This window comes from Myxocyprinus asiaticus, chromosome 5, assembly GCF_019703515.2.
Source record: "Myxocyprinus asiaticus isolate MX2 ecotype Aquarium Trade chromosome 5, UBuf_Myxa_2, whole genome shotgun sequence".
NCBI classification, from domain to species: Eukaryota; Metazoa; Chordata; class Actinopteri; order Cypriniformes; family Catostomidae; genus Myxocyprinus; species Myxocyprinus asiaticus.
Window position 1 is genome coordinate 49,281,403 of NC_059348.1, and position 67,373 is coordinate 49,348,775.

At 39.4% G+C, this 67,373-nt stretch overlaps 1 protein-coding gene and 1 non-coding gene across 2 annotated transcripts; one reads left to right on the forward strand and one right to left on the reverse strand.

The window, feature by feature from the left end:
• Positions 1-1,077: 1,077 nt before the first annotated feature.
• Positions 1,078-1,148, reverse strand: trnag-ccc (transfer RNA glycine (anticodon CCC)). The gene has a single exon. It is a non-coding gene; the product is annotated as a tRNA-Gly (tRNA).
• Positions 1,149-1,627: 479 nt separating this feature from the next.
• On the forward strand, positions 1,628-42,621 carry acsl3b (acyl-CoA synthetase long chain family member 3b). The gene is made up of 17 exons (XM_051698290.1): positions 1,628-1,817; positions 11,964-12,202; positions 12,321-12,471; positions 13,836-14,036; positions 14,760-14,937; positions 21,135-21,244; positions 21,390-21,528; positions 24,328-24,478; positions 26,028-26,151; positions 26,366-26,437; positions 26,521-26,660; positions 27,693-27,865; positions 30,042-30,116; positions 30,560-30,751; positions 32,526-32,640; positions 32,761-32,918; positions 38,327-42,621. The coding sequence occupies exons 3-17, from the start codon at positions 12,322-12,324 to the stop codon at positions 38,482-38,484; spliced, it is 2,136 nt and encodes a 711-aa protein (XP_051554250.1). The 5' UTR covers positions 1,628-1,817; positions 11,964-12,202; position 12,321; the 3' UTR covers positions 38,485-42,621.
• Positions 42,622-67,373: the final 24,752 nt, after the last annotated feature.

Below are 67,373 nucleotides of genomic sequence, written 5' to 3' on the forward strand. Positions count from 1 at the left end.
ATCTCTTTAAGGACAACTTTTAGAATAAAGTTTTTACACTATTTGTATGATCATTGTGTGGACATTTTCAGAAATGTGGTCCTCACAGTATAAGCACACACAATCCCTTTATTCCTACTATGTACTCTCTAATAAAAATGCACAAATATATAAACACAGAAGTACAACTCTCATTTCGTTGAGATGTTTGACCTTACAGGCTCCTATTAAACTAGTTGTTAGGAACATAGAATAGAATAGAATAGAATAGAATAGAGCATTTGCAAACACAGTGTGGGTGACTTTTAGACCTTGAAAAAAGGAGCCATTTGAGAGATTACTAAGCAATTTGTAGACTCATTGCTGATCCTTACATTTAAAATTTAGGTTTCACAGATCCATTACCAAAAAAAAAAAAAAAAAAAAAAACAACAGCAATAAAATATTTATAGCTAATATACTGTATAATACTGTATATGCATAACTTATGGTTATTGTCCACATTTTGTTGGCCCCATCTGCTCTATATGGGGAACCTTATTTTAAAACTTTGTTGCTAATTGTGATCTTCTGATGGTGTTCTGGGCACAAAACTTAATTTCAAAATCACTGGCAATTCACTTCAAAATCCTAAGATTGTGGGGAAAGTGACTCATGCAGTAAGTACACTGTTCATTATGCTGCTGCCTTGGAGGGAAGCTTTGTTTGTTATTTCTCACATTATGAATGTTTCAGATTTGTAATGATATTAGATGGGGAATTGACACTTTGTGAACTAGGCCTGTATCAGTCCATCTGTTTTTCTGGGTTACAACTGCACTCATTGTGTATTGGTGTGCAATTTAAAAACAATGTGAAATAAATCCCTTTATATTAATAATGCATAAACTGTAGCCCTACATCATCTTTAATTATTTGCATTTTAATTTTCATAATTTATTGCATTTTCTCTGATTCATACATCATTGAAAATGTCTGGCTGCTAATTCACCACAGTTTCCCAAATGTGCATATCGAAGCAATTTTTTATGTCTGTTGCATTTACCTGGATTTATCAAATCTGCTTTTATGTGATATAAAGATTTTTTCAAAACGCAGTGCGCCGCCCGGGAATCGAACCCGGGTCGCAAGAATGGGAATCTTGCATGATACCACTACACCAGCGGCGCTGATAATAAGCGAGGAAGATCCCACCCATTGAAATATCAGCTTAAGATATTCGCATAAAAATTTCAAGATGTCTGAGCAGCATCAAGTAATCTGTATGCACTAAAGTGAGAGAAAATTTGACACTACTTTGCCATAAACTAAACAGGAATCTACTGGAGAAAATGTAAATCAAAGCAGCTAGCAGTTCGGGGCGCTGCAGCACAGCTTTGATCGAACAAACAAGATAATTAATGACAACAGTCACTGATATATATCACAAATTACCGCTGACTCTAAAATACAATTCAAACGACCACATGTGATACTCAAATATAAACAAATATCTTCAATAACTTTCATTAAAAAAAAAATATATCATGACCGCTGGTAACCCCGGCGTGACGTCAGGTCAGCCTTCAACACGCGCCACCCAGACTCAGCCAATGGGAGCGCAGAGAAGCCGTGGCCCTGCCATGACAACGCTTTCCATCACTTCCGGGCGAGTGCGACGACACCGGCGCGACCGCAACATACAACGACCCAGAAAATAATCATAAAAAAGACTGTTATCGTTGTATATTTACCGTGTTAAATATCTAAAATCCACCTGCAACAAATGTTTTCCACACCCTTTTAAATGGGATGTTTAGAGTCTGACTGAAGCAGCGGGATTGTTTGGGAGGAATCAGGTGAGTGTTGATTGTCTGTATGTGTTGTTGTGTGGTGCAAATGCGCGCGTGAGGATTGATTTACATGTTAAAGACACACATATATAGAGAAGCGCCAGACGATGGTTGGTTAGTTATTACTCATGTATGAAGATGGTTTGCATGGTCTGACAGCTCTCAGCAGCCGGAGGAATGTAAGATGTGGATGGCATCGCATTCCAGCGTTGAACCTGATCATCTCTTCTCAGGCCTGTTATGCTCACGAGCAGAAATGATGTATACATACATACATACATACATGCATGCATATACTGTATGTATATATATATATATATATATATATATATATATATATATTATAAACATTTTCTAATATATTAGTTCAAACGTCTGAATCCACTTGTGACTATGCTTTCATTTTCACTTGTCACAGGGATATTTCACCCAAAAATGAAAATTCTCTCATCATTTACATACCCTCATGCCATCCCAGATGTGTATGCTTTTCTTCTTCTGCTGAACACAAATAAAGATTTTTAGAAATGATCTCAGCTCTGTAGGTCCATACAATGCAAGAATTGGTGGTCAGAAATTTGAAGCTCCAAAAATCACAAAGTCAGCATTAAAGTAATCCATAAGCCTTCAGTAGTTCAATCAATGCCTTCAGAAGCAATGTGATATGTGTGGGTGAGAAACAGATCTATATGTAAGTCCTTTATTACTATAAATCATCAGTGGCAATATGCACAAAGCATGCAAATTGCCAAAAACAAATGAAAAATAATGTGAAAGTGAAAATGGAGATTTACAGTAAAAAAGGACGTAAATGTGTATCTGTTTCTCACCCACACCTATCATATCGCTTCTGAAGACGTGGATTTAACAACTGGAGTTGTTTATATTACTTTTATGCTACCTTTATGTGCTTTTTGGAGCATCAAATATCTGGCCACAATTCACTTGCATTGTACAGAGCTGAGATATTCTTCTAAAAATCTTAATTTGTGTTCTGCAGAAGAAAGAATGTCATACACATCTGGGATGGCATGAGGGTGAGTAAATAATGAGAGAATTATAAGTTTTGGGTGAACTATCCCTTTATGCACATTTATGCTTATAAATACACTCTAAACACATTTCTGCTGCCATGACCATGCACGCTTGCATAAACACACATTCACACTAACCACATTAGTGCTCTTATGTCCTAATCACACACTAATGTCTCTGTCTCTCACACACTCAAACAAAAACACACGTACACTAATCTCACATCCACACATGATTTCTCAGCTCTGATTCTACTCTGTTTGATGGAAAGGCAGATGTCAGAGCAGTCTATTTTATCATCGAAAGATGTGTTGTGTGAATTAGATTACCGAGCTGTATGCTGGTGGCATGGAACTGTAGTTTTGTTTTGGGTGATTGGTAAAACAGTAGGTTGAATTTGTTTGAGATTATCCCTGCAGATTATGGGTACTATGGTTTGGAGGTTACCAGTAATTATTAGATGCCTGCCAGTGCCAATGCACTTGTGTTGGAAGTGTTTGAATGGTCATCATGCAGCTACATAAAGTTAATTTATGAGACTACAGAACTTTCATTTATAAGTAGTCTTTTTTGGCAGAGATTGGTTTTGGTGGCCTGGCTACTGTATATGCCATATGTCATAATGCGTAACTATTTTAAAAGCTATACACACTTTAACATTCCAGATGTCTATGGATCTAACAGATTGTACACAAAGATTTTGAGGTCTTGATAAGTGTAAACATCAGGGGAGTTTATACAGTTATTGACTGAATATAATCATATATGCATTTATGTGATACATCCAATGTCAGTTACTCTTAATTTTCTTTAGGTAGTTTAAATCCTGGTTTTATTTACCACCCACGTGCATTAGTTGTTTTCTTCTGCTCACGTAAGCGATAATTTACGTGTGGGTAAATTTTGGATAGTTTGCCCAAAAATTAAAATTCTGTTAAAATGTATTAATTTACTAACTCGCATATTTTTCCAAACCCATGTTTGGCTTTGTTTCTTCCATGGAACATAAAATGAAATATTTTGCATGGTGTCCAAGCTGCTCTTTTTCCATATAAATGACCAGTGGCTGTCCAAAGTAAGACATTTTATTTTTATTTTTGGGTGATATATCCATTTAACACCATAAATGGTCCTAATGAGATTCCACGTGTTTTACAGAGCGTTCAGTGCCATGGTACGTATTCAATGACAATATTAAAAAAAAAAAAAAAAACCCTGGAGGGACGATACAACATTCAATATTACAATGCGAAACCTGAAACTAACTGTGATGCCTTCAGGACTCCCATAGTGCAATAATGTATAAATATGTCATGTACATATGTAAATGCACTCATAACTGTACATACCCTTACCTTGCACATAAATTACCACTTTCACATGTGCATACACCATTCTATGTTATATGCCCTATTTTTTTGTATGTCTTTATATATATATATATATATATATATATATATACAGTGTCTCACTGTAATATTCTGTGTGCATTTGCTTGTTTTTTGTTCCTATCACCCAAAAAATTCCTTGTGTACATGAGCACACTTGGCATTAAAGCTCATTATGATTCTGATCTTTCACAAATGCTGATTTAATAGTTTTGAGATGTTTTCAGGTTTATACAATATGAAGTCATGTCTAAATCTCCATAAGGGCTGCTCACTGGGATTGCAATTTTGTGTCTGCCTGCATGCTCTTCCCATTGTTTTTCTATGTAAACATGTGCTAGACAGATGTCTTTGACCGCTGTGCATCTTCAAGCTGTTTATTCGGGTAAAAAAAACAAAAAACTTAAAGTGCATTTTGTTAATTTGTTGCACTGTATCTGGCATTTTTTTTTAGCTCAAGAATGCATTTGGTCTGAACAGCCCCTTTGAATGCACCTAATGGCACTTTTCCACTGCACGTTACGGTTCGACTCGACTCGACTCTGCTTGCTTTACTTTTCTGAGCTTGCTTTTCCACTGCAGTCTAGTACCGCCTCAACGTGGGTGGGATTATAGGCTGATCGTCATAGTTGTGCCGCCTCTACTGCCGTGATATCATCTTAAACGCGACATAAACATTACTGACCATAAACAATAGCGCGACCGCTAGCTGTTAGCTCATTGTGCTGCATAAAGCAGTTGTTGCATGGTGATTTTACACAAGTGTAACAGTTAAATTGGTCTGGTTGTTTTAGAAGCAAGCTTTCCAGTAGCTGGTCAACTAAATAAAGTGAAGCTTTCAAGCAGAATATAGATTTAACATAACAAAACGTACCATCCTCCATCGTGGACTCCAACAGCGCCGTGGCCGAGTCCAGGGCACTCTCCCTCCCATTGCTTGCCAGTCTATTACCATAGATAGCGTCTATTTGGTCGAACCACTTCCACTTTCTTCTGTTTGAACCACTCCATCTGTTGTGGTCCTTGATGGTTCTGTAGTCACTTTTTACGTTTTTTTAACTTTTCCCTACATTGTTGGTAGGTCCAGTGGTAGCCATGTGCGGCCAACAGCTGAGACACTTCCTGAAAGACTTTTTCGTTTTGCGTCGTTTCGTTCGTCGCTAACGAGAGGAATATCTGCACCCTGTTTATTGACCACAGCGTGGTTTTGCGCACAGACATTTCTTTTTACAGTTCGAAAGTCACGTGAACAAATGATACTGCTATCGCTTGTGCTAAATTTAAAACTAGAGGGTTGATGTCCCGTGTCGCAAATCCAGTGATGCTGGTCGTGACTATTCTCTCTGACCACTCAGTGATCTGCAGGGTTTTGATGTCACATTTAGTATCGGCTTGGCTCACTTGGAACCTCGATCGAGATGGTTCCAAAAAAATTACCAGGTACCAGGTACTATCCACAGTGCAAAACCCCCAAAAAGCGAGCAGAGTCGAGTCGAGCTGTACTGTGCAGTGGAAAAGCCCCATAAGATTGTAGCAGAATTGGGTAGTATCGGGTACTTAACAGTTCTTGAGTGTGAATAATTTGTACATTCCCTTTGGGCTGGATTCTCCATGATTCTCCCTAGTTTGGGTGCATGAATGAGTTTGTAATAGAAATGTCTTTTTTTTTTTCACACCCTGTATAGGGTTGCCAGTAGACAATGGACCAGCATAAAGGGTCCAATCACGCCCAAACTGCTCTAGTGATGTTTAACGTGGATTATGGGTAATGAATGATAGGGCTCTTATTAGTAATCCAGGTGGGTGTGTCTGAAAGACCAGCTACAACTGAGAGATACTCCTGTTCCTTCAGTTCGGCATGCATTTTATGACACATGGTGAGCCGCAGAACAAAGGGTGTGCACTCGCTGTCTGTGTTTTTGTGTGGGGGAGTTTGAGCACTAGAAGAAAAGGGAACAGATCTCTCTCCAAACTGGTTTTGTTTTCAGTTTGATTCCCTGATGTTAGTAGTTACTCAACCCTTCCTCCATGACCGGTTCCTCCTCTGGCACCCACCTCATAATACTATGACTACATTTGGAGCCAGCAGACAGGTTCATCATTGCCCTTCAAGGCTATAGGATATGCTTTGTTTTAGTATACTTTGTATACTCACCGTTCTGTCTCGTGCACAGTTTTTTTTTCTTCTTCTTCTTCTTCTCCCCTTTTCTCCCCAGTTTGGAATGCCCAATTACCAATGCGCTCTAAGTCCTCATGGTGGCATAGTGACTCACCTCAATCTGGGTGGCAGAGGACGAATCTCAGTTGCCTCCGTGTCTGAGACCGTCAATCCGTGCATCTTATCACATAGCTTGCTGAGTGCGTTACCGCAGAGACCTAGCACTTGCGGAGGCTTCACGCTAATCTCTGCGGCATCCACGCGCAACTCACCACCTGCCCCACCGAGAGCGAGAACCACATTATGGTGACCACGAGGAGGTTAACCCAATGTGACTCTACCTACCCTAGCAACCGGGCCAATTGTTTGCTTAGGAAGCCTGACGAGTCACTCGGCACGCCCTGGATTCGAGTCTCGTGCACAGTTAAGAGCTCAGCCTTTCAAAGTATACTCCGCAAGCCCAAATAGTTTGACGCATGCACAGTACGACTGCTTTGTGATACTCTTATAGCACAATCAATGGCAGGCGCATGCGCCAACAACACACAAAGATGCAGACTGTCCATGTGTCTAGAAAGTAGGTTGTACACGGACTCTGTGGATCTGAGCTGATGAAGGAATTTGTGTCGCATGCACTGTGTGTGAGACATACCTGCACATGGAAAACCAAACTATACTTTGGCCTTAAGCTTGAGCAATAGTAATAGTGATGCATGTTGTCGCAGTGCAGGTGAGTTTGGATCAGGTTGCTAAAGGGAGATGATGCTTGATACCATAGTTTGGATGAAGATCTTCACTGCAATGGCATCATCTCAAATGACTTTCTAGTAAACAACTGCACATCAAATGCACTAGGTCATCTCATTTAGCGCTATTATTACCTGCACTAAACCTGTTTTGGAAATAATATTGAAAAAGTGAATAATACACTGAAACTACTAGAGAGAGAGAGAGAGAAATGTATTATATGGTTATTTTGGTCCTATAGCACATTTGTTAAAGGAATAGTTCACCCAAAAATGAAAAAGTAAATCAGTATCATTTACTCTCCCTTGAAGATTTTTAGAAGAATATCTCCGCTCTGTCGTTCCTCACCATGCAAGAGAATGGGTACCAACATTTTGAAGCTCCAAAAGCACATAAAGGCAGCATAAAAGTAATCCAAATGACTCCAGATGTTAAATCCATGTCTTCAGAAGTGATATGATTGGTGTGGGTGAGAAACAGATGAATATTTAAGTCCTTTTTTACTACCAATCTCCATTTTCACTTTCACATTCTTCTTTTGTTTTTGACGATTCACATTCTTCATGCATATCGCCACCTACTGGGAAGGGAGTATAATTTATAGTAAAAAAGGACTTTAATATTCATCTGTTTCTCACCCACACCTATCATATAACTTCAGAAGACATTGATTTAACCACTGGAGTCATATGGATTACTTTTATGCTGCCTTTATGTGCTTTTTGGAACTTTAAAGTTCTGGCCACCAGCTACGTGCATTGTGAGGACCTACAGAGCTGAAATATTCTTCTAAATGTCTTCGTTTGTGCTCAGCAGTAGAAAGTTATACACATCTGGGTTGTCATGTGGGTAAGTGATGAGAGAATTTTTGGGGGAACTATCCCTTTAATCGTTTATTAATTTAGAAGACATTTATGCATTTGGAAGTTAGTAATATATTCTCATCCCTAGGGCCCAGTTAAATCAATTTTATTTTTTTCCAAATTCAGTTTTATTTTTTTCCCCAAATTCTGTGATTTCCTTTTTGTTTTCTCTGAAATCTGTATTTGACAGTTTAATTCAATTTTATCAGCAAAGTGGTGTCTAATGAAATGAATTCATTAAAACTTCAAATGAAAAATCTAGTCTAATGAAAATAGAACAATTAATGTTATTATTGATATATTATTATTAGTAGTAGTAGTACAATGAATATTACATAACTATACAGTAGAGATATATTTCTGTCATTTAGTTTTTTTTATGCATCGGTTTATATCAAGCTTTTATTTTGGTGGAAAAACATAGTCAATCCCTTTATATTTCTGTGTTTTTGAGGGTAGTTTCTCACCTTCAGAAAAGCCAGCTTTTCTTAAGCTAAAGCTAGTCTGCGCTTACCGAAATTTGAAGTACTGCCCCAGTGGCCAAAGCAGGAAGGTTTTTGAGGTTTTTGAACGTAAGGGCACATTTAAGCTCCAGTTTCTAGGTGAAATGGTCACAGAGGGGGAAAAAAAGCAAGTAGCGAGTTTTTATTTTTTAGCTGTAAGTAATGCAATGCAGTGAAGAGGAATGCCTATTTTATTAGCTCTATCCCCAAACCCCAACCCTAAACCTAACCATCAGTGGAGCAAAAATGTAATGTTAAAGGGAAAATGGAACCTCTTGAATCACGCTCGTCACTGATTGCACGAACATGATTACTTCCTGGTTTCAAAGTGTGAGGAGAACCTGGGTCTTTCATATAGCTGAAGCAACGCAGTCGCATCATAGGAAAGGTAAAACACACTTGAACAGATGCAAAAATGTCTGATGGAAGATGACACTTGTCAGTAACTGAGCATAATGGCTGATGTCAGGGTACTGGAACATTCGGAAACAACATGCTGATTTCCCGTGTGATCATATTGCATAAGCAGATCCCTACATGGCCCAGTGTGATTATTAAACTGGCAAAAGGCAGAGATTTAATTAATTAAATATATAACGTGTATGTGCTGCACAATTCAAAGTGAATGAGCGCTTTGCTCTCTGTCATCGGCCACACACACACACACACACACAAGTCAAGTGATGCTCATGATGTGGTGTTTTCATTAATAATCTCACTAGGACATATCACAATTTCTAATTTGATTAATTGTGCACTCAAACCTTAATTTTTATCCCAAATTTGTCGAATTTTGTGACATTCTGTGTTTTGTAGTTAATTCCATTCCATTCTTTGGGGGGGGGGGGGGGGGATTAGTGAACGTTGTAGTATGTCTACATAGTACAATGAACTTGTTTTGAAAATGCACAATTAGTTTTTCAGCACTTTGAAAAGTTCTTCAGTAGTTCCTGTTGCTATATGTGAATTGCAATTTAAGTCTAAATGTTTAGAAATCGACCGGTTATCAGAGGCAAGAGGAGCAGTATATATTTTATTTTATTTATTTATTTATTTATTTTTTTTGTGGAAGTTTAGCCTATAGAATTAACACTTTTAATTTTTTTTTTAAATTAAACACAGCAATGATGGATCATGTTTTTCCGAGAGAGAGAGAGAGAGAGAGAGAGAGAGTCTTTGCCTCTTGTTTTCTGCAATTGTGCAAGAGAGTTTCATCCTTTCATAAGGAAGAGCTGATATGATCATATATTGACATTGTGATTCTTTTTCTCATGATACTTTAGATCCTTCTATTAAAGTAGTAGTTTACCCAAAAACGAATATTCTCTCATCATTTGCGCACTCTCATGCCATCCCAGATGTGTGACTTTGTTTCTTTTGCAGGACACAAATTAAGATTTTTTGAAGAATATCTCAGCTCTTTAGGTCAATACAATGCAAGTAAATGCTGTCCAGAACTTGAAGCTCCAAAAAGCACATAAAGGCAGCCTAAAAGTATTCCACAAGACTCCAGTGGTTAAATCCATGTCTTCAGTAGCGATATGATAGGTGTGGGTGAGAAACAGATCAATATTTAAGTCCTTTTTTTCTATAAATCTCCACCTTAAACCAGCCCCGCCTATTAGGTGGCGATATGCACAAAGAATGTGAATCGTCAAAAAACATAAGAAGAATGTTGAAGTGAAAGTGGAGACTTTTGAAAAAGGATTTAAATATTGATCTGTTTCTCACCCACACCTATTATATAGTTTCTGAATACATGGATTTAACCACTGAAGTCGTATGGGTTACTTTTATGCTGCATTTATGAGCTTTTTGGAGCTTCAAAGTTCTGGTCAACATTGAATTGCATTGTATGGACCTACAGAGCTGAGATATTCAAAAAATATTTGTTTGTGTTCTGCAGAAGAAAGAAAGTCATACACATGGGATGGCCTGAGGGTGAGTAAATGATGAGAGAATCTTCATTTTTGTGTGAACAATTCCTTTTAATATTTTATGTGTGCATTCATGCAATTTCCTACGTTCAATAGAGACTGAAACTGATCCCGTAGATTCAGTCTAGCTGAGTCCAAATTTGCGTACTGTCAGATTATGTACTGCATTTTATAAAGAACGTACTTCTCGACCGTTAATAAAAGTAGGCTTTGTTCTTTAGGTATGTAGGTGAGTAGTATTTGTACATTTTCTGACATAATTCATTTGTACATAAAGGTACAAAGGTACATACATGCATTGTCCCATAACCTGAATATATGATGTAGTAGCAACAACCGCGAAAATAATTTACTCTGGTTTTGATCATCAAGTAAAATTTAACCACAGAGAGCAACTTTCTTATTATAGAAATTACAGTTAAAAGAAGCCGCCTGACTTGCAGATCTCCATATTTTTTTTCTTTTAATTCAGAGTTTTATTAAGTCTTCTCCACTCCTGTGAGATTACGGGATAGAAAAATGTCCAGTGTATGCCTATTTTATAATCCTGCCAGATGTAGAACGTCATCTGGGTATTTCTTTCCTACTGTTTTATGAATACTGAGCACATTCTACTCCTTTGACACTGATTTTGATAAGTATGCATATTCGAACGTAGGGTCTCTCTAGCAAACCTTCTGAATATTTCTATGCTTTGTGTTTGGTGAGGTTTCAACTGAGATCCAATCATGATTTTATATTTTATCTATCATATTGTGATGTTGTTTCTATCATATAGGCCGCTCTTTTATCGGGTTATTAATTTTGATCACAGAATTTGGAAAAATATCCCTGTTTGGACTGCATGTTTTGGAAATTTTTGTCCACCCCCATCTCTTCCTCCTATAAAAAACTTGCATTCAGGAACACATCCTGCTCTCATACAGAAGACTTTGTTGCTCTGGAAGGATGAAGTTCACTAAACAAAGTCTGTCTTGTTTGTTCACTGAGCTCACAGTCTTCAAAGTCTGCCGTCCCCAGTTAAATCAGATCACAATGCCTCTGTTAGAGCCGTGGAATAGTGGTAAGCACACATGCTCTATGGTGCTTATGTGGTCAAGTTCAAGTCTGTCTTGTTTCATTTCCTAATTCCATTTCCTCTGTCTCCTTAACTCTCTTTGCTTTTCCAATTAATCAAAGTGGCAAAAAGGCCAAAAATTCCCTGAAGCCTGTAATTCAGTATTATTGTGTAATATGTGATACGCAATATGAGTCCAGGTTGTTATTTGTGTGTTCATTTAGCTTTGAACATTCAAGAGGATGTTCTCTTGTGATAATTCACATATCCTAGTGAGGCCATTTCATCACCAGTTGATTGGCAGGGGGAACATTACTGCAGTCGTGGCTGATAACATGTCTAGCTTCTGTGTTTAGATGGTGACTACAAAAATGAGACAATTAACTTTTCAAAAAGTTTCAGTGGGCCAAATTTAGTTTCCACATTAAGACTAATAATAATTTTTTATTATTATTTCCCTACAGGAGAGCTCATCCTGAGTCCCAGGAATCTTTATACCCTGTCATAGTAGGAAGCTAGGAGTGGGACAAATAAATGGAACAGGAAGTCGCAACTATCAGCCAGCAGGTTTGACAAAAGGGAGTAGAGAGGCCGAGGAGCATCGTCTATACCATAAAGCGCTCCAGGAGCGAGTGGACAACAAGACCTTTAAAAGAGGAGGAATACTATCACATACTCTGAGAAAAGGACAGAACAATACAAAGTGAGTGAAGGAAACAAACCAAAGGTAAATTAAAAACAAACCTGAGATACTGCGGGCAAAAAAACTAACTTCTCTTTCCCTCTTTCTCCCTCTCGTTCCATGATCCATCGTTCCTCAGAATGAAGTTGAAGGAGGACATGTCCCCTCTCCTGCTGCAGGTCTTTCGATCGGTGGTCTGGGTTTATTCCGTCATCACATTCTTGCCCTGGTATCTGCTCTCCGGGGCCAGCAAGAACAAGGCCCGTGCCAAACGGGTCAAGGCGCGCTCAGTGAGTAGATCTGATGGATGGAGATCTAGAATAAGGATCTGTGAATTAATCTTAAAGTATAGATCAAGTCTGGGACAGAGAAACATCATCTGGAGTTACGTCACACTAAATAACAACAAAGCTAAATGTGACAAATAATGGGCTTGTATGACATTTGTTATGTTTATTTAAATGAAAAATGTTAGAAAGTTGATCATGTTGTCATTGTTGTGATTAAATTGTCTTTCAAATATAATGTTAAATGCCTCTAATTACGCATTTTATCCTCAGAAATAGGGCTGGGTGGAATGGCTAGATATATACTGTGTGTGTGTGTGTGTGTGTGTGTGTGTGTGTATATATATATATATATATATATATATATATATATATATATATATATATATATATACACACACACACACACACATACACACAACATTTTAGTTAATTCAGTGCATGAATAACTGGACAGGAAATACTACAACACAAAAATGATCATAGAGCCTGAGATTAGTGCAGGGATTTGACTCATTACTTAACAGTGTCACAAAAAGTACTACATTTCATTGGCTCTGTACCTGTACTCTGCACAATGACAATAAAGTTGAATCTAATCTAATCAAGTAAATTGCAGGTGAAAATTAAATATTAAAATTCTTTTAATTATGTGATGAATCAGGTGGGTTTGGATTTTGTACAGTGCCTTTGCCCCAGTTTATAGAGCGCAACAATAGGGTTCTGTCCATAGAAAAACAGATTTTTGCGATAATTCTGAGGTTTTTAATCGATAGAAGCCATGAGTGCTTTTTTGTTTCAAATCAAAGTTTATAATGTTGTGATGTCAAAGCTAGTTGGTTTATTTAAATAATAATAATAATAATTTAATGGGGGAAAATGCTTTTGGAACCAAGGTCGATTAAAAAAGTTGGCGGTCATTAGCCGCTTTTTTACCATTGGTTCTTGTTGCTAAATCGTGCCATTCTGTACTGATCCAGACTCATTGGCATGGTTTCGGGGTATTTTTCCATTTTGGTGCTGCAAAATCAGAATTCGAATGGGCTGAATGAGCAAGTGACCAGTCGTAAGCCGGCCATGTAGGCGTTCGAACAACATGGTTCTCTTTCCTGAGTATGGTTAGCTAACCATGCTAAGAAATCCGAAATGGTTTATAATTGTACCGTACCGAACCTTGTTAGAGTGGAAATGCTATTGGAACCGCTACTCATCGTGATCAGATCCTTTCGACCCCATGATGGATAAGCAGCTATTGTTGCACTGGATAGCATTGATCCCCTAACCCATTTCATTGGCCCATGCAGGCTCCATAAGGCTCCAGATCTTTCCCCTTGATCTCATTCTGTTGTCCCGTGCTGTGTCACTAGGTGAGCAGGAGTTCTGCTGGGCCGTACCGGGCGGTGAACAGCCAGCAACGGTTGGCGTCCCTATTGCACGCAGGTGTGGACACTTTGGATAAAGTGTTTGAATATGCTGTAGTTCACTTCCCTAACAGAGACTGTCTCGGCACAAGAGAGCTGCTAAATGAGGAGGATGAAATCCAGCCAAACGGCAAAGTCTTTAAGAAGGTGAGACGCTTGCACACTTCACACACGTCAACTCATATCATCACATACTTGGTGGCTTTTAGACTTTGATCCTTTGTTTGTATAGTACACAATTCCAGTTTGTTTTCAGATCAGATCTTGAGGACTGACTGTCCGCACTGTGCCCAAATCAGATCTTTTCTCGACAAGTGTGTCATATCCAGTATATCTACAGTACGTTGCTCGCCATTGTAATGATGCTGGCATCACCTTCGAAACTTCAAACACCTTCGAGTGTAAAAAATGATCCGACAGTTCAGGTTGAAACGGGTTTATCAAATGTCTTGCCACATATGAATGTGGTTTGGATGAGTTTTGTAAAATTAGGTTTCATTTGCTGTTCGGACTGCAAAAAACGAAACAGATTTTGGTCTAAACTGCCTCAAATCGGCTGTCAGTCTAAACAAAGCCCACTCCCTTTTTTTTCAACCATGTATTCTAAACACTCAATATATGCTTCCGAGGGTAAGTGGACAGATCCCGTGAGAACACTTTCTCAAACTCTCTTGAGTGTGACTGAACTCTGGAGGAAGAGGTTCATTGGCCATCTCTCTGTGTAAATAGTGCGTTTATCTCCGGCCTGCTGTTGTCCAGAGCTGTTAACATGATACTGAAGAAAAGAAGTCACATGCTGCTGTGAAGGCCACAGGAAATTTAAATACAGTACATCTCTGATGTATCTAACCATCTCTTTCTTCTCTCCAGGTGATTTTGGGCGATTATAACTGGTTGTCGTACGAAGACACTTTCCATCTTTCTCAGAGGTTTGGTAGTGGTCTGGCCGCACTGGGTCAGAAGCCCCTGTGTAACATTGCCGTTTTCTGCGAGACACGTGCAGAATGGATCATAGCGGCTCAGGCCTGCTTTATGTACAACTTCCCATGTGAGCACTACACAAGCACACACACAAACCTGTATCTGCTGAGCAGGGAAAATATAGATGAAATTCTGGATAAAAATAGTACCATTACTGTGATCTGTCAGTAACTTACAATGAAATCATAACTGTTATGCAGTAGTCAGGAAAATTCCTTCACAAATCTCAGTCCATGGCTGGATCCCTATTTGTACATTATCCTTGGTTAAAGGAATAGTTCACTCAAAAATTAAAATTCTCTATTACCCTCATGCCACCCCAGATGTGTATGACTTTCTTTATTTTTCAGAACACAAACGAAGCTTTTTAGAAAAATATCTCACTTCTGTTTGTTCATACAATGCAATTTGAATAGTGACCAAAACTTTTAAGCACATAAATGCAGCACAAAAGTAATCCAAATGACTCCAGTGGTTTAATCCATGTCTTTTGAAGGCATACAATTGATTTTGGGTGAGAACAGACCAAAATGTAACTCCTGTTTCACTGTACATCTTGCCATTGCAGTGTCTAGGCATGCACACACAACAGACCACAATATTTTTCACTATAAATTTTGACATCAGCAGTCGCGATCATGATTTCAAGCTCAATTACACTTCCTAGCACCATCTAGCGTTCTGTGCATGCGTAAAGCGCTAGGAAGTGTAATCAAGCTTGACAAACTGAGCGTGCCTAGCAAGGGCATGGCCAGGAAAATACTTTTGGGTGGGCCTCAATAAAAATGGATGGGCCAAGTTTTTGCCCCAAATTTCTTTTACCAAATGTTCCTTAACAGAGAAGCTGCGCATTAAAACAGTTCTTTCACACTTTCAGAAATAAGAATTTATGTATTTTTTGTAATTATTTTATAAATATATATATTTGAAGTCAGAGAATAATCTCTAATATTCTGGGTGGGCCTGGGTCTAATTTGGGTGGGCCACGGCCCATCCTTGGATATGCCACTGGTGCCTAGAGACTGTAATGGCAAGATGTACAGTGAAAAAGGAGTTCTATTTTGGTCTGTTCTCACCCAAAATCAATTGTATCGCTTCAGAAGACTAAAGCGTATGTATTATGAATGTATTAAACCGCTGGAGTCATAGGGATTACTTTTATGATGCCTTTATATGCTTATTGGAGCTTCAAAGTTTTCATCACCATTTACTTGCATTGTATGGACCAACAGAGCTGAGATCTTCTAAAAATGTTTGTTTGTGTTCTGCAGAAGAAAGTCTTACATATCTGCAATAACATGAGGGTGAGTAAAGGATGAGGGATTTTTCATTTTTGAGTGAAATTTTCCAAATCAGAGTATATTGATATAGTATGCCAAATCTGCACAGATGCTATAATATTTCTGGTGGATTTTGCATGAACCAGTACGCATCCCTGCATGGTTGAGCTAATTTAAACACAATTTTATATATATGGAAAGGGACATTGTAACAAAGTTCATAATGTGGTTGCTCCAACTCAAACGGTATTTATTTTATAACACAAAATTGGCTTTTCAGCACTTCAATCAATAATCATGCTTTTCAGCGTGCACAGTTTAACACAGTCTCGAAGTGTGTGGTAGCTCTCTCTCTCTGCCTCACTGGTATCTTCAACTCTCACTGCAGTGACAAAAAGCTGTTAGAGACAATCATTGCCAGGTGATGATCATTACCGTTGTCATCTCCTGATCTCTTGGCGCTCAACCAGCTTAAAGAGAGGAAATGTGGACCACCTCGAACTTAAAAGGCTGAAGAGCCAGATACCAACGGCTGATTCGCGTATTGGTATCCTTCATGCGATGGAGCCACTGTTGCGGGGCGTGGTCCGAACAGAGGGTGAAAGCCCGTCCCAGGAGGTAGTACTGAAGGGTGAGGACCACCAACTTGATGGCCAGACACTCCTCCTCAACGGTGCTGTACCTCGTCTCTCTCGCCGAAAGCTTCTGGCTGATGTACAGCAACGGGCGCTCCTCCCCCTCGACCACCTGGGACAACATGGCTCCCAGCCCCCTGTCCGACGCGTCGGTCTGTACAACAAAAGGGAGAGAAAAATCAGGAGCATGTTACAACAGCCTGCCACAAAGCGCAGCTTTCACCTGCATAAAAGCCTGTTGGCCTGGCTCCGACCTCTGGACTGGGTCTGGGGCTCCCTTTTTAGTGAGATCGGTCAGCGGGCTGGTGAAGTCCAAATACTTAGGCACAAACCTTCTATAATAGCCAGCCATTCCCAGGAACTGTCTCACCTCCTTTTTGGTCTTGGGTCAGGCCGCAACCGGTGCTGTCTCATCAATTTTAGGATGCACCTGCCCGTGACCCAAGTGGAACCCCAGATACCGTACCTCCACCCTTCCAGTGAGTCCCGCCGTCGCAGCGACCTCAGAACTGCCCTCAGATGCTGCATATGCCACTGCCAATCATAACTGTATATAACGATGTCATCCAGATAGGCAGCGGCGTACACAGAGTGCGGTCTGAGGACTCAGCCTATAAGGCACTGAATCGTAGCCGGGGCCCCAAACGGAAAGGTCATGAATGTAAGCCAAACGGTGTGGAGAAGGACGTTTTCTCACGGGATATTGTTGTTAAGAGGATCTGCCAATAACTTTTCATTAAATCCAGTGTCAAATAAAACAAGCCATGCCCAACCGATCAGTTCGTCAATAAGAGGCATTGGATACACGTCAAATTTAGACACCGCATTGACCTTTCAATAATCCACACAGAACTGGACAAAGCCATTGCTCTTCGGAACCAGCACCACCGGGCTGGCCCAGTCACTGTGGGATTCTTCTATTACACCCATATCTAGCATGGCTTTTAATTCTTCCCTAACCACGTTTTTTTGTGCTCAGGTAATCGGTGGGGACAATTGCATACCACTAATCCTGGGGTTGTTTCAATATGGTGTTTTATGAGGTTCGTACAACCGGGAAGGGGCGAGAACATATCAGAGAATTCTCTTTGCAAAAGGGCCACGTCCATGATTTGCAACGGTGAGAGGTGGTCTTCGCAAGTGACCGGGGTGCTGCGATTGGCTTTTAAGCTCCTCCCTCTATGGTACCACCATCACCAAATCACGGAGACCACCTCCCTCCACGGTTTTAAGAGGTTGAGGTGGTAAATTTGCCATGCTTCACCCCTATCTGTTCGTTTAACCTCATTATCGACTTTCCAGACTCTCCGTGTGACCTCAAAGGGCCCTTGCCACTTTGTGAGTAATTTAGAGCTTGATGTGGGTAGTAATACAAGACATTATCTCCCTGTGTAACTTCCCTTAGCCGAGCTCACCTGGTATACAGCCGGGACTGACGTTCTTGAGCCTGTAGCAAATTCTCCTGTGATAGTTGCCCCAATGTGTGGAGTTTTGCTCTCAGGTCAAGAACATATTGAATTTTGTTTTTGCTGTTTGAAGGTCCCTCCTCACAGTTTTCCCTCATGACGTGTAAGACACCGCGAGGCTTACGCCCATACAATAATTCAAATGGGGAGAATCCCGTGGAGGCTTGCAGGACCTCTCGAACTGCGAATAACAGGGGTTCAAGCCACTTATCCCAATTCTGAGCATCTTCATGCATGAACTTACAAATCATGTTTTTCAGGGTTTTATTAAACCGTTCGACCAAGCCGTCTGTTTGCGGGTGGTACACGCTCGTCCGAATCGATTTATTACCCAATAATTCGTACAGCTCACATAGTGTACGTGACATGAAAGTAGTGCATTGATCAGTTGAAGATTTCTTTTGGAATCGGGAGATAATTCTGAAGAGTGCCTCTGCAACACTACATGCTGAAATGTTGCGTAGAGGCACTGCTTCCAGATATCGCATTGCGTAGTCCACCAGAACCAACCCAAAGCGATGCCCACATGCCGTCCGCTCTAATGGCCCGACGAGGTCCATACCAATTCTTTTAAAGGGGACCTCGATCAAAGGAAGCGGGCGTAAAGGCGCTCTTGGGGTTGCCAGTGGATTCACCAGCTGACATTCACGGCGTGCCGCACACCATCTGCGAGCATTCCTGCGAATGCCCGGCCAATTGAAATGGGCCATTAGATGGTTCAGTGTCTTTTCATGTCCTAAGTGACCTGCCATCGGATTATAATGAGCCGTCTGAAATAACATTTCCCGACAGCTCTTCGGTATCAACAACTGGGTTGTATCTTCTTTTGTCTGAGCATCCTGCATCACTCGAACAACCGGTCATTTATAATATAAAAGTACTGATAGGTGAGTGCAATGTCTGGCTGAAGTCATTGACCATCAGTCACTCTCACTTGGTCGAAGGCATGCCAAAGAGTCTCGTCTCGTATCTGCTCTAGAGGGAAATCCCAGGCGGGGAATCCTCTAAGGGCTGAGGAAGCCGAGACTTCCCCCTCCCTTACATCATTCTTACGGCCCCGGCTCTGCCTCCCCAGCTAGCTCTGTTACAGGACCAATCTGCACAAATTTCCCTTAATAAAGTGGAAAACACTGACAATTCGTGCCCAAAATTTGCGAAATGGTGTGGTGGGTATTAACCGCACCCTCAACACTATGCTTTTGTCCCCAAAATTGAATCGTCACAGTCACTACAGGATAGTCATGGATATCCCCATGCACACACCGTACCTTCACCTTGTGACTAGCACCCAAAGCCTTGCCTTGAACCAGGCATTGATGGATGGAGGTTTGGCCGCAACCCAAATCCACCAAGGCTTAGTATGTACATTTACATTTACATTTATGCATTTGGCTGACACTTTTATCCAAAGCGACTTACAGTGCCCTGATTACAAGGCAATCCCCCTGGAGCAACCTGGAGTTAAGCTCAAAGACACAATGGTGGTGGCTGTGGGGATTGAACCAACAACCTTCTGCCTACCAGTTCAGTGCTTTAGTCCACTACACCACCAACACTCCCTAGTGGGTATGTGCCCCTCTTAATACTCATGGGTATGCAGTCCCAGCTAGATCGGGTGCGGCCTGTGGCGCGTCGGGGACCTGAGCCAATGTCCCCACCTCTATCACCGGGCATGGGTCCCGGAAATGCATGGGCTCCCCGCAGCTCCAAGAGATTGGCCCAGGCTCTACATCTGTGCACGTGGCAGCAGGTCCACCAACCTGGGAGTGGGAGCAGAGAGGGGTAGAGGAAACCGGCGGGTAGCCGGTTTGGGAGGGGGTGGACAGAACAGGACCGAAAGAAGGGGAAGGAGGGGAGACAAGAGAGAGAGAGAGAGAGAGAGAAGGGTCTCGGGGCTCGCCGGCTCCCAAAGACACCGCCATGTGGTCCTCTGCCAGCTGGATGGCTGTTTGGAGCGACTCTGGATGGTGGTACTGGACCCACTCTGCCGTCCCTCTTGGAAGTCGAGCGATAAACTTCTGGGTGAAGGCAAACGTGCGACCGTGCTCACCAATGGTCAGCGAGAAGCAGTGTTGTCACTGCTGCTCGGGTGTCCAGCCAACCTGTTGCAGGATGGCTTTCTTCAAGTCGGCGTACACCAGGAGGTTCTCTGTTGGTAACTGCTGCGCTGCGAGTTGGGCTTCCCTGGACAACAGTGGTCCCCGCCGTCCGCTCAAAGAGCTCCAGGAAGGCCTCCAGATTGTCTTGGGGCCCATCTTGACAAGCGGAACATGGGGTCCGGGGTCACAGCGGCAGCACCCTCCTGGTACAGCAAGCTCCGGAGCACCTGCTGATCCTCCACTTGGGCCTGGAGTGGCTGCTCCTGTTCTGTGCGCAGCTAAAGGAGTGCCTGATGTTGTGTGTGGAAAATGCTGGCGAGGGTCTTAAAAACATCCTCTAGAGGTGAGGCATCCGTGGTGGCGTTTTTCCTCCCTTAAATCCCGGGTTTTGGCACCAGTGTACAAAGTTTGTAAAGGGGTTGCAAGGAGGAAGCAGGAGATGGCGAATCCAACTCGAAAGGTATTTATTTTATAACACAAAATTGGCTTTTCAGCACTTCAATCAATAATCATGCTTTTCAGCGCACACAGCTTAACACAGTCTCGGGGTGTGTGTGGTAGCTCTCTCTCTCTGGGGCATCTGGCTCGCTCTTAAATCCATCTCCAACTCTCACTGCAATGACAAACAGCTGTTAGAGACCATCATTGCCAGGTGATGATCCTTACCATTCTCATCTCCTGATCTCGCTTTCCATTCACAAGCTGGCGCTCAACCACGCCCCCACCACCACAGACATTTAATACTCATGGTCGTCATGACTGTCTCTCTCTGTCTGTCTTTCAGTGGTGACTCTGTACTCTACATTGGGAGGAGCAGCAATTGCTCATGGGCTGAATGAGACTGAGGTCACTCACATCATAACAAGCAAAGACCTGCTACAGAGCCGCCTCAAGGTGAGAACAAGCCACATTGGTGGGATTTAGGGATGGCACATGACCTTAAAACTCTTGTAACTCGTGATCTGAACGATTCTCTCTCTTTCTCTCTCTCTCTCTCTCTCTCTCTCTCTCTCTCTCTCTCTCTCTCTCTCTCGCTCAGGCGATTCTAATGGATGTCCCCAGACTGAAGCACATTATAGTGGTGGATAAGAAGCCCCCCAGTTTGCCAGATCTGCCTAGAGGCATCATGGTCCACAATATGGCAACTGTGCAAGAACTAGGGGCCAAACCTGAGAACAGTAAGAGCTCAAACTTAATTTGCCTCTTATCCCACAACATCTAGAAGATTCCAACAAGTGGAGTATTTTTGGAATGGAATACAACCATGCTGCCTGTGCTGTTTTTAACAGTATAGTATGCAAATATTTGACCTACTGCATTTTGCAAAATGTGCGTCTAGCCTTTTACCACAAGAATGCAATCTTTCAGTGCTTGGCACACATCCTTAATTCTAATGCACAGTTTTAGCATTCAAATGTGCATTTTTTTCTTAAATTAGAAGAAAATTTGAATTCCCAATTTTAGTTTGACAGCCTTACTGTACTTGTGCTCTGTGCATGAATCAAACCCAAACGCATGCACCTAACCCGATTATATAATTTCAGAAAACATGGATTAAACCACTCGAGTCATATAGATTAACTTTATGCTGCCTTTATGTATTTTTTTGTAGCTTGAAAGTTTTATGGATATAAACACATACAGTGCATTCAGGAAGTATTCCGACCCCTTCATTTTTTCACATTTTGGATGTTGCAGCCTTATGCTAAAATGCTTTAAATATTTTCTTTTCATTTCAAATCAATCTACACTCCATACCCCATAATGACAAAGCAAATACCAGATTTTTGATAACCTTGCAAATTTATTAAAAAGAAAAAACTGAGGGGGCCTGGGTAGCTCAGCGAGTATTGACGCTGACTACCACCCCTGGAGTCGCGAGTTTGAATCCAGGGTGTGCTGAATGACTCCAGCCAGGTCTCCTAAGAAACCAAATTTGCCCAGTTGCTAGGGAGGGTAGAGTCACATGGGGTAACCTCCTCGTGGTCATGATTAAGTGGTTCTCGCTCTCAATGGGGCGCATGGTAAGTTGTGCGTGGATCGTGGAGAGTAGCATGAGCCTCCACATGTTGTGAGTCTCAGCGGTGTCATGCACAGCATGCTACGTGATAAGATGTGCAGATTAACGGTCTCAGAAGCGGACGCAACAGAGACTTGTCCTCCGCCACTCGGATTGAGGTGAGTAACCTAGTAAGTACCGAGAATTGGGCATTCCAAAAATTGGGGACGAAAGGGGATTAAAAAAATAAAATAATAATAATTAAAAAAAAAAAAGAAAAACAGAAAACCAATAAAACTTAAATATCACATTGACATATGTATTCAGACCCTTAACTCAGTACTTAGTTGAAGCACCTTTGGCAGTGATTACAGCCTCAAGTCTTTTTGGGTATAATGTGACAAGCTTTGCACACCTGGATTTGGGGATTTTCTGCCATTCTTCCCTATAGATCCTCTCAATCTCTGTCAGGTTGGATGGGGACCGTCAGTGGACAGCCATTTTCAGGTCCCTCCAGAGATGTTCAATTGGGTTCAAGTCCGGGCTCTGGCTGGGCCACTCAAGGACATTCACAGATTGTCCCTAAGCCACTCTTGCGTTGTCTTGGCATTGTGCTTAGGGTCATTGTCCTATTGGAAGGTGATCCTTCGGCCTAGTCTGAGGTCCTGAGCACTCTGGAGCAGGTTTTCATTAAGAATATCTCTCTATTTTGCTGTGTTGAATTTTCCTTCAACCCTGACCAGTCCCTGTGTCCCTGCCGCTGAAAAACACCCCCACAGCATGATGCTACCACCAGCATGCTTCACCGTTGGGATGGTATTGTGCAGGTTATGAGTGGTGCCTGGTTTCCTCCAGACATAATGCTTGGAATTGAGGCCAAACAGTTCAATCTTCATTTCATCAGACCAGAAAATCTTGTTTCTCACAGTCTGAGAGTCCTTAAAGTGCTTTTTTTTTTTGTTTTTTTTTTGCAAATTCTACCATAAAGCCCAGATCGTTGGAGTGTTGCAGTGATGGCTGTCCTTCTGCAAGTTTCTCCCATCTCCACACATGATCTCTGAAGCTCAACCAGAGTGAATTGGTCACCTCTCTTACCAAGGCTCTTCTCCCCCGATTGCTCAGTTTGGCCGGGCGGCCAGCTCTAGGAAGAGTCCTGGTTGTTCCAAACTTTTTCCATTTAAGAATTATGGAGGCCACTGTGCTCTTGGGAATTTTTTTGTAGCCTTCCCCAGATCTGTGCCTCGACACAATCCTGTCTCTGTGCTCTGCAGGCAGTTCCTTTGATGAAGTGCAGAAACATCTCAAAGATGATCCAGAGAAATGGGATGCACCTGAGCTAAATAAATTTGCAAAGTTATCACAATTCTGCTTTTTGCTTTGTCATTATGGGGAATGGAGTGTAGATTGATGTGAAAAAAATAAATAATTTAAAGCATTTTAGCATAAGGCTGCAACATAACAAAATGTGAAAAAAATTAAGAGATCTGAATACTTTCTGAATGCACTGTATCTATTTCAAAATATCTTTGTTTGTGTTCCACAGAGGAATGAAAGCATACAAGTTTGATACAGCAAAAGTGTGCCTTTTAAGCATGAAATTATTCCCCCCACTTTTGACATGTTTTGAAGTTTACAAGTTCAATAAACAGACAAAGGACCAAAAGAGCTGGAAATATAGATTTTGTTGTGTAAAAATAAAACAGTTTTCACAGCAGGATATTCCTGTCAGATGAAAAGAAGGCTCTTTAGGACCAGTGTTAAGAGCCCACACACTCAGCCGTTGTGTCAGATATGAGTAAAAACCCTCCTGAGATAACAGAAGGAGATGTTATCATTAATAGAGCAGGTTTTCACAGTTCAGACAGACTGAGAAAAAAGGTTTGGAACATTCACATCTTTTTTTTTTTTCTTCTTTGCCTGTCTTTCACATGTGAAACTGAGCACAATGATTGACCCGTGTCTCTGTGTATGTGTGCAGTTGCCGTGTCCCGCAGACAGCCTCTCCCGTCTGATATCGCAGTGATTATGTATACCAGTGGGTCTACAGGCATCCCTAAAGGAGTCATGATCTCCCATAGCAACATCATCGCTGGCATCACTGGCATGGCTGAACGCATCCCTAACCTAGAGTATGTCTGTCTGACACCACCCCTTTCTCACTGTCTGGATTTATGTCTATCTCTTCAGCTGCTCACTGTCTGGATTTATCTTTCTGTCTCTTTAGCTGTCTCACTTTCTGGATTTAACTGTCTGTCTCAGATGCGGTCTCACTGTGTAGATTTTTCTCTCTGACACCACTCCTGTCTCACGGTCTCAAATTATCAGTCTCTGTTTAGCTGTTTCAATATTTGGCTTTCCCTTTTAAACATGTAGTATGATAACTGCTGTTTCTGCCAAAACACCACAGTCATTACCATATAATTAGATCCTGTATAATGTTATTATGATTTTACAGTAAAAATAATACTTGTTATTGTTTTTACTGTAAAATTGTAATTAAATTATATGGGATCTATTTCAAACAATGTAAGAAGCTTTCAGAATATTTCTGTCATGTTGTTTATATTTATTTGACTTTTTCTGATGGCAGTGATAGTAAGTTACAATAGTTTTACTGTAGTTATAATAATTGTAGTAACTGGTGGTTACTTGTAAAACATGGTAAAATTTCTGTTGGACTTGTTTGATTTACTTCTCAGATGAATATGCATAAGTTATTTGTTGTGGAACTTTCAAATTTATTTATTTATTTATTTATTTATTTATTTTATTTTTTTAGCTGGCTGAGCCACTTCAATGCGATCTGTGGCTGAACTTTGGGCTAGAGGTTGACCGATATTGTATTTTGCCCGATACGATAACTAAGGAAGTGGAAAAGGCTGATGTTTTTTAAAATTGATTTATATAATATTTGAAAAAAAAAAAAAGTATTCTGTCCTTACCATGACGAGCACAGACATACAAGAGTCCAAAATGAATAAAATCCCAGATGCAATTTATTGTTTAACCAAAATCCCAATAATAACCAGAAAAAAAAAAATTATGATTTGGTGCATGATGCAGGACTTTTAAACAAGACCAAAACACTGGGGACTCTTATTTTGAAAAGATGGATTAAGCTTTGTAAAGCCTATATATTCACCAGATAAAGGGTTTTGTGTGTGTGTGTGTGTGTGTGTGTGTGTGTGTGTATATATAATGAAGTTGGAGACGTGATATGTGTGCTAATGTGGCACATTTTCTTTTCATGCTCGTTTCAATTTAGAACACTTGATTATCTAATTAAAATAACAATATTAATTGAAGTGAGGATATAAATATGGATGAATTTTGTCAATGATGAAAGATTTAGATAAAGCAAATCCCCACGCGATTGTATTTATTTCACCTCTAGATGCCACTGTTATACTGTAGACCCAAACTGTTCTAACTGTAGAACCTTCCAGCACCAGCCACAGAGGAACACAGAGAAATATTTTCTTTTTTACAAAACTATTGACAACAATAGGCATAGATTTTTTGCAGATAAACGATAGCTCAAAAAGCAACTATCGGCACAGATTAATCGGTAAAACCAATATATCGATCTAACTCTACTTTGGGCTGCTAGTTACTTCGAAAAAGCTATAAGTCAGAATCAAAATCAGTGTTTAATAGAGATTTATTCTATTCAAACAGTGAGAATGACACCTATATTGGTTACCTGCCTCTCGCTCATGTCCTGGAGCTCAGCGCTGAACTGGTGTGTGTGTCACACGGCTGCCGGATTGGATACTCGTCACCTCAGACGCTTGCTGACCAGGTACAAATTTGCATTAGCATTAGTCCTGCTGATGTGTTGTCACACATGTCAGTATGTCATATGAGAGTGTGTACAAGCTCCTTTACGTTTTTATAGCCAACATGTTTCCAGCTTTATATAATGAAAATGTGCAAAGAAAATAAAAATTGCAATAATGCAACATAAAGGCAATAGCATGCAATAATCTCACTCTATTTCTTCCTTTCTCCCACAGTCATCCAAAATTAAAAAGGGCAGCAAAGGAGACACTAGTGTCCTGAAACCAACACTGATGGCAGCGGTACCAGTAAGAAACCTCACATACACACAGAAAATAATTGCATTAGTAGTTGTTGTGTACAATATGTATTTTTGTCTCTCTCTCTGTAGGAGATTATGGACCGTATCTATAAGAATGTGATGACTAAAGTTGAAGAGATGAGCAGTGTTCAGAAAACTCTTTTTGTTCTGGCATACAATTACAAAATGGAACAGATCTCCAAAGGGTACAGTACACCGCTGTGTGACAGGTAACACATAACGAATACATTTCGAGCCATTGTCACTTCAGCTTTGTGACCCTTATTATATTAGGTGTCTTTAATACTATGAACTTAAAGGGACAGTTCGCCCAAAAATGAAAATGATCTCATGATATACTCGCCCTCATGCCATTCCAGATGTGTATGACTTTCTTTCTTCTACTGAACACAAATTAAGATATTTAGAAGAATATTTCAGCTCTGTAGGTCCTCACAATGCAGGTGAATGGGTGCCAAAATGTTGACACAATATGATAGGTGTGGGTAATAAAAAAAACAATTAATATTTAAGTAATTATTTTCATAAATTCCTTCCCATTAGGGGGCGATATCCAAGGAGGATGTGAATCACCAAAAACAAGAAGAATGAGAACGTGAAAGTAACTTTTAAAGTGGAAATTGACTGAGGAGGGTGGAGAATTTATAGTAAAAATAAAAAAAAGGTCTCACCCACACCTATCATATCACTTCAGAATATATGGATTTAACCACCAGAGTTGTCTGGAGTACTTTTAATTTGACTTTATGTGGATTTTGGAGCTTTGAAATTTTGGCACCCATTCACTTGCATTGTATGGATCTAAAGAGCTGAGAAATACTTCAAAAAATATTTGATTGTGTTCAATAGAAGAAAGTAAGTCATACACATCTGGGATGGCATGATGGTGAGTAAATGAAGAGAGAATTTTCATTTTTGGACTATTCCTTTAAGCATTTGATACAAGGAACTTATTGTGTACATACATGTTGTTGCATTGTACTTGCATTTAAAGTGCCTGCATTTAATTACATTACACTGTTAACTCTAATCCTAAACCTACCCATACCTCAACCTGAGTAGCAGCAAATGTGAATCTTATGAGAATTTTGCAGAACAACATGCAGTTACACAATAAGTAAATTGTATGTATTTTAATGTTAGTTTGATGTAAAACTGACAAGGCTAGTTTGTCTCAGCAATATGCGTTTAAATTTGTATTTCTAATTTCTTTGCTTTTATGCGTTTGTGCACACCTCCAGGTTGGTTTTTAAGAAGGTGCGCTCATTGCTGGGCGGTAACATGCGTGTGCTGCTCTCTGGTGGAGCTCCTCTGTCTGCTGCTACTCAGCGGTTTATGAACATCTGTTTCTGCTGTCCTGTGGGTCAGGGCTATGGCCTCACCGAGACCTGCGGAGCTGGGACCATTAGCGATTGTAAGCATGACATTCAGAGCCGGCAGGGTTAGAACTGAAGCTAGGGGTGGTAGAACTCCAGACACAAGAATGAAACTCAAAATAGCGGTAATAAAACTTATAGTATAGTAATAAAATCAAAAGATGGGTCAATAGAATTACAGTAAAACTAATGGTGTTCTGTGGAGTTCTAGTATTAAAAGCTAATAATACATTTTAATTCTAGGAAAAAAAAGCTGGGTTTCCCATTCACGGAAAACCTGGACATATTTGGAAATAGGGTTAGGGGTCATGGCATGCCTTTTTTTTATTTGAATATGTTCCTTGAGGTTTACTTATGGTATCAGTAAAGTTTTTTTGCACAAAAAACAGTCATATGATCATTTTCCACCCCATTTTGACCCTCTGTCAGAAACGCTTGTTTTGGTGATGCTTCTCCTTTAAGACTTGACAGTAAATGCCCACTGTTATGATTGGCTCTCTGCTCTTGACTGACTTGCTCACTCCTTGCCATTACACTGCTAACCGCTACTGGGAGGGGCTAAAGAAGTGATAAGGTAAAGTAGGCATTGATGTGTTGTTGTGGAGGCCGTCAGATGCAAATGTCTACCACAGTGTGACGACGTCGTTTTGGCGGATTGGTTTCAACAAATGCTCTTTTTGCAGTGAGGAAGTTTTGAGTTCTGAAACTTACAGTGTGTTTTTATAGTATAATGACTACTTGTATGTCAAAAGATCAAGGAAAATGTCATTCCTCATGTCATGACCCCTTTAAAGTTTAAATGTTATAATTTGAAAAGTCATGAAATGTCATATATTTACAGAAGCCTTTAAAATATCTATAGTGATTTCTCTAGTTCATGCTCAGCTCTATAATATTTAATTGGATAGAAATTGCTATTTGAAATCTCTACAAAATTAGTTCTAGATAAGTCAGTGATAATGTGCAGTCAGACGGTTGTTATCGCAAAATAAACCCCGTCAGGGTGATCAGGACAACGATGCAAAACAAACTGACTGTACATTATCCCGCTTATTACACGGCTACTAACCAATTAAATAAATAAACGGACATAAACTATTCATTTGCGTTAAAATTATGTAATTATTTGAGAAGTAATAAATCGCTGAACAGCTGAAATCCACCTCTGGTTTGAGGTCTGTTCTGGTGTTATTTTGAAAATAATGACCATTTTACTGCTCATTTATTTGCCAAATAAATAAATAAATGCACATGAAACATTGATTTGAATTGAATTGGATGTATTAGTTTATTTGTAGAGAGTGCATAGTGATACGAGTAGCATGAAAGATGACTTGTAGAGCCCGGATGAGCGGGCTGATGCATCTTAAAGGAATGTTCCAGGTTCAGTAGAAGTTAAGCTCAATCGACAGCATTTGTGGCATAATCTTCATTACCAAAAAAATGTATTTTGACTTGCCAATGCCATGACGATGTAATGTCAACAAACCCTAAAAGGACTGTAAAAATTACATTTTAAACAACTTTACAGCTCAAATAATACATACATTTTAACCGAAGAATTAATGAAAGTGCTTTTATAAAATTATAAACTTACATTTTCTGCTTTTAAATCTTCCAAAAATTGGCCCCATTCACTTCCATTGTAAGTGCCTCACTGTAACAAAATTTTTGCTTTTTTAAAGAAAAGGAGGAACGAGTCGAAATTAATTTTTGTGGTAATCAACATTATGCCACAAATGCTGCCGATTGAGCTTTACTTGTATTGAACCCAGAATATTCCTTTAATCCCCAGATATGCGGTTGTTACTCAGAGGAATCAGACCGCTAGATGGCGCCAGTGACCAGTCAGAATAGAGTATTCTAGAGTGCCATGTAATAAAAGGCCTTATCCTCTAATAACAAAGGACTGGGGTAAAGTCATGGAAATTCATTGGTCAAAAGGCATGGTAAACGCTGAGGTTTACACATTTGGAATAAGTGGCATGGGTTCCTGAACTGAAAATTGGTTCAATACACCAGGTTAAAAGGTTTACACTGGGTTAACTATTTATGTGATTTCAAGAAGTTTACACATCAGCAATACTAGTAAACATTTGGGAAATCAACTGTAGCTAGATTTTAATGCAGGTGATAGTAAAACCAAAACATTCAAAGCAATTTACACTGCATGTTAATTTTCAAAGTGTTTTAAGAATGTGTGTGTTTCTGCAGTGTATGACTACAGCACTGGGCGTGTCGGAGCTCCTCTGGTGTGTTCAGAGATCACTCTAAAGGACTGGGAGGAAGGTAAGCTCTGCTTTATTCAATAACTATAGAAGCTTGTGTTCACTTTAAAGGGATAGCTCACCCAAAAAGAAAATTTCTGTCATCATTTACTCTTTCTCATGTTGTTTCAAACCCGTTTGACTTTCTTTCTTACGTGGAACCCAAAATATGTTGGGCAGAATGACAGCCTCAGTCACCATGTATGGAAAAAAGATGCAATGAAAGTGAATGGTGACTTACTTGCTGCCTAACATCTCCTTTTGTGTTCCATGGAAGAAAGAAAGTTTGGAACAACATGTGAGTAAATGATGACAGAATGGCTGAACTTACCATTTTATTGCTTATTTTAGAAAGGCTTTTGTTTTTTGTTGTAATGCATTGTTAAAAAAAAAAGGTAAATTGGGCACATCTTTTGATGTAGCCATCATCAAATCATGAATTTTTATTTTTCTATCTGGCTGAAGGTGGTTATCACAGCACAGATAAACCGAACCCACGAGGAGAGATTCTGATTGGTGGGCCCAATGTCGCCATGGGTTACTATAAGAACGAGCAGAAAAACCGGGAAGATTTCTTTGTGGATCAGAATGGCCAGCGCTGGTTCTGCACTGGAGACATCGGAGAGTTTCACCCCGACGGCTGCCTCAAGATTATCGGTACAGAGATGCACACATATACAGTTGTGCTCAAAAGTTTGCATACCCTTGGAGAATTGGTTATATATGTACCATTTTAAAGAAAACATGAGTGAGCAGGCAAAACACATTTCTTTTTTTTCTTATGGGATTCATATTCAACTGTAGGTTATAACAGAATGGCACAATCATAAAACAAAACATGGCAACAAAGAAAAAAATGAAATTACCCCTGTTCAAAAGTCTGCATACCCTTAGTTCTTAATACTGTGCATTGCCCCCTTTAGCATCAATGACAGCGTGCAGTCTTTTGTAATAGTTGTCTATGAGGCCCCAAATTCTTGCAGGTGGTATAGCTGCCCATTCGTCTTGGCAAAATGCCTACAGGTCATGCAAAGTCTTTGGTCGTCTTGCATGAACCACACGTTTGAGATCTCCCCAGAGTGGCGCGATGATATTAAGGTCAGGAGACTGTGATGGCCACTCCAGAACCTTCACCTTTTATCACTGGAGGGTCAACTTGTCCTTGTGCTTAGGGTCATTGTCATGCTGGAAAGTCCAAGAGCGTCCCATGCGCAGCTTTCATGCAGAAGAATGCAAATTGTCTGCCAGTATTTTCTGATAACATGCTGCATTCATCTTGCCATCAATTTTTACAATATTCCCCGTGCCTTTAGAGCTCACACCCCCCCAAAACATCAGTGAGCCACCACCATGCTTCACAGTGGGGATGGTATTCTTTTCACTATAGGCCTTGTTGACCCCTCTCCAAACATAGCGCTTATGGTTGTGACCATAAAGCTCTATTTTGGTCTCGTCACTCCAAATTATAGTGTGCCAGAAGCTGTGAGGCGTGTCAAGGTGTTGTCGGGCATATTGTAACCGGGCTTTTTTGTGGCATTGCCGCAGTAAAGGCTTCTTTCTGGCAACTCGACCATGCAGCTCATTTTTGTTCAAGTATCGTCTTATTGTGCTCCTTGAAACAACCACATCGTCTTTTTCCAGAGCAGCCTGTATTTCTCCTGAGGTTACCTGTGGGTTTTTCTTTGTATCCCGAACAATTCTTCTGGCAGTTGTGGCTGAAATCTTTCTTGGTCTACCTGACCTTGGCTTGGTATCAAGAGATCCCAGAATTTTCCACTTCTTAATAAGTGATTGAACAGTACTGACTGGCATTTTCAAGGCTTTGGATATCTTTTTATATCCTTTTCCATCTTTATAAAGTCCATTACCTTGTTACGCAGATCTTTTGACAGTTCTTTTTTGCTCCCCATGGCTCAGTATCTAGCCTGCTCAGTGCATCCATGTGAGAGCTAACAAACACATTGACTATTTATACACAGACACTAATTACAATTTAAAAAGCCACAGGTGTGGGAAATTAACCTATAATTGCCATTTAAACCTGTCTGTAACAAGGCCAAACATTCAAGGGTATGTACACTTTTGATCAGGGCCATTTGGGTGATTTCTGTTATCATTATGATTTAAAAAGGAGCCAAATAACTGTGAGATAATAAATGGCTTCATATGATCACTACCCTTAAATAAAAGACTGTTTTTTTTACATGATCAGTCATATTTTCAAAATCAATGCCAAAAATTCACAATTTCTGCCAGGGTATGCAAATTTTTGAGCACAACTGTACATCACGTGTATTGTTTAAGGGCAAATGGTGTATCCAAGAGTAGAGCATTCCTTATTAAGAGAGTCATTTGCAGAGCTTGTTCTGTGTCTGCTTTTACCATCCTATAAAAGAGGCTTCTTATAATGAGTTGTGTCATATGTGTGTAGACCGTAAGAAGGACTTGGTGAAGTTGCAAGCTGGTGAATATGTGTCTTTGGGGAAAGTGGAGGCCGTCCTGAAAAACTGCTCTCTCATTGACAACATCTGCGCTTATGCTAGCAGGTGAGTGCAAATGTAGACACATTCACAAAGAAACAAACATTATCGCAGGGTTCCCACAGTCATGGAATGCAACGTGTTGTAATGTTTGAGATGTAAAAATAGTTTTCTCTCTTCACACAGTGACGAGTCCTACGTGATTGGCTTTGTGGTGCCTAATCAGAAGCAATTAACTGGCCTTGCAACTCAGAGGGGCATCAGAGGATCATGGGAAGAGATCTGTAACCATGCAGAGATGGAGAAGGAGGTTCTGCGCATCATCACAGAAGCAGCTATAACAGGTAAGAGTACATGTTGTTTTCTATGGGCTTTGCTTGGAAAAACAACATTGATCTATTGTATGTTCCAGATATTTCAAGGGGTTTTCATTTGGTTCTGTATTGTTACAGAAGCGGTCTATGCTTTCATTACATGCTTAATGGTTTGGTTTTTGCGTAATTACATTTTTCAGTAGCATGCAAGTATCTCCTCTGTTTTGGTTCATTTAAACAGTTCTTTTCATAGAAACAGTTCACTTAGTAATGTTCGAAGAAATCCCTTTGTTGCATTTAACTTTTTTTTTTTTTTTTTTTTTTTTTTTTTGTAAAATAAATATTATTTAAAGGGATAGTTCATCCAAAAATGAAGATTCTCTCATCATTTACTCACCCTCATGTCATCCCAGATGTGTATGACTTTCTTTCTTCAGCGGAATACAAACAAAAATTTTTAGAAGAATATCTCAGCTCTGTAGGTCCATACAATGCAAGTGAATGGTGACCAAAAGTTTGAAGCTCCAAAATGCACATAGGCAGCATAAAAGTAATCCATTTGACTCCAATAGTTTCATCCATGTCTTCTGAAGCGATCTAGTCCGTTTTGTATAAGAACAGACCAAAATCATTATAAATCTTGACATCAGCAGTCTTTTTGCGATCATGATTTCAATCTTGATTACACTTCCTTGTGCTCTCTGTGCAAGTGCTAGGAAGTGTAATAGAGCTTCAAAACATGATCATGCTTGACTAGACTGCAATGGCAAGATGTACAGTAAAAAAAAAAAAATTACATTTTGGTCTGTTCTCACCCAAAACCAATTAGATTGTTTCAGAAGACATGGATTAAACCACTGGAGTCTTATGAATTACTTTTATGCTGCCTTTTTGGAGCTTCAAAGTTCTGGCCACCAGTGTTGTAGCACTCGAGGTCAGTCTTGTGGTCTTGAAACAAACTCCTGAGTCCTCTTTGTCTGAGACCGAAACAAGACCGAGTAAAAATGCGGTCGCTTCCGTGGTCTTTTTGAAGGTCTCGGTCTCATCTCGGAATCGACCGCATTTTTACTCGGTCTTGTCTCGGTCTTAGACAAAGAGGACTCTGGATTTTATTTCAAGACCACAACTGCGGGGATATCACTAAATTGCAATTGTCTGATTTATTTGTTAACATCACAGTGTTTGTTTCCCAACCACTGTGCCGTGAAAGATTGTCAGGTGTGCCATGGAAAATTATCAAATTCCTCAAAATAAATAAATACCGTTTTTTTTCCGGTATATTATTGAAGGCATAGAGACGGTAGAAGAGTTTTAAAGTTGCCAATTCTGTATATTTTCCATTATAAAGTATTTTATGACACCAGTTTAAATATTTTGGCCATCATAACTTTATTGTTCTAACAAACTCTAGTCCGCTGTCAAACGCAACTCCTCACATGCCCACAAAATGATGCTTCACCATCACACTTGTAGTAAAAACATTCAGTCAGTGAACCGAATGAATGAATAGAATACAACAGGTGTATTGTTTTACTCACAGACTAAAAGCTGTTTATTTGTGTAAAGCATTGAGTTACAGATGTTATGAACAGATGGCTAACTTGTCGCGTTTCTCTCATGAAACATAAGAAGAATGTGAGAAACTGTTACATACAATTACTAAAAGCAAATTATCCTGTTTTAATCAAGTCCAAAAACACCGTGATACGATGTGTAGATTCTGAGGTACTGTAATCTTCAATGACCATGTTTGACATCTGCACCAGTGAATGGAGGCCGGGCGGCTGCTCCTGGGTCCTAGTGCCTGCCTGTCAGTGCAACTTATGTGGTGGTTTTTATTCTCTCTCTCTATCAACAACGCAATTTTGACCCGGTGCGACTTTATTTCCAGAAAATACAGTAAATAAATAAATAATAAACCATTTATTTGCTGTGCCGTTGCAAGAATTAATGTGCAAGAACAAATCTACAAATTGGAAAAGACACAAATTTGTTGTTTTTTCGTTATCCAATTAGCGCTCCTAGCATCTGTGACCTCTTTATACAGCATACCTATGTTACTTCCATTTTTTGCATAGCCGAATTTCAAACATTACGAGTTCATGCTACTAAGACATACAGAAAACATGGACAAGTTCTTGAAAAGGAAAACTATCGATGATGGTTATGTGGGATAGTGGTGTGCCATGTGATTTTTTTTAATCGTAAAAAGTGAAACGGTTGGGAAATGCTGACCTAAACCACAAAGAGTTCATCTGCAAAAAAGTGTCCAAAAGAAAGCTCACAGCAGTATGTAAATTCTGCAATGCAATGCTTACCGAGACAGCTGGGACCACATCAAACTTTTATTGTCACTTAGAGTACATTTACACGACAACGATGTACTAAAAACGGAAACGTTTTTCCTTTTGCGTTTTTGAAAAGTTTTACGTACAGATGACAACCTTGTCAAAACGATCCCTGTTCACACGGATCTGCGAAAACGACTAAAAATGCTGTATTATGCATGCCAGTCCAGTAGTTGTCGATGTCAATTTGTAAAGAAACACTACGCGCCTGCGCACATAAGCATTCTTCCACAGAGCAGTGGATACAAACAATGAAGATGGCGAAAGCATCGAGCAATTTTGTCTGGATGGATAATGAGGTTGCTTTATTACTACAATTACTTTGCTGGAGAAGTGTCAATAAACTCAAAATCTTGAGCAGCACAATCCTGTAGTCCGCCATTGTAGTTTTGAAGTACTCGCGCATGCCTATAGACTGAACACGTAATACGCATGCACATGTTTTTGTATGTTTACACGGAGACGATAACGGCATCGTTTTCAAAAACTTGGACTTTGAAACCCGTTTTCAAACGTTTTGTTTTCAGGCTCCAAAATGCCGTTGTCGTGTAAACGAACAGCCAAAACGCATACGTTTTCAGTTTTTTGTTTAAAACGTTGTTTATTGCTAACGTTAGCAATCTGCCTCTTGCTGCGTTCCATTCAACTCGGAAAGTTACTAGTCTAGATTGTTTAAGACAGAGACAAATCATGAATTGGAAAATCAAACTTACCATGATATCTTGACATATAAGAGTTCATAGCACTATGAAAACATACTCTAAATTTCAGAACCGAAAACTTCTTCGATAGTCCAAAAAAAGGCTTTATTGAAACCAATGTGCCAAAATGACTTGTTCTCTACTTCCTCCTCTCTATTACGTCATAGTGAGGTATTACATCAGCACAGGCCAGCCTCTGCATAAACAGATCAACACCTACATTATCATCGACACTGCTTAGGCCCGCCCACCAGTCTTGCCATTAGAGTAGAGCGGTGAGATTATTTTTGGAGCAATAGGAGGTGTCACGATGGCCACGAAGATGTCAAGACGTTGCAGTGCCAGGTTGTGGGAAACTAGATTTCTTGCATTTGCTTCGTAAGTATCCAACATTAAGAGAGAGTGGCTGACGTTTATTTTTAATGAAGTCCCTGTTTGCGTCGGTAAGAACGTGTTTGTTTGCTCACTTCATTTTACCAATGATTCTTTCACAAACAAGACACAGTTCGAAGCAGGCTTTGCAGAGAGACTTAAATTAAAAGTTGATGCAGTGCCAACTATATTGGACCCGACAGTGATGTCGCAACAAACAAGTGTAGTATCCATGTTAATTATTTTGCTTTGTATGTTACATACAGTTAGATGTGTACTGAGTATTTGATTTGATCCTAGTGATTTTAGACACACGTGTATTAATTTTAATGCACAGGGATCTCTAAGCAGCATATATTTTCTTGTTCTGTTGGCATGATGGCACAATTGCCACAGATGCACCTAAAGAGTATTGATATCAGTATATTTAGACAATCTCTTTCCTTTTTAATGAAGACATGTCTCATTGTAATGAACAACGTATGCATTTGTCACTACACTGAATATATGATGAAAGATGATTATATGACAAACGACAGTGCGACAAACACCAGTGAATGTATCCTGTATATGTTTACATGTTGCACAGTAAGTGTATCCTTTCACAGTTATAAATGTGATAGCACCATGTATTTACACTTTATTTGGCACTGTCATGCGTTACTCAGCATTTGTAAAACACAGAAATGTTTCATCGTTGGAAAACACCCCAACTATGTAACAAGATACACACCGTTGTGTCGCATCTTGGTTTAAACAAGAATAAAAGTAATACCTATTACACAAATAGACAAGTAAATTACAGTGATTACTTACCACGCTGTCACAGACTGCAGTATCCGTGGTGTTTGTGGAGGGGGTTCATTTTCTTCAAATTTGGGATTAGACTCTGGCTCAAACATGTATGGATGAATTCCTCTGGTTGTCAATTTTTTAACCGTTTTCAAAACAACCCCAAACGTGCGTAATGGCGGGGGCGTTTACACTTATCCACATGCAAAGGTGCTACCCAATCACAGCAGTGGGCTTTAACACTGAAGTCTTCAAGAACACACGCACCAAAAAACTTGATAGAAAATGACCAATTATTCCTAAATTATGACTACTTTTAATGAAAAAAAAATCACACTAACATTATAAGTGGACCTCAGGGAACATTGCAAAATAAAATAGAAATCCAATTCATGACACCTTTAAATATTGAATAATTGTTTGATATATTCTGTACTTGATGGTTTCTAGGGGAAGAGTCATCCAGAAAACCTGATGGGATGCTTGCACAAAAATGTTATTGTTTTAGGTGGATGGTAAATCTTCGAAGAGGAGTGTTGAATAAAGATGGTTAAGTTGATTTCAGCTCCTAGTGTTTGTTTGTATTTGTTTGCTCTTAGAAAACAAAGGAAAATTCACACACATAAAATTCACCTCTGCAATGCCTTTTGATTATTTTATCAAGACATTTCTCATGGTACACTGACACACATATATATATATATATGGCAATAAAAGAGGTGAATGAAGAGGAATCTTCATTTGTTTTCTGTGGGTGTTTTTATGGGAATGTGGATCTTTCAGATCAATTTGAGGAATGCCTATGGCTTGCATGTTCCACATTTTATCGTAAGTGTGTCATGCAGTGTGGGACTCGCACTGGTCTGGTCTTGGTCTTGACTCGGTTTCGCACTGCTTTGGTCTTGGTCTCGACATGTTCTCAACCCCTCAAAGTCTTGGTCTCAATACACTCGGGACTTGGTCTCGGTTTAGGTGGTCTTGACTTGCTGGCCACCATTCACTTGCCTTGAATGGACCAACAGAGCAGAGATATTCTTCTAAAAATCATTGTTTGTGTTCAGTAGGAGAAAGAAAGTCATGGGATGGGATGGGATAAAGTAAATTTATGAGGAATTTTCATTTTTGGGTGAACTATTCTAAAGGGTAGCTTGACTCTTTTAACTACTTTTAATCATTTGTAGCTTGGCAAGCTTTATGTCTCTAAAATCTGTCTTCTGATTCACAGGTAAACTGGAGCGTTTTGAGATCCCAAAGAAAATCCGTCTGAGTTCTGAACCCTGGACGCCCGAGACAGGCCTGGTTACCGACGCCTTTAAACTCAAACGCAAGGAACTGAAAACGCACTATCAGGACGATATCGAGAGGATGTATGGTGGCAAATGAATGCCAGCAGGGTGATTTAGGGGGAGGGAAGGGGTTTTAGGACACACCATTCCACAATGCCTATATATACGAAAGCAACCCACAATCCTCTGCCTTCATGCTCCCTGGGTTATTAAAATATGGTTTGACTTAAAAAAAAAAAATAATAAATAAATAATAATAATAAATAAATGCAGGGGGAATGGTGCAAGAGCATACACCACCTGCTGGAGCAGGTACTGAATAACAAAAATGGACTACTCGATTGTCATTTATGAAGATGACCTACAAGAATGACTCCTGGAAGACATACAAAACAGCTACAGACTGTGAGACTTTTGGACCCACTCCTCTTCCTTCTCTTTCATTGGTTCTTTTTGATAAACACACACCCAGCCCCGCCCTCACATTATACTGCAGGCAGATATGAGCTTGATCACTCCTCCCTACTGCAAAGTGGTCACAATGAATTTTCATCCAGTTCTATGCAGGGAAATGTTTTATATTTTGTTGAAATGTTTTTTTCTTTCATTCTTTTTTGGCTTTGTTCATTTGTTCAGGCTTTCTTTTTTTTTTTTCCTTTTTTTTTTTAACAGCGTTGGGAACAGTGCAGAATTTAAATGTGTTTTGAATGCTTCTCTTTATTGTATTTTTTCCAATACTACTTTTTCATGAAATGGAACTTTGATCATTTGTATTTGTATTTTGTTACTTTAAACCTCATCTTTTTGTTTACCTGTATCCAAAAGTAGTTATTGTTGCCCTGTGTAGAATTGTAGAATTTAATAGTCACAGTGAATGGTGTAGTTCAGGTGCTTATGCATATTGAGGACAGTGTACCTAGAAAAGGTGCAGAAAATTCTAATAATCCAGACCTGAAGAAAGCAGTATTAACCCAGAGAGTTGTTCTAATGCTACAAAGAGCTGTCCAAATGTTGCAGAGAGCAGTCTTCTTAACCAAAAAATGCTGTTTTAATGATGCGAAGAGCAGTGTGATGCTGCAGAGAGCAGCCTTAGCCCTTATATAGCATCAGAACAGCTCTCTGGGTTAATACTGCTTTTTTTTTTTTAAACCGAGAGAACTGTTCTAATGCTTTGAAGAGCTGTTCTATGGCAGCAAAGCACAATCTAATCAGTTCTGATGCTGCAGAGATGTTCTCAGAGTGCAGTCTTGGCTCTTCATAGCATTAGAACAGCTATTTGGGTTGTTTTATGACAGCAAAGAGCAATGTAATGCTGCAAGGAGCAGTTCTGATGCTGCAAGAAGCTGTTCTGGTGCTGCTGGGAGCAGTCTTAACCCAGAGCACTATTCTAATGCTATGAAGAGCTTTTCTGTGACGGCAAAGAACAATCTAATGCTGTAGAGAGCAGTTCTGATGCTGCAAGGAGCTGTTCTGATGCTTCAGAGCACAGTCTTAATCCAGAGAGCTGTTCTAATGCTGCAGAGAGCTGTTCTGATGCTATGAAGAGCTGTTCTGTAACAGCAAAGTGCAATCTAATCTGTAGAGAGCAGTTGTGATGCTGCAAGGAGCTGTTCTGATGCTGCAGAGATGTTCTATTGTTGCAGAGTGCAGTCTTAGCTCTTCATAGCATTAGAACATCTATCTGGGTTGTTTTATGAGAGGGAAGAACAATCTAATGCTGTAAAGAGCCGTTCTGATGCTGCAAGAAGCTGTTCTGATGCTGCAGAGAGCAGTCTTATCCCAGAGCACTATTCTAATGCTATAAAAAGCTTTTCTGTGATGGCAAAAAATCAATCTAATGCTTTAGAGAGCTGTTCAGATGCTTCAGAACGCAATCTTAATCTAGAGAGCTGTTCTAATGCTGCAAAGAGGTTTTCTGATTCTCCAGAGCGCAGTCTTAACCAGAGAGCAGTTCGGATGCTGCAGAGAGCAGTTTTGATGCTGCAGAGAGCTGTTCTAATGCTACAAAGAGCTGTTCTGTGAGAGCGAAGAGCAATATAATGCTGTAGAGAGCAGTTCTGATGCTCCAGAGCACAGACTTAAGCAGAGAGCTGTTCTGTTGCTACAGAAAGCTATTTTAATACTGTGAAGAGCTGTTCTGATAATGCAGAGAGCTGTTCTAATGCTATGAAGCTCTGTTCTGTGACAGCAAAGAGAAATTGAATGCTGTTGAGAGCAGTTGTGATGCTGCAGTGAGCTGTTCTGATGCTCCAGAGCACAGTCTTAACCCAAAGAGCTGTTCTGCTGCATAGGTCTGTTTAATGCTACGAAGGGTTGTTCTAATGCTGTAGAGATCTGTTCTATGACAGCGAAGAGCAATTTAATTCTAAAGAGAGCAGTTCTGATGCTGCAAGGAGCTGTGCTGATAGATTGGAACAGCTTTCCGCAGCATTAGAAATCAGGGCAACTTTAACAGTTTAACTTCACACTACCCTTCACAGACACTATCCAAATTATTTTAGTGAGTTGGTGTCCACCCACATGTATGGGCCCTTTGTGTGTGTGCACTTTGCATTAACAGACCTCTTAACAACTTGCATCTGGGAAAAAAGCTTGAGATTTATTTCTCACACCTCTATGTTCTCCCATATTCCTTAACTCATCACTACAGGGTCAACCAGATCATAAAAGAAATATAACCATACATACAGTGTACATTTCTTTGAACTCCATTTGTTTGAATTTGTAAAGCCTTTAAACTTAATCCTTTAATATATCATGTGATCTTATAATGTCAGCCATTGTTTTGCATGGATGTTTTGCAAGGGAACCAAGTGTGATCAAATTTAGAGAAACTCGAGATGCAGTGCAGTAGTTTGGGTACCATTTTTGTGTTCCTAAATAGCCATTATATTATTTTTAATAAGCGTTGTATTGTGATATTGTCATTGTAGAAAACAATTAGTGACATCAACAAAGGAAAAGTATGAACTGAATGTGCAATATAATTATGTATTCTGAAATATGTAAACTGAAACGCACAGTCCCGCCCAAAGAGCATGAATGTCTCCAAACTCTTCCCTGTAACAGAAGGGGCACAATTATTCTGCTTTAGACTGTGCAGATTGCTCATTACTTATACAATTGTAGATTTGACAACAGATTATGATTCGAATTTGATTCAGGATTGATATTGAATGGCAAACATTGATAGATGTGCCGTTTTGCAGATATGGGGCAAATGTCTTCTAAATCTATACATTTATTATTATTTATGTGGAGATGTACTGTAATTGTTGATTTGCAACACAACATTTTCAATGCAAATAGTTTAAAATATTTGGATTTGTTTTTTATGTTCTCTTGATTCCCTTAGAAACTGTTAGAAACACTCCAGCTGATGATATGAAGCTCTTTACCGAATTTTTTTTTTAATTATTATTATTATTATTAAATATATATATAGGTTTTCCTAAAAAGAACAAAGGAAAATGGTTTTCCAAAATTAGATAGCTCTGCCTTTGCTCGATGGAGGATTTTGATTGCCTTTTTTTTTATTTATTTTTTTTTTTTTTTACACAGTGGAAGTTAAATGTGGTTTATAGGGATTTATACTTATGAAAATGTATTTCTGTCTCAAAATCAGGGAGTGAATCATCCCCGTCTCATAGCTGCTGTATACTCTGCTAGCACTCTGCTTTGTGCTCAAGTTAGTCCTGCAGTGTAATTGGTTCCAGCTACAAGCAGCTTGCCAATCAGAGAGAGCTCCACCTTATTTCTACTGACTTTGGGAGAATTGTAATTTGATTGCTGTATCGGCCTGTCAGTCCATGGCATTTGCATCAACAATATTATTCTGAAATATATAACTTGGAACGGTAGTGCTTTTAGCTTCAGGATTTAAGAGCTGTTCAGCTAGTAACTTTTTACTTTAGGTCATTGGACCATCAAAGGATGATTTTGATCAGTTCGTAATAACAACTGACTGACTCTGTTTGATTTGGTGGAGTAATTCTCTCTCCTTGTATTACCCACTGTAAATATGACAGTTGCAATTAGCAGATGTGCAAATGTAAAACTTCCTATAAATGTGTTAAATCTTTGTTACTGAGCAGGTTTGGGATCTTTTCTCCTTTGTGTGGGTGAAGTTACTGTCTTATGAGAGGTCATAACAAGCAACTCCTTTATTTATTTGTAATTTGGCCTTGAAACCATGACATAAGGAATAAAGTTTTGTCTTCTGCGGGTATCATTATTGGAGGTTATTTGTGCTACTACTACCTGGGGGGGGGGCGGATTTTCAGGCAGTCTACTTTTTGGAGAAACAAAAAGCACATTTAAAAATGATCAGTTATCCGGATAGGTCCAAAATTATAAGGGAAAACAAAAAAGCATTTGAAAAGAAAGCATTTCCCATTAAAACACCTAACAGGGAGGTTCTCGAAATAATTAATCTGCAAACGCACCAACAGCAAATACATTGTTATGCCTTAGAGTGTTTGGACAGTCTTTTGAGATGTTTAGTCAGATGATTTAGATACATCAGTGCTTATGATCCAACACAGGGTGAATCTATTTCTGTCCCTATTTCTCTCTTCAAAGTAGTCTGTTTCTGTTTGTGTGTGATGTAATATGAGCTACCTTACTATATGGACCAGTTATTCACCAGTAGGTGTCAGTGCGAGATAACTTACCCAAGGAGAATAACACTGAAATCCTGATCTACTGTAGCCTACTTGGAAAGCTACGTTAGTCAACCTGTGAACGCAAATCTATGCCATTTAAAACTGTTTTAAAGCATTTGGTCACACTGCATATCTGCTAGAGAAGAGAAAAGGAAATTAAAAACAGCTAGTTGGCTGGTCAGGCTGGTCTTAGCTTGTCTCCCAGCCTGGTCAGCTAAAAAGTGTTCAAAACCCCTCTAAAATCAGAAACCTGACCAGGCTGGGTGCTGGTTTTAGTCAGAAGGGTTGTTTGGGGGGGGACGGACATCTGGGCTACTGTCACATTTCTGAAATATGTAAAGTTAGTAAATTCTCTACTGCTCAGTCTGTTAGTTAGTTACCCCCCAGACATTGGATTTGAATAGCCTAGATGTTTTTATACACAAAACCTGCCTCCATGACCTTGCTTGGTTGACGTCAAATATTTCAATCTTTAAACATCAGGGGCTTGAAATCTCATTTGATGTGCAGCATTCAGGGCTTTGCAGGTTGCTGCTTGTAAAGCTGAGCTACACACAGCCATACTAAACAAGTCAGTCCCTAGGACAAGTTTCTGTGTCCATGGAAACCAAGGCCGCAAGTCAATGGCGGATGTCTTTTGTAGAGATCATCAGTACAGAGATAAAGATGGAGAAGACAAAGAAATTCTTTGAAACTTGGAGACTAACTTGTACCATGAAGTCAGTGTAGCTTTGCAAAGGAGAAAAGAGGTCTGCTGACTGGCATTATAAGATGTCATATTGAAAAGATCAAATAAAACATCTCTAATGAAAAAGAATGACTCTAGCACAACACAGAGCTGAGAATCAGAAACGGATCCTATCAAATGACTCAGGCGTTCATGCTACCTCAAACCTCACATTTCAATGAGGTGGCATTTCAAACGATAGAATGAATGATCGATAGAATAAAAGATAGAATGATAGAACAAACAAGAGAATAAACGATAGAAAAATAGAACGAATGAAAGATCGAATGATTGAATGAACGAACGGTAGATCGAACAATGGAAAGAACGATAGAATGAATGATAGATTGAACGAGATTTGTAGAACAGACAACAGAATGAATGATAGATTGACAATCGATCGAACTAATGAGTGAACGGATGATAGATCGAACCAACGACAGAATGATTGAACGATAGAACGACCGATAGAACCAACGTACGCAAGATCGAACAATAGATTGAATGATAGCGAGTTATAGAATGAACTATAGAAAAACTAATGACAGAACGAACAAACGATAACCTGAACGATAGAACAAACGATAAAAATAATGAATAGACTATATGAAAGAACGGGCAAAATAATGAAGGACAGATTGAACTAAGGATAGATTGAACGATAGAACGAACGTTATAAAGAAGGATGGAATGAACGAACGATAGATCTTCAGAATGAACGATAGATGGAACGAACTAAAGATCGGACTAACTTTAGAACGAATGAGGGATAGAACCAATGACATAACAAACGGACGAGATTGATAGAACTGGCGCTAGATCGAACGATAGATTGAACGATAGAACGAACAATAGGATGAACGACAGAAAGAATGAGAGAACGAAAGATAGAATGAACTATAGAACTTTGGGCCCTTAGAATCGTTACCACCTTTCACCCCACTAGTTATGGCCCTGCAAACCATAGAAAAAACTAAAGATAGAACGACCAATAGATAGAACGAACGATAGAACAAATTAACGATAGAACGACTGAACAAACAAACCAATAGATTGAACGATATATTGAATGATAGAACAAACAATAGACTGAATGATAAAACAGACAAAAGAACGAACAATAGATTGAAGTAACCATATAATGAACAATAGAACGAACAAATTATAGATCGTACGATCAAACGATAGAATGATAGAACGAACACATGATCAAATGCAGTAGCAGTTCTAGCTTGTATGGCGCCCTGGGCGAAACCCACTTCAACATGCCCCCAAAGTTGTTGACTGGGGCGGTGGGGTGGGGGTGCCGACCCCCCAACAAGATGCGGCCCTGGGCAACTGCCCAGTAAATGTACACTACTGTACATGCACAATTGACATTACACAAAACAATACCTACTCAAACAACATATACAGTTGTGCTCAAAAGTTTGCATACCCTTGGAGAATTGGTAATATATGTAGCATTTTTAAAGAAAACATGAGTGAGCAGGCAAAACACATTTCTTTTATTTCTTATGGGATTCATATTCAACTGTAGGTTATAACAGAATGGCACAATCATAAAACAAAACATGGCAACAAAGAAAAAAATGAAATGACCCCTGTTCAAAAGTCTGCATACCCTTAGTTCTTAATACTGTGTATTGCCCCCTTTAGCATCAATGACAGCGTGCAGTCTTTTGTAATAGTTGTCTATGAGGCCCCAAATTCTTGCAGGTGGTATAGCTGCCCATTCGTCTTGGCAAAATGCCTCCAGGTCATGCAAAGTCAAATCAAATCAAATCAAATCACTTTATTGTCACACAGCCATATACACAAGTGCAATGGTGTGTGAAATTCTTGGGTGCAGTTCCGATCAACATAGCAGTCGTGACAGTGATGAGACAGTACCAATTTACAATAACACCAAATTAAAACAACACAATTTAAACATCTAATATACACATAATTACACTCAACAATATACAAATAATAACATACACTGTACAGTATACAATACGCACTATATAGATACACATTATTCAATAAAAATAAAAAATAAAATATATAAAAAAGTATATATAGTATATATAGAATGTACAGTATTGTACTGTATTGACATTCAGGCTGTCGGTTGATAGTCAGTTATTAAGAGAGAATATAATATAATAATAATATAATTTATGACAGTTCGTGTGAGATATAAGAGTAAGGGTAATAAAGTGCAGTGCTGATGTATTGATCGTGGGAGATCAAGAGTTCAGAAGTCTGATTGCTTGGGGGAAGAAGCTATCATGAAGTCGGCTGGTGCGGGTCCTGATGCTGCGATACCGCCTACCTAGTAGCAGTGAGAACAGCCCATGGCTCGGGTGGCTGGAGTCTCTGATGATCCTCCGAGCTTTTTTCACACACCGCCTAGTATATATTTCCTGGAGGGAGGGAAGCTCACCTCCGATGATGTGTCTGGCAGTTCGCACCACCCTTTGCAGTGCTTTGCGGTTGTGGGCGGTGCTATTGCCGTACCAGGCGGAGATGCAGCCAGTCAGGATGCTCTCTACAGTGCAGGTGTAGAACCGTGTGAGGATGTGGCGGTTCATTCCAAACTTCCTCAGCCGTCTCAGGAAGAAGAGGCGCTGATGAGCCTTCTTCACAACGACTTCAATGTGAATGGACCATGTGAGTTCCTCAGTGATGTGGACACCCAGGAACTTGAAGCTGCTGACTCTCTCCACTGGTGCTCCATTGATGGTGATTCTCCTGAAGTCCACCACAAGCTCCTTTGTCTCACTGATGTTGAGGGAGAGGTTGTGCTCCTGACACCAGTGTGTCAGAGTGTGCACTTCCTCTCTGTAGGCTGTTTCATCATTGTCAGTGATCAGACCTACCACCGTCGTGTCATCAGCAAACTTAATGATGGCATTGGGGCTATGTGTTGCCACACAGTCATGTGTGTACAAGGAATACATTAGTGGGCTGAGAACACAGCCCTGAGGGGCTCCAGTGTTGAGGGTCAGTGATGAGGTGATGTTGCTGCCTATTCTAACCACCTGGCGTCTGCTTGACAGGAAGTCCAGGATCCAGCTGCACAGCGAGCTGTTTAAGCCCAGAGCCCGGAGTTTCTCATCTAGCTTGGAGGGCACTATGGTGTTGAATGCTGAGCTGTAGTCTACAAACAGCATTCTCACATAAGTGTTCTTTTTTCCAGGTGGGAGAGAGCAGTGTGTATTGTAGATGCAATGGCATCATCAGTGGAGCGGTTGTTGCGGTAAGCAAACTGCAATGGGTCCAGTGATGGAGGCAGCACAGAGCAGATATAGTCTCTGATTAGTCTCTCAAAGCATTTGCTGATGATGGGGGTCAGAGCAACAGGACGCCAGTCATTTAAACAAGTTATTTTTGGTTGTTTTGGAACAGGCACAATGTTGGATGTTTTAAAGCATGTGAGGACTACAGACAAAGAGAGGGAAAGGTTGAAAATGTCAGTAAAAACACCAGCCAGCTGGTTCGCGCACGCTCTGATGACGCGGCCCGGAATGCCGTCTGGGCCCGCGGCTTTGCGGATATTCACCCGTCGGAAGGATCGGGTTACATCCGCTACAGAGACGGAGAGTGAACTAACCTCTGTAGCTTCAGCTGCGAGAGCTCTCTCCGCGAGGGCGGTGTTATTTCCCTCGAAACGAGCATAAAAAGTATTTAGCTCATCCGGGAGAGAGGCAGCGGTGTTCATGGCGGAGTTTTTATTCCCTTTAAAGTCCGTGATGATGTTAATTCCCTGCCACATGCTTCTAGAGTTGGTGGTGTTAAACTGTCCTTCAGTCTTGCTCCTGTACTGGCGTTTTGCGGTTCTGATTTCGGAGGGCATAACTGGCTTGTTTATGCTCCTCCGCGTTCCCAGAATTAAAAGCGGAGGTCCGCACATTAAGTGCCGCGCGAACATCGCTATTAATCCAAGGTTTCTGATTCGGATAGATCCGTACTGTTCTGGTCGGAACCACGTCCTCTACGCACGTTCTGATGAAGCACATTACGCTATCAGCATAAAGCTCGATGTCGTCATCAGAGGTGGACCGGAACATCTCCCAGTCCGTGTGATCAAAACAGTCCTGTAGCGTAGAGTCTGATTGGTCCGACCAGCACTGGATCGTTCTGAGGGTGGGTGCTTCCTGTTTCAATTTCTGCCTGTAAGCGGGCAGAAGCAGAATGGAAGAGTGGTCCGATTTGCCAAATGGTGGGCGGGGGAGGGATTTGTAGCCATCCCGGAAGGGAGAGTAGCAATGGTCCAAAACCCGGTCCCCTCGTGTGTTGAAACTAATGTGCTGGTGATATTTTGGTGCGACTGATTTTAAACTGGCTTTATTAAAGTCCCCGGTCACAATGAACGCGGCCTCAGGGTGCACGGTTTCCTGCTCACTTATACTCCCATACAGTTCCTTGAGTGCTGGTCTGTGTTGGCTTGTGGGGGAATGTACACAGCAGTGATAATGACCGCTGTGAATTCCCTCGGTAGCCAGAATGGTCGACACAGAAGCATAAGAAATTCCAGATCAGGAGAGCAGAAAGACTTGATAGAATGAACGTTCCTCTGATCACACCAGGATTTGTTGATCATAAAACATACACCACCTCCTCTAGTTTTACCTGAGAGGTCTTTCGCTCTATCCGCTCGGTGCACGGAGAACCCCGTGGGTTCAATGGCTGAGTCTGGAGTCTCCGCAGACATCCAAGTTTCCTTAAGGCAGATAATGCAGCAGTCCCTTGTATCTCGTTGGAAAGAGATCCACGCTTTCAGCTCGCAGAGCTTGTTATCCAGAGACTGAACATTTGCCAGAAGAATAGTGGGTAGCGGGGGTCGATTTGCGCGGCGTCTTACTCTGATGAGAACGCCGGCTCTGTTTCCCCTTTTCCTTTTGCGTTTCCGCGGCCGTGCTGCCCAGACAAAGGGCTCCGCTTGCGTGTTTGTAAACAGCGGGTCGGCATTGAGGAATATGAAGTCCGGTTTACTGTGTGAAATTGCTGAACCAATGTCCAAAAGTGTTTGTCTGTCGTAGACAACAAGGCAGACAACATCCAAGACAAAAAACGTAAGAATTGTGAACAAAACAAACAAAACATTACTATGTTGTGTCGGAGCTCGCAACGCAGCAGCCATACTCGGCGCCATCTTGAGTCCAATGAGTCTTTGGTCTTTGGTCGTCTTGCATGAGTGGCTCGATGATATTAAGGTCAGGAGACTGTGATGGCCACTCCAGAACCTTCACCTTTTTCTGCTGTAACCACTGGAGGGTCAAATTGGCCTTGTGCTTAGGGTCATTGTCTTGCTGGAAATTCCAAGAGCGTCCCGTGCACAGCTTTTGTGCAGAAGAATGCAAATTGTCTGCCAATATTTTCTGATAACATGCTGCATTCATCTTGCCATCAATTGTCACAAGATTCCCCGTGCCTTTAGAGCTCACCCCGCCCCCCACCCCCCAAAACATCAGTGAGCCACCACCATGCTTCACAGTGGGGATGGTATTCTTTTCACTATAGGCCTTGTTGACCCCTCTCCAAACAAAGCGCTTATGGTTGTGACTATAAAGCTCTATTTTGGTCTCGTCACTCCAAATTACAGTGTGTCAGAAGCTGTGAGGCGTGTCAAGGTGTTGTCAGGCATATTGTAACCGGGCTTTTTTGTGGCATTGGTGCAGTAAAAGCTTCTTTCTGGCAGCTTGACCATGCAGCTCATTTTTGTTCAAGTATCGTCGTATTGTGCTCCTTGAAACAACCACATCGTCTTTTTCCAGAGCAGCCTGTATTTCTCCTGAGGTTACCTGTGGGTTTTTCTTTGTATCCCGAACAATTCTTCTGGCAGTTGTGGCTGAAATCTTTCTTGGTCTCTCAGACCTTGGCTTGGTATCAAGAGATCCCAGAATTTTCCACTTCTTAATAAGTGATTGAACAGTACTGACTGGCATTTTCAAGGCTTTGGATATCTTTTTTATATACTTTTCCATCTTTATAAAGTTCCATTACCTTGTTACGCAGGTCTTTTGACAGTTCTTTTCTGTTCCCCATGGCTCAGTATCTAGCCTGCTCAGTGCATCCACATGAGAGCTAACAAACTTATTGGCTATTTATACACAGACACTAATTGCAATTTAAACAGCCACAGGTGTGTGAAATTAACCTTTAATTGCCATTTAAACCTGTGTGCGTCACCTTGTGTGTCTTTAACAAGGCCAAACATTCAAGGGTATGCAAACTTTTGAGCACAACTGTACATTGGTTACATTATGGGCGACTAACATTACACCTTATCTTTCAGCTGTTGTTACCAAAAAAATGTGAAAATTGTGTTTAAAATATTATAATGAACAAATTTTTGGTATGAATAGATTTAGGGCTCTTTGATGCAAACCACCGTGGCTGCTAATAAACAAAAAGGAAAAGAGAACATTTCTATCAGAAAATCATCCGAGAGCTGTTGTAAACATGGATCATTGCCAAATGCATTATCATTCACCCAGTTCCAATTTATGACCAATTCTCAGAAACCCTAAAGTCAGTCAGTCAGTCTCTCAGTCTCTCTCTTTCTCTCTAATTTGCTGTATTTATGTTCATCTTTCAGACCTTTATGCATATGGCAGTATCCCAAGATTATTTACAGTATTGTTCAATAAATCCACAGATCAATTACGGTTCAATAAAACCCATCAATTAAACTAACACTTTATCAACCTATCAATATTATGAATCAGTTTCAATGTCTCTTTTCTCCTGTGTGCATAAGCACCATTGATCTGGCTGGCTGTAAACAAATACATACAGTACATACACTGGTATGCACACAAATATGTCACACAACACATACAATTACAATTACAATATATCATCATTTTCCAAAATCAAGAGGGTGCTTTGTACCATAGACTATAGTGATGCTGGGTTTGAAGGAGTATGTGTATGTGTATGACAGCTGAGAGAGACAGCAGACTGACTGTCAGGATGTGTTTGCTGTTCTCCATCTGTGTAACTGGCAGTTGAGAGATGAAGAATGACATCAGAAGAAAACCAATAAACAAAATAATCATCAGGGAAACCTTACACAATGACAAAAACATAAATACATAAATGAAAATGATAAATCACACATATCAACAGTATCGGGTGGGCACATGCTCATATGAGTCAGTGTTGCTTGGCCTTTCTCTCTTTCTGTGTCTCCATTAAATGTAATTAAACATGCTTTATTGGCATGACAAATATCTGTACATTTGTATTGCTAAAGTGTTTATTGCTTAGCTTTAGACAACAATCACCCATTTCTCCACCCATTTTATCATCCACAGCATAAAAGTCAGATTGCACTGAAAAGTAATAGTACACCTTGTAAAATTGATACTTGCCTTAAAGTAATACTCTGGGTTCAATGCAAGTTAAGCTCAATTGATAGCACTTGTGGCATAATGTTGATTACCATAAAAAATAATTTCGACTTGTCCCTCTTTTAAAAAAATACGGAAGTAAATGGGGCCCATTTTTGGAGAGTTTAAAGGCAGAAATGTAAAGCTTATAAAAAGTGCTTGCATTGATTCTTGTATTAAAATGGTGTATTATTTGAGCTGTAAAATTGTTTAAATCATTGTTTTATAGTTACTTTAGGATTTACAGTGTTAAGTCGTCATGGCAACGGAGTTGTAAAATTTTATATAATTACAAAAAAGTTTAGTAAGCGATTTTATCACACTAAAATCATACATATTGTTTGTGTCTTGTGGCTATACTTTTGAAACAGTATTATAATGTTTACAGATCGGCCCTATTCACTTCCATTGTGAGTGCCGCACTGTAACCCAGAACTTTGCTTTTTTTAAAGAAAAGGAGGGAAAATTCGAAACAGTGGCGTAACTAAGCCCCAATGCAAAGAAACTATCGGGCCCCCTCCTTGGGGGGCCTTGGTTGTTTATCTTCACCCCTCGGGCCCATGGTCATTTATGTGGTTTCTTTCGGTCGACCATTGAGAGCCCCTTTTCACCCTGGGCCCTAGGGCTGCTGCCCACCCTACCCTCCATCTAGTTACGCCCCTAAATCTAAATTAATTTTGGGGTGATCAACATTATTCCACAAATGCTGTCTATTGAGCTTAACTGAACCCAGAATATTCCATTAAAGGGATAACTCACCCAAAAATGAAATATCTCTCATTATTCATTCACCCTCATGTTGTTCCAAACCTGCATTATTTATTTTAATAATTTTTTTAGTGAATGATGACATTATTTTCATTTTTGGCTGAACTATCCCTTTATCTAGTGCAAATTAAATTAGGGACCTAACAAACATTTTTGTTTTCAAATTCAATAAAATTAATAGAACAGGGAGTATTAATTAAGTATATATATTTTTCTTATTTAATGCTTTAAATTATAACAGCAGTTGTTACACTGGTATAACACTGTGTGTGTTCTGTTGGAGTGAATAAGTGTGTGCGTGAGTGTGTGCGTGGTTGGAGATATTGATATGTCTGGTATATGAGTCATCACTGGGTATATTTATAGCCCCTCCACTGAGAGGGAGAGAGAAGGAGGGAGAAAGAGATAGAGAGGTATACAGAGCAGGCAGCTCAGTGTAAGTGTGGTAAGGAAAAGTCTAATGAGAAACTCGATGTGTGGCCAAACTCTGGCAGTTTAACTACTTTCACAGGGCTGTCACCCCTTTCACTTCCATATCAATGCATCCTCTGCCTCTCTCTGCTTCTCTGTCTGTGCAGTGTGCTGGTCCTGATGTAGAGCTGGATGGTTTTAATGAACAGAGCAACTCCAACTGCACTCAGCTATGCAAGCAAAGGTCATTTTTCTCTCTCTTTTCACCCTGTTTTCTCTTAATGCTTTCTTTCTCTTTTTATTAGAAGCATGATTCGTTAAAGGTGTGAAAACTAGCTGGGTGACGTTTCATGTAAACAAGTGCATACAGAACACACACACAAACACACACACAAAAATTTTATTCAGTGATTTGGCTCATTTCATGACTGTTTATAATTATAACCATATCTGTGATGTTCTGTAAGACGCATCTAATTCAGACAATCTGCTACAATAACAACAATTTCATGCTGGTTTGTGTGGGCGAGTGGGTGTGACAGTCTCTAACCCGCTGAAAAGACCAACTTAGACCATCATGAATTTCCATTCTGGTTTCACTTACAAAGAAAGTACCATGGTATTACAATATTTTTTGGACGTTGTACCATGACAATACCTAGAGGTGTGTACCATCTCATTTTGAAAACTGTGTGTTCGTGCTCAGTTGTATTTACACACCCCACAACATGTGTCATGGCACCCTTGGCCCAGGCCACTGGCATTCAGTTTGTATCATAAACAGCAGTACAGCCGCTCCCTATACGCATATCACACAGTCTGCGTAGGGCACCAACTCCCTAGGGGGGCACCAGAAACTCCACTGGCTGCCCTTACTCGCATGTTATACGTTATTCAAGGACCCGGTAACAGTAGTGGAACACAGTCAATAACTTCGCACTCGCACTCTCACCGCACCTTCGCACCATGCACATTACACGTCTTTGACCATTGTCGTGTTTACTGCACCATTTTTAAAAGATGTGGTGTTAAGTTACAACTCAGAAAAAGAGATGCCACTCCGTTTCATTCAGCTGCTCTGCATCTTGCTGTTCTTGCTATTTTTAAATGTTGGTGTATATAAACAAGCACTAGCTGGACGTCTTTGACCGTTTGGATTCATTTCTGCCGATCTGCGCCTCAATGCATCTATGTATGTGCGTCATGTTTCGCCATGCTATGGACTGTGTTTGTGCGGCTAATATCTGCATGGACTGCTTGTGATCGTCTTAATATGATTCAAGCTTTGCAAAGGAACTGTTATTGAAGAATGGGGCAGTTAAAAACACTTGACTGCAAAATCGTGAGTAAACAGTTTCATTAATGTATATTTCATATGTCATGACTCTTTTTTAGCTTTTTGATAGCTGAGTGTTAACAGTTGTGCTTGAGTGAAGTTTAATATATTCGGATGCAATGTGTTGGATGTGCATTGTGTGTGAATCCTAAAATTTAGTTTTCTAATGTTGTGGAGCTTGTTCATTCTCTTCCGATTGAGTTTCAGATATGGCTGAATTGGAGGCAGAGACAGGGGAGGAAAATGATTATTTATTACTAAACTATGACAATTTTGATGCAAATAATGTCAGTAAAGTTTTCAGTGGACCTCAGGGAACATAATACAATTATTTAAAAAAAATGTCATGACCCCTTTAAGTGCAAGTATAACTATTAGCCTTGTGATTATCCTGATATGCTTAGCACCAAAGTCTTTTTAAGGCAAGTTAGGTCACTCGGCGGCCATGTTCATAACGCTGCTGGGCAGCTATTTTCTATGGATTCAAGTACAGCTCCTACTTAAATGGGTAAAAACAGAAATCTCTAAAATGGTTGGTCAACATGAGGAACAAATAACAGTAACTGCACTTCTTTAGCTCAGATCACACTAAACGGGCTATTTTTCAAGGCTGCTCCAGTTAATGCGCATGCACATTCTCGCAAAAAAACTGACTGGCGATGTCTCTATCAAAAACAGGATCTCTCTGTTTATTGTAAGGTAGGACTTTCATTCCTATAGTCATCATATTCGGTGTTTGTCTCCGATTTCTCCCATTCATAAGTATATAAGTGACCTAACTCATACTCTACATCCTATATTGTCTCTGTTAGCGCCTACCTGTGGATCTGCAAATTGTTTACTGGGTCACCTACTTAATATTCATGAGCCAAACTGATAAGCTAAATTATTAATAGTGTATATAAATATCATGGTATATGAACATGGTAATCATACAGTACCATGGTATGTATGAAAGTACCTTTTTATTATCGTCTGTTTCCAACAGTCCCCCCTTTTTTTTTTCTTTTTTTTTTTAAGGGTTATGCTGGTTTTTGCTGGTGTGGTTCTGGTTAGGGTTAAGGAAAGGCTGGTTAACCTGCATGGTTTTCCAAAGAAATATTGTTGGTTAAGCTAGTTAAAATGCACTTTAATAGAGTAATTTAGCTCTTTATGATAACATGATAACAATTCGTTTTTAACTGGGATTACAAAACCATCAACTGATGCACCTGAGGACTATCAATGCAAACTATTTGTAACATATTTAAAGCACATTTAGTTTTTACATTTCTACAGTTCTTTGTTTTTAGCAACACATGGAAAGACATAAAATTTTAATTAGAGAATGAGTAAATCTTGTATGCAAAAAACAACATAAACTTAACAGCTACTGTAATGGAATACTTTTTGCAATTTTTAGATTTGATGCTATGTTGTCAAGATAAATCCTTTTGTCAAGGTAAAACAGACAGTAATGCCTTGCCAACATGATCACACGAGAACTCAACATGTTGTTACCAAAGGTTCCGGTACCCTGACATCACCCCCTTTCTGCCCAGTTATTGAAAAGCTTCATCTTCCATCAGATATCATTGCATCAGTTCAGATGTGTTTTTCTTTTCCAGTGGTGCTAGTGCATTGTGCAAGCAGCATCAGAGACCTGCATTTTGGTTCCATGGAAACGAGGAAGTCCTCCTGTTTACAATCAATGATGAGCACAATTCGAAGGTTGCTTTTTCCCTCTAAGAATACATTTTTACTCCACTGATGGTTAGGTTTAGGGTTGGGGTTTGGATTAGGGCATATGGTTACAGTTTTTTTTATTTAATTTTTTTATTGGATACACAAGGTGACTGAAACAATTCACCAATTCATCAATTTCTCAGCCGAACGTGATGCTGGCCGCTCAACAAGAACACAAGGTCACCGTCATAAGAACATGTGGCGGTTTGGACATTTCGTTGAACACTTTCCGAGAAGAGTAACAGCTAAAAGAGTTATGAAAGAGAGAGAAAAGTATTAAGAGCGTAGGAGACAGCAGGAGAGACCGAAAGACAAGGAGAAACTGGCTGACATCGATGTCCATCTCTCCTCATTAGGCATACTGATGTATTGTTAGAATAGAAAAGTGAAAAGAGCCTCGGCTCCACACACGTAAGAGAAGACGTCATTCAGACCATGAGTCAGAGAAAGGTGAAGGAGTGTGAGTGGATGGGAGGGAGGGAGAGAAATAATGAATGAAAAAGTGAGAAGGAGAATATTAAGGCTTAAGATGAGTTTGTGCAAAATAAACGGAAAATAAAACAGAGTGAAAAATAAGGTTAAAAAAAAAGGCTCTTTTCAGGTTAATTATAAGTTCTATTGACAGCATCTCACAACAGAAAATAATTTAGATGCATATTTCATAATTAATTAATTTTTTTTTTTTTTTGGTGCAAAAATAGCATCGAGGGCTTTGCATGTACAATGGAAGTTAATAGGGCAATAAGCGTACAATACAGCAGTTGCCCCATTGTTGTGTAATGTATGCACATTTTTTGTTTGTTTGTGTTTACATATGGAGGCATATGTCAGATTGATACTTAGCCATCATATGTTTTTGGAACAACAAGAGGGTGAGTAAAATATGTCTTTCTTCTGTTGAACTCAAAAGGTTTGAAAAAAGGTTTGGTTTTGCAAAAATAGATCTGTGCTTACTGAAATTTGAGACAATGCCCCCAGTGGCCAAATCAGTAAGTGTTGTTGGGTGTATGGGCATGTGTGAGATCCATATTCTAGGTAAAATGTCCACGAAGGGGCCCAAAAAGCGAGTTGTAAAGCGAGTTGTTCTCAGTTGGACAGGCTGGAATTCAGCCTCCCCCACCCCATGTTAGCTAGTAAAATGCAACCTCTGAATCATGCTTGTCACTGATTACACAAAAGTGATTACTTCTTTGTTTCAGTATAGGATACAAACCCGGGTCTCCCACACTGCTGATGCAACACATGTGGGAAAGTATCCATACTGGAGCCGATATAAAAATGTCTGATGGGAGATGCAGCTTATTAATAGTCAGCATAATGTGGCCTGTCCTAGGGTGCTGGAAATTTCAGAAATAACTTGCCAACTTCCTGTATGATCAATTTTAAATCAGGGAATTTTAAAATCAGGATTTCCAGGCTTTGAAATGTCTATGGAAATTTAGGAACATTTTATGGAAATGAGTTAAATCTCAAAAAGTCAGGGAAACTCCATGGAAGTGAGCTAAATCTAAAAATCAGGGGAAATTCATGGAAATGAGTAATATCTAAAACACTGAAACCTTAAATTGCAAGCAATTTGCGGAGGAACATTTTATGTGAGTTGTAATTCGGCACTGCTCCTCTAGTGGATGAATCTCATGGATTGAGGCTCCTGTACAATGCCTGTGAATGATCACTCGTGTATTCACCAGCAAAGCTGGAGTCATAATATTCTATTTTCATGTTGATATTATGTTATTCGCTTAAACATTTATAACTGAGATATTACTTGCTTTGAGGAAGATAAACAAAACTTGTATACTATATTTTAATATGATTATTCAAGTGTTTTATCCACTACAAATTAATGTTTGCATTGTACTACACATATCAATTTAAGATGTGAAACTTGTGATATGGCTGATATGAGTTCAATTGACACTTTAATTTTTTATATTACAATCTACAGCTCAGTGAAGAATACTACAATAGGTCTATCTACTGTATGCACTGCAAACAATAAGACTGTATAGAAACACAAAACAAGTATTCAATAATAATGGAAATTAGATATACAGGTGCATCTCAATAAATTAGAATGTCATGGAAAAGTTCATTTATTTCAGTAATTCAACTCAAATTGTGAAACTCGTGTATTAAATAAATTCAATGCACACAGACTGAAGTAGTTTAAGTCTTTGGTTCTTTTAATTGTGATGATTTTGGCTCACATTTAACAAAAACCCACCAATTCACCATCTCAAAAAATTAGAATATTTTGACATGCCAATCAGCTAATCAACTCAAAACACCTGCAAAGGTTTCCTGAGCCTTCAAAATGGTCTCTCAGTTTGGTTCACTAGGCTACACAGTCATGGGGAAGACTGCTGATCTGACAGTTGTCCAGAAGACAATCATTGACACCCTTCACAAGGAGGGTAAGCCACAAACATTCATTGCCAAAGAAGCTGGCTGTTCACAGAGTGCTGTATCCAAGCATGTTAACAGAAAGTTGAGTGGAAGGAAAAAGTGTGGAAGAAAAAGATGCACAACCAACCGAGAGAACAGCAGCCTTATGATTGTCCAGCAAAATCGATTCAAGAATTTGGGTGAAATTCACAAGGAATGGACTGAGGCTGGGGTCAAGGCATCAAGAGCCACCACACACAGACATCTTGTTAAGCCACTCCTGAACCACAGACAACGTCAGAGGCGTCTTACCTAGGCTAAGGAGAAGAAGAACTGGACTGTTGCCCAGTGGTCCAAAGTCCTCTTTTCAGATGAGAGCAAGTTTTGTATTTCATTTGGAAACCAAGGTCCTAGAGTCTGGAGGAAGGGTGGAGAAGCTCATAGCCCAAGATGCTTGAAGTCCAGTGTTAAGTTTCCACAGTCTGTGATGATTTGGGGTGCAATGTCATCTGCTGATGTTGGTCCATTGTGTTTTTTTGAAAAGCAAAGTCACTGCACCCATTTACCAAGAAATTTTGGAGCACTTCATGCTTCCTTCTGCTGACCAGCTTTTTAAAGATGCTGATTTCATTTTCCAGCAGGATTTGGCACCTGCCCACACTGCCAAAAGCACCAAAAGTTGGTTAAATGACCATGGTGTTGGTGTGCTTGACTGGCCAGCAAACTCACCAGACCTGAACCCCATAGACAATCTATGGGGTATTGTCAAGAGGAAAATGAGAAAAAAGAGACCAAAAAATGCAGATGAGCTGAAGGCCACTGTCAAAGAAACCTGGGCTTCCATACCACCACAGCAGTGCCACAAACTGATCACCTCCATGCCACGCCGAATTGAGGCAGTAATTAAAGCAAAAGGAGCCCCTACCAAGTATTGAGTACATATACAGTAAATGAACATACTTTCCTGAAGGCCAACAATTCACTAAAAATGTTTTTTTTTTATTGGTCTTATGATGTATTCTAATTTTTTGAGATAGTGAATTGGTGGGTTTTTGTTAAATGTGAGCCAAAATCATCAAAATTAAAAGAACCAACAGACTTAAACTACTTCAGTCTGTGTGCATTGAATTTATTTAATACACGAGTTTCACAATTTGAGTTGAATTACTGAAATAAATGAACTTTTCCACAACATTCTAATTTATTGAGATGCACCTGTACTTTATTAAACATTGTATGCAGAAATATGCAGTAATAATTACAACAATAAATAAAGTTTCTTTAATTGTTCCTTTTAAAGTAAAGTTATAATAGAGAGATGGTTACACGCTAGACAAATTAATGTACATTACAGTGCTATGAAATCATTACATTATAAACAACTTAAGATGAGCATACATACATGGTAAACTACCTTTTACCTATAGTGGCTTATAGATTAATTTTAAATGGTCTACTCTGTTTAAACAGACTATTTGCTAAAAGGGCAATGGAAAGTGATACAACAACATTTCTGGGACTGGGCTAAAAGAAATAAGAAAACATTGGCACACACACACTAGTGACACTTAGGGAACCTCGAAACTGCAGCAATGTTATAAAATACTCAGAAGTCATGAATATAAGAAAATATGCTACAGTAACTTCACCGGGGAAAAATTAAACTTTTAATAAACACATTGAGATGGGTAAATGCATGGGTAGTGTTTGATTCATTAAAGCATGACAACCAATATAAGCTTCAACAACCCTACCAGAAAACATATCCAAGCCTTGTAGCAAGTAAACAACTTGGCCAAACAGTTTAGTTTACAGATAAACGTCCATAAGGAGAATGACATCCTGCCGCTCCTGTCCTAAACAGCGACTGACTGAAATGCCATAGCTTCCCCACACAACAAAGCTGAACATTCCTTCTGAGCTCAGGACATGGCGTAAACATGCAAGGACAAATGACGTATGCCTGGGATTTTGCACCAAGTCTGACCCGACGGCTCTAAATAAAAATCATTATTGACTTACTGAAGTGAATCGAAGAGAAGGACAGAGTTTTAAACATGGATTTTCTTTATGTACCCACTCAATAATGAACATTTGATAATTGTAACCAAACAAGTTATATGTATAGTGCAGCTTTAAGATCTGCTCTAAACTATTTCATTGGCTTTTTTTATTTATTTTTTTATCCTTATATCCAGTATCCAAATGACTGGAGAAATCATGGAAAAGTCATGGAAAAATCATGAAAATTCCAAAAGTCAAAGTCACACAGTAAATGATGACAGAATTTTCATTTTTGGGTGAACTGTAGCTTTAATGCCACTGTTATCCTTAATGAGATTAATCCACCTGAATCAGTCCACTTTCCCTTTCTCCATGCAGGAGGTCATATTTAAAACAGAGTTGTTCAAAGTGTACCCAATGTTTCCGCAAACACACACACACACACACAAAATCATATTTAGCCAGTGAGAGCGAGAGATAGTGGGAGAGAAAGAAATAATAGATAAGCAATAGTCTCTTCATCCTTATTACAACTCATCTGTCACACACGCTGCCTTTCACTTCTGCACTTACACAACAAATGAACAAGAAAGAAAGACGTATAGCAGAAGATCACCATGGAGACAAGGACTCGAGAGAGGAAGAGAGACAGAAAAAGAAGGAGCGGAGAGATGAGGGAGCAGTACTGGCCTTTAGATGATATGGCACAACACCAGGTTTTATTGAAAGCTTAAAGACCTAATCATGCAGGTAATCAGAATACTGTAATCTCTCACTTTTTTTTTTTAAATCCGTGATTAAATGGAGAGCAAATGAAGACCTTTGCCTCCTCAGATTTGTCACCTGAAAAAAGACCCTTGTTATCTCACATTTCTCCTCTAGAGATCTCAACAATTGTGAGATGTGCTCAGATATTTCAATATAAACATCTCTCAGCACCCCCAAGAACAAATGATCTATGTAAGTATCCACATTAATTTCATAGCTCTATACTTTTACTCTATGTCAACTAAATGTCTCAGTAGTGGTGCTTGCTACAGACCTGAATGATACCTCGTGTCTTGTGGCTTGTTGAGGAGAGATGTGCCATTACATTTCTAAGCAATCAAGCTTACATTTTTCGCTTAGTGGACCAAAAAAAGGGTGAAATCCATAAGACATACATTGACTTGCACTGAAGGAGGGACCTGAGCTGGGACCATATTGCAAGGCCTTTTGACATGTAATCATGTGCAGGACATGAATTATAGATATCTAATTCTTGATATCAGCAATGGGTACATACTGTATGATACATAGCTGATATGTGAAATTGGACATTCAACTTAAAAAATATACATATATTCATAGATATTTGTGTTTTGAACAGGAGTGAAAGACCATTGTGAAATTCTACTAGGGAAAATTCAGTTTTTTTTATATCTGTAACTGCATTTTCGCTAGTTTACAATTACAATTTACAATTACAGATATCTATGATTATTTTTTTTAAGTTAAAAGTCCAATTTCACATATCAGCTATGTACTTCTTACTAGTACAAAATTCACTCAAAAATGTATTTTTTTACTAGTTACAATAACATTATAGATTTCTAAAATTAACATTGCCACTAGTGAAAACCAAACAACAGATATAAAAATGTTTTACTAGTTTAATTGTTTTTACTAGTAATTCAATTGTTGAATGGCCATTTTCATAAGTAACAATGTACTGTAACTATTGATATCATTGCTAATTTTTACTAGTAAGTACTACATAGCTGAAATGTGCTTGTCAGATCATTGTGGAATTCTACAAGTGAAATGCAGTTACAGATATCTGTAATTATGATTTTTACTCATTAAAATTCAATTTATAATTATTTTTATTTTATTTTTTTTAATTTAGGAACAGTTTGATATCAACAATTAGCATTTTTACTAGTGTAAGCATAATTACTGATATCAAAATTTTGCATTTTCACTGTAGTAATTCCATTGATGATATCAAGAATTAGCATCTTAACTAGTGAAAACTGAATTACAGATATCTAAAATTAATATCCTGCATGTGATTAAATGTCAAAACGAAAGGGCTTGTGATAGGAACCAGAATATTATAGAGATTGGGAGTGGGCTCTTTTGACTTGGGACAGTAAGAACCCTCCCAGCAATCAACCAGAACACCCACATCACAGCATGCAAAAATGCTCGGAACACCTAAGCAACTGCATACCAACATCCTAGCAACCCCCTCAACACCTTACCATCGCAGCGGCAAGTTTTGTGAAAAAAAAAAGTGAAAATCTAGTTTGTTTCTATTTTATTTCTCTTAAGAAACTTTAGGAGAAATTTAAGGGACAAAGTTGATACTTAAATGGCACCTAAATAAAAACTCCTCCTGAGCTACAGTATGAAAGAGTAACCTCTGAGCAATTAAAAAGATAATCATTCTGCTGCAATTGTGTGTAATCCTTTGTACAAAAACAAATATCTATGATCTATGAGTCACACACATACTTTGGTACCTGCATTATTTTCTCCATGGCACAGAAACAGAGACTGCAGCACCTGGTGGTTTCTGGTGACTCAGGAATGACAAACCTTGATTGAGATTCCAGGAGCCACACAACAGAGCTGTCAATCTCCCTAGCAATCACAGGGATGGAGAAATGGAGAAAGACAGAGAGAGAAAGACATGGAGAGATGATTAGGAAGAGCACAGGATGCAGAAATTCAAAAGAACTAGATTTGAATATTTTCTGAAGACAATGTGAGTGGTGCATGGTTAGGGGTTTGTTTTAATCCCCAACCCAAAGACTGAGCAATTCTTGCATTTAAACACAGCATTAATTCATTGATAGTATTTATAAGAATGAGGATGGGACCAGTGAGAGGATACGGCCCTCCCTTCTAATTCTCATTTACATGCATCGTCTCCCTTCCTTCCCTCTCTCCGCTGCGCTTGTCTGCTCATCCCAGCATACTAAACATAGCTATGGGTAACTGATGCTTTCATTGAGTTGAATCAAATCAAATAGGCCAAGCATATAATCTCAACCCGAGCTGTCAGTTTAGAGAACAGAAAAATCATCTGTCTGCTGCAAAGCTCTGGGCTGCATACATTTAGCTACATAAAGAACATTTATGTTTTCCTCCAGATGACATATCCGGATAACAAAGTACTTTATATATAACAGATAGCACTTATAAAATTTAAAAACAGCCAAAATATCATCCATTAAACATAAAGAGCAAATTAATTGCTTTCAGGCACCCTGTTTAGCAAACATAAATGTCATTGCTTTAAAACTGGACCTGTTTTCAAATGTAAAATTGACAGTTGTGTCATCACTATTATTATTGCTCATAATTAGGGTTAGGCATTTGGGGGGGGGGGGACAAAAAACATGAAGGCTCAGTATCAGTCAAATTAACTTTTTTTTTTAATTTTACTTTCAGGGTTCAACACATTTTAAGCTCATTCGAAAGCATTTGCAGCATAATATTGATTACCACCGAAAATATTTTTGACTCCCTTGTTTATTTGACAAAAAGCAAAAATCACAGTTACAGTAAGGCACTTACTATGGAAGTGAATGGGGCCAATCCATAAACATTAAAATACACACGTTTATAAAGTTTAGCCAACTGACGTAAACAATATAAATGTTAACATGGTTGCAGTGTGATGAAATGCCTGTTCTACATGATTCTGGTATGATCACATTTTATCGGGCTTACCAACATGTGTCATCATGGCAAGGAAGTTATATTGAAAATAACTAACTTTACACAGATAAGGTTAGTATGCAATTTCATCACACAAAAAGCATGTTATCACATATAATGTTTACATGTTGTGGCTATACTTTTAAAACAGTGTGTATTTTATTGATTATGGATTGGCCCCATTCACTTCCATTGCAAGTGCCTCACTGTAACCCACATTTTTGCTTTGTTTTTTTTTTTTGTTTTTTTGGGGGGGGGGGATTTTCTCCCCTTTTCTCCCCAATTTGGAATGCCCAATTCCCAATGCACTAAGTCCTCGTGGTGGCGTAGTGACTTGCCTCAATCCGGGTGGCGGAGGATGAATCTCAGTTGCCTCCGCGTCTGAGACCCTCAATCCACGCATCTTATCACATGGCTTGTTGAGCGCATTACCACAGAGACCTAGCACGTGTGGAGGCTCATGTTATTCTCCGTGGCATCCATGCACAACTTACCATGTACCCCACCAAGAGCGAGAACCACATTATAGCAACCACGAGGAGGTTACCCCAACATGACCCTACCCACCCTAGCAACCAGACCAATTGGTTGCTTAGGAAGCCTGACTGGAGTCACTCAGCACGCCCTGGATTCAAACTTGAGACTCCAGGTGTGGTAGTCAGCGTCTTTACTTGCTAAGCTACCCAGGCCCCTCAAAATATATTTTTGTGGTAATCAAAATTATCCCACAAATGCTGTCGACTGAGCTTAACTTGTATTGAACCCAGAACATTACTATAACAATGTTAAGATGTATCTTACTGAACAAACAAGTACAATATGCTAAGTAAAATTAGGATTTTGTAGAGAGTATAAGCAATCTAAACAGATAACAGAAAAACTGTTGAATTCTGAGACTTTTAAAATCCATGAAACGCACATTCAGCCACTTCAGGTAAACAACTGCACTCCAGTCTAAAAAGAAAAAGCTCAGTTTCACCTCAAAACAACTCATTTCAGGCTATTAATGAACAGAATTACAGTGGCACCAAGAGAATCCCTTGTCAACCCACCTACACATTTCTCAGCCTATCAGATCCTCCGTCAGTCCATGCACACATGACTGTAACCTCCCTCTGACACCCCCACAACACTATATATAACATATATTTATAGCCAATTCCAGCAAGACATGTTTAAGTGTCATCCCTCTATTGTTGTTGTTTTCCCCATCCACTAGTGGAGCTTCAGCTAGAATGATCACCATGCCAACCGGAGGATGCCCTAACATCATTAAAGGGAGAAAATTGTACAATTCAATGAATTGAGAGTTTCTTGTAACCTTATTCAGAGTGCAGGGAGGAGTTTATATAAAGCTTTTAAGATAACAGATGTGGTGACATGTATTGTACCTTCGGCCTTCTAATGGAAGTCACTTAGATATTATTTTTTATGAATCAAGAAGCAGACATAGGGGAGCTTGTTTTGTTTTCCAGCTGAGGAAACATCCCCCAAAACTGCATATATACAGACTCATGACTCATACGACCATGTGACTGCTCCACTAACGTCAGAAGGGCCCATCTCACCCCTCTCTCCCTAGAGTGTAGTCAGCTGACTGTATGTTACGAGTCTTGAATCAGTATGCTAAAAACAGTGCAGCTATAGGCTGCGGAGATCTTCTTAACAAAGGAATCTCTGCACTGTTCTGATTCGGTTGTCATCACATTTGTGAACGAAGCATGCTTTTCCAATAGTCAAACAAGCATGGCTAATATATTTGTTTGGGCCCTAAATTTTGCTGCAAACCCCTGCAAATAATTTTTTTGTTTTTTGTTTTGCTCTATAAGCTTCTTTAGTTGCTATGTGGTTCTTTGGGGAATAAAAAGCGTTCTTCATGTTACATTATAGGTTCCTCAGAACTTTCAATCACAAGTATATAGACACATGGTTTACAAAAGGATGACAGAATAAAAAAAACTTTGTGGAACTTAAAGGAATTTTCCGGGTTCAATACAAGCTAAGCTGACAGCATTTGTGGCATAATGTTGATTGGTAAATATAAAAAATAATTCACTCGTTCTTCCTTTTCTTTAAAAAAAGCAAAAGGTTTGAGGTTACAGTGAGGCACTTACAATGGAAGTGAATGGAAGTTAAAATTAGATATAACTTTACACAGAAAGGGTTAGTAAGCGATTATATTACACTAAAATCATGTTAACATTCATATTTTTTACGTCTTGTGGCTATACTTTTGAAACAGTTAGTATTTTAACGTTTATGTAGAATGGTCCATTCAATTTCACTGTAACCCAGATTTTTGCTTCTTTTTTTTTTTAAAGAAAAGGAGGGACAAGTCGAAATACATTTTTGTGGGAATCAACATTACGCCACAAGTGCTGCTGATTAAGCTTAATTTGTATTGAACCCAGAATATTCCTTTAAAAAGGTTTTTCTTTTAGGGTGTGACTCTGTCTTTGCAAATGTGCACTGCAAATAACTTATTCGGTAAAGAAACAACGTCTGTTTTCTTTTTTTTTTTCGCCACTTGGAGACTGCAGCTATTAATAATTCAAATAATGTGCCTGAAATAAACAATTGCCAGCCCATTTTCACAGAGTCTTTGGGTGGATTTCTCCATCTTCAGGAAAAAGTGATCAGAATCGAGTGTCATTCTGGCACTGATTTCACTAGGGCACCTAATTCTGCTGTTGGCAGTCCCCACCCGCAGGGTCTAATGGATGCTCAAGTCCGTGGATCTATAGGGACAGAGAAGAGAGAGCCACAACCAGCGGCCGCACATTCATCAGACGCCTTCCTCTCTCTTCACTGCCAATAAGCCCCACTGAGTGTATATGTGTGACTCATCTCCGAATGATTTAACTCTGTGATGCCTGTGGGTGCAGAAAGATTGCAATAAACCATTTTAACATTTCATACCTACAGTATGTTAATTCTCAGTTCTGATTAATCAAAACATCTCATTATACGTAAAGACTGTAAAAAGTCTCTTGTTTATATTTGATCACGAATCAAAGAGAGGTTTCTAAAACGATACATGTTGGCTTTTCTCTATGTGGGGCTGTTACATTCATGAATACAAAGTGATAAGTTATTTACAACTAATTAATACAGTGATACGTAAATGACCTATTTGCATTTTTGTAAACAACAGACAGCTATACGTATTTTTTTGGGGGGTAGACCTGACTTTTGATGCAAAAACTTCTGCAAAAAATTACCATAGTATTAGTTTATAATTATGTTTCTACTCTGAAATCTTAATGAATTCATATGGGATTTCCTTCAAACAGTGTAAGAATTTTTTAGAATCATTGTGTTCTTGTCTTTAATTTTGATTCATTTCATTTTCATTTATTTTGTCATTGTTCTTTTTTTTATTTTTTATGAAATGTTATGCTACTGTTCCATTGCATTTAGTGTACGATTGTTTTTTTTTTTGTTTTAAAGAAACAAGTTAAGATGGTCATTATTTTTTAATAGGGTATGTGTGTCAAATGTCAATTCTAGCATAAAAATATTGATACAAAAACAGACTACTGTCTTCCTTATTTATAACCCCCCCCCCCACAAAAAATATAGGTTACTCCTCAGAAGAAAAAAAGTGTAAATGTTTAAAATACCATGCATTATTAATTGGATTAATATGCATTGATATGGGATTTCGTTCAAACAGTGTAAGAAGCTTTTAAGAATCTTTTTCTCATTTTAAATGACTTTTTATGGCACTGGTGGCTAATACCATGCCATCACTGTATTAATACATTAAAACTGTAGTCATCGTATTTTGTATATGCGTCAACAGTCAGTTTGAGCATAAAAATGTAGGTATATACCTGCTTGTATATATAAAAATGGCTATCCATT

Bases quoted from the DNA above. Each gene is read 5' to 3' on its own strand.
- acsl3b (XM_051698290.1), top strand. From the start codon at position 12,322: ATGAAGTTGAAGGAGGACATGTCCCCTCTCCTGCTGCAGGTCTTTCGA. The intron at 21,529-24,327 runs GTAAGAGCTCAA...GTATGTGTGCAG, and splicing joins AGGGGCCAAACCTGAGAACA to TTGCCGTGTCCCGCAGACAG. The intron at 30,752-32,525 runs GTACAGAGATGC...ATATGTGTGTAG, and splicing joins CGGCTGCCTCAAGATTATCG to ACCGTAAGAAGGACTTGGTG.